Source organism: Chelonoidis abingdonii, chromosome 18 (assembly GCF_003597395.2).
Source record: "Chelonoidis abingdonii isolate Lonesome George chromosome 18, CheloAbing_2.0, whole genome shotgun sequence".
Lineage (NCBI taxonomy): Eukaryota > Metazoa > Chordata > Testudines > Testudinidae > Chelonoidis > Chelonoidis abingdonii.
Genome location: NC_133786.1, coordinates 6,978,947 through 7,051,035, shown reverse-complemented (window position 1 = coordinate 7,051,035; position 72,089 = coordinate 6,978,947). Strand labels below are relative to the sequence as shown.

Sequence of the window (72,089 nt, the reverse complement as noted above, 5' to 3'; positions counted from 1 at the left end):
AACACATTATACCCCATAGTAGCAAGCTTAAAAAAATTGCACCCAAGACTATCTGCTTCCTCCAGCAAGGCAGAGCTTAAAGCTTCTTTTGCCCTAGATTATAATGTCTACCCCATAGGACATCAGACAGGTGTGCCTGCAGTACCCACTCCCAGTCCAAAACAAGCAGCAGCAATAAGAGTCAGTCCCCATCTTGGAGCATAACAATGAGCTTTATGCTGAAATTTCTTCCCTGCCAAGGATCAAGCCAAGAAAAAGAAGCTCCATTTTGGTCCACCATAAGTCACCCCACAAGAAGGATCAGGTTAGGGTGACCAGATAGCAAGTGTGAAAAATCAGGACAGGAACTAGGGGGTAATAGGAGCCTATATAAGAAAAAGACCCAAAAATCGGGACTGACCCTATTAAATCGGGACCTCTGGTTACCCTAGATCAGATCCTAAAAACACAACCAACCTCCTTCCCCATAATCACACAGCTTCCTCTCCCTAAACCACCACTGCCATCTAGTGGCTGTAAATTATGCATAGCCTCCAAATATCCAAGTCATCACTGCAGGCAGTGCCCCATGCACACCTGTTTCCCATGCCTCCAAAGCTGGTTCTGCCTTTCTGGTTATTAAAGCAAGATTTGGTTCCCCTCTTTAGCTGCCACATAGTGGACATATACTATTGCTGCCTTTGTTGCCACACAACATGGCCGAGTTGAGATGTTGCACCATCAAAACCAAAATGCCTTGTGACTGTTTCATTGCCCTGCTGGATGTGTGTAATTAGAACTGGGCAAGATGCTCACAACAAGAACACAAAACCTCACCAAACTGGCTAGGTTTAATTGCAGGTTCAAACCTTGGGCCACGTGCACTGAGAGCTTCAACTGAGGCTCTGAGACTTTTTACATGAACCTGGGGACCAGCCACAGTTTCATATTCAACCCTATCAAAATGTGACCCAGTGATCGGTGAAGCAGTTTATTAGATGTCTAGTTATGTTCTCTCAATCACCTTTCTGTCATTTGAAAGTTCCGTCAGCCAAATTGTTCAGCCCTTGTATCATTACTTACTACTCACCTTCAGTGAACATAGCCACAGACAGCAAGAGGCGATCCAGTCCCAGAGACAGCTTGAGCGGGGAATAGGCGAGAACATCCACAATGCCCGAGAGGCCATAAAAGAGGTACATGGTTGTGTACTGCCAGTTAGTCAGCTTCTCCCAGCTGTACGTCCCTCCACTGTAGAGACCCATGTGGGAGCCATCAGGGATGAATTGCTCAGCCAGCATCCCTAGACAGTAGAGGCAAATACAGATCATGTTTTTTCCTTCTAAATGAGGATAAGAAGCAGAATATCCTCCAGGCTGGAGAGAATGAGAAGTCCCAATGGAGTTTGTTTAGGATCATCCATTGGAGACACTTCTTGGTATGAATTCATAAAGCATGCTTGTAGGGTGGTGTAGGGTTTGCCTGGTTGTTTTTGAGGATGTTGTAAGACTTCTATATGAAATGCCAAAATGAACGCCACTAAGGCATCTGAAAACAGAACCATCCATTTTCTGCCACGGGGTAAGTCCACAGAGTCTCCGAAGAGAGAATACTCGCAGCATCACGATGGCAGGTTTTTCATGGGCCATTGGGCTGTTGCGGGGAAAGTAGTGACTAATAGTCCGTCCTTACCTGCTATAGCCAGGAAAGCTTTGGCTGCCCCTTCAAGGATATCCAGTTTCTGGATCCAGCGGCTTGCCTGATTGTCTGCATTCAGCTTTCGGCTCAAGTATTTCAATGGGTATTTCACAGACCACCCAAGCCCGAAGACCAGGAAGAAAGTGCCTCTAAGGGCATTGCTTTTGAAGCTTGACATCACTGATCCAACTTACTAGGTACCTGGATCTGAAAGGATAAAAAACAATGTTCTAAGTCGCCCTGTCATTGATCACCCTGACAACAGCATGATTCAGAGGAGCCTTGCCTCTCTAAACGCAGTGCCCTGGAGTTTACAATGTTGTCACACCAAGGCACTTGACTTCCAGTGAAATCCCAATGCACGTCTCTGTCCTTAATACAACAGAGTGGTAATCAACAGCAATTGGAAAAGGAATACAGAAAAAGCCATGGTACCACTGGAAGAGAAGGGGGAAGGATTTGCATAATAACTGGATTGCCCATGGCAGGGGCTTTTTAATGCTATGGGAATCATAGAACTGGAAGAGACTTCGAGAAGTCATCTAGTCCAGTCCTCTGCACTTGTGGCAAGACTAATTATCTAGACCATTCCATTGCTATTATCTTACAGAAGAGCATGGCAGCTAGATGCTTTTTAATGGAAAGGTAGCAAAGTTATTGCTGGCAAAAAGCAAGTAGGTAAGATTTTTTAGGAACATTAACTCCCTTCAAGCAAAGTAATTAATAAGGTGTGAGTCCAGCCAGCCAGGTTGGATGTGATTTTTTAATTGCTCCAGAGAACTTTGGCTTCATTAAAACTTGAATACTGAACAACCGAGATAAACAAATGAGATTCCTATAAAGTTAAGGTGACCAGACATCCCAGGTTTTGGGGAACAGCCTAGCATCCCAGGTACAAAAATGCAAGGATCACAGAGCACATATGGCAAATGTAACAATGACTACATTGGCACGCTCATGCATCACTCTCACATCATACATGTGAGATGCATTGACACCAGAGTTAGAGACTGAATCTTCAGAGACAAGGAGTCAGTTAATGTCTGAGGGCATTGTTTTCTGTGTTGGAATCAGAAAGCCAGGCCAGGAGGCTGGAACTGGTTGAAATTAAAAAAAAAAAAAAAAAATTGAAGAACAGAAGACATTGAGATCCAATGAGCATTTCTGGCCATGCTCTGGGAAACTGTACACTTTGAGGAATATTAACTGGCACTCAGGATCTAGCAAGAGGTCCAAGAAGCAAGTGCAGCAAGCAAAGGAATGCACAGAGTTATCATTCAAATGCTAGCTACAATTTGCATGCTGGGCTTTAAATAAATATTCTCTGGAGACAGGCTCATTTCCTCTTAGTATCCTCCTGATACTTAAACCTTCCTTTGCCTTTTTGTACCCTTCCATTCTTCTTCATGCATTCTTCTGTGTCATTCTTGCACTGGGAAACACAACCCCTTTTGTGCCACACAAACCTTCCACTCTTTTGTCAGATCCTCAACACTCTCCTTCCACTAAGATTTATAATAATCCACCAAAAAGAGAGACAAACATGGTACTCTAATGATATTGAACTTTTCCTGTGTATATCATACATTAGTGTCCAGTTTATACTGTGAACCCCTTGGTGCAGTGATCATTATTATGGAACGTTTGTAGAGTCCTGAGCACATGGACTGTCAGAATCTAGATAGACAAAACCTTGGCACATTTTTTAAGCCCTCCCATATAGTTAGGTATGCAATTCAAAATTAGGATAGGGTGTGGTATAGACAGGTACTCGACATTAGGGATCAGGATGTCTTTACAAAACCTCAAAAGGTTGGATTGTGTTTTGCAAAACCCAAGTCAGGATAGATTGGCTCTGGCCTCATTTTCTCCAAATGGAGTTGGTTCAAAAAAGTGTTCTGGTTTTGGCTCATCTTTACTCCTATTTGCTCAGATAAAAGCATTATCCGTTATACCACCAGGGCCTACCTTTCATTCTTACTTAGGATGCCTATGTACGAGTTATGATGGGTTTCAGCTTAAAGTAACACCCAAAAAAGTTCCCATTGACATGACACAGGAATACCTATATATTTCTCATCATGGCCAAATGTTAATAGTAGAGTTTCTTGGAAATCAATACTAGAACTAATTGTATTCTGTGGTCCAGCTGGCATACATCGTCATAGCTCCATTAACCCAAATGGAGCTGTATTAATTTATGCCAGCTGATGATCTAGCCCAGTAGACATATTTATCAGTAACCTGGCATACAGAGCGAATAGGGAGGGAGCAAAAGCTGCTGTGAAATATTTAGGTTGGCGAAGGATTGTGAAGAATGACAAAATGAATTTAAAAAACCTTAATGGGCAGCCAGAATGGCAAAATAAAATTTAAAATAGGAAGTGTGAATTAATGAACACCGAAAGAAACATTTTAAGCCACTCAGAGTAGTCTGTCTGAATGAGATTATCTCGTATGCAGAGGATTGGGGTGTTATTGAAGAATGCCATGTCTTAATAACTCAGTGCACTGAACAATCTATGTATTGCCATAAGTGAACATGATGTTTTGCAGAGAAATAGGAAGACAATGTCTCCATCTCAAAGAACTTACATTCCAGATTAGACAGGAAAGGGGAAAACATCCAGAGAAGGGAGGAGAAAAAAGTCAATTGGTGCCAAGGGAAGACTGTATTTTCCTTCTTGCAGGACATGTACACTGTACGTGTTTGTTTTGCTTTTGTTGTTTCCCCAAATATAATTAGGGGTCAGAGAGGGAAATGGATTGCACCAGAGGGGAGATATGTGCCAGAGACTAAGACAAAGGAAGTGACTTTTAGGGAGGGAATCTGAAAGCAGAGAGTCTATTAAACACATTGTGTGTCATACGTAAAATAATACCATATGCTCTTTGGGGCAGGAACTAGGTTTTATTTGCTGATTAACATACTTGGCATAATTTTAGGCACTGTACCGATAATAAAAACAACCTTTTCTGGACTCTGAACTCACAGTTTTGACAGATAATAGTTTAGAGGCACACCAGTTGGAAAGACAGTTTTTTATTTGTTTTTTTTTTAAACAAAGAATTACTGTTAGCACAGAGGTCTGGCACTTTCAAATTACAAAAACAAATAAATACACTCTTTCAACCAGCCTCATGGCGCTATCTGTGAAACCTACTTCATCACATCTCCCGCTTTATCAGCTGTATAATTTAGATATAAATCCATGGGGAAAATGATGGCCTAAATTCTAAGCCAGTTACAGTTTAGAAACAAACGCAGAGCAGTTACAAAGAATCAAAAACTCAGGTCATATTTTACAGAGAACTAATCTGCATTCCAATAGACTGGGAATATGGCTATGGTCAGAGGGTATCATTACCTGAGTTTCCCTTCTCTCTGTTGTGGCAGATTGCAATGCTTTTGAGATTTTGATGTCCTTTGCCTGACGGTCAGATAAGACACCTGCATTATTGCCCTAAAGAACATTTCATAGTTGCATTGACTATTGCGTTCAGTCTCCAGATTCCTCATGTTCTGTTTTTTAGCTGTTCAGTTCCAATATCTGCTCTCTTTTATATGCCTTCTCCCCTATTTCAAATACCCCAGGACCTTTTTACCTAACAGAGGTGGGTTCAGCTTAATGCTTACTTCATAACAGGACACTGGTACAACAGTCTGTGCAGAGCAATGTGCTTTGTTGCATTTTAAATAAATCGGGGCTTTACAACCTCTTCCCCCAACAGGGAAGACAGGTGCCTGTCCAGGAGGAGAAGCAATAGAAGAGGCAATATGAATAACAGTTATTTCTAGAGAGGAGTTTGAATCAATGCCCTAAGATCCAAGCAGCCCTGGACTTTATCTGAGGAAGGGGCCTGAAATACCAACAGTGTGTGGGAACGTGCCCAGCTGTGTTGGGAAATACCAGCCTAAGCCACAAAGCCTTTTGGCCAAGCACTAGAGCTCGACAAAGTGGGCCCAGTTAGTCATGAACATTCACTGGGCATTGCAAATCCCTTTTCAATTTGGCAAGGTTGACATCCCCTTTCCCAAGAACAGGGTTTAATTTGCATGGGAGAGGGGGACATGGCTGTTATCCCTGCGAATAGCTGAATGTGCACGTACCCATGACTATTTGTGCCACAAGTGCCTTCTCTCTGCTTAGGAGTCGTCCAGTCAGCCAATCAGGCACACAGCAATACCATGTGATTTCTGGTGACCAATCACAGCACTTGTGGTAAATAATTCACATACATTCATAAAAAAACAAACAAACAATCAGAGCCTGCTTGCAGATAATCTGCCAAAAGGAGAAAAGAGCTTGTCAGCTGGCTGACTGCCATGCACGCACACCTGGAAGCATGTGCTTTCTGGCTGCTTGCTAGCTGATCTTGCCCAGTGGTTAGGATGGTGGAAGGGATCCCTGAGGAAGGAGGGACCTTCAGCTCAGCATAGCCTTCCAAATCACCAATCGCTGGAAGATCCTTTTCACTAAAGATCACAAAGCTTAAAAGCCAGGCAATCCCCCAAAAGCGACTCTTTTTTGGGGGAAGAGGGGTTAACCATGGGAACTCAAACACACCTCCCCAGCATCTCTTCATCTAGGCCCCTTCCAACAGCATGAAATATATTCCCAGCTTGTTCCCCCTTGCATCTAGGTAACCCTTCCTTCCAGCTCCTTAGAGCTTAGAAAGCTCAGAAAGCCAGGTTCACACACAGACCATTCAGCATCTCCCCATGGGAGGGAGGAGGAATTTACCTGTGCTGGCTGCACTGCCTGTTTCCTTCCTGCTGCAGAGGTGAGGTGACCTGTTCCCACTCGCACTCCAGATGCGAGCAGCAGCAGTAAGGAGAAGTGAGATGGAAGTCCCAGATAAGGGGAGGAGTAGAGCAGAGAGGTGACTCTTAATCCAGATGCTCCACCCTAAACGTCTTCAAACCAGATCACAAAAGGTCTGAGTCAACCAGTTTTCACAGTGATTGACACCTGTTTGCTGCTGTATTTCTTAAGGAAAATTAACCTTCTTCTAGGATTTCACCATGAAATTAAACAAACAAACCCAACAATAAGTTTTATTCTTGTGATAACCAGGCTTACTCAGGTTACATCGTGTTCATGTTTTGATGACTGAAGAAAGCCTGGTCAGCATCCTGACTAGTCACATTTGTTTCAGTTCAATAGGATGGGAGAACTCAGTAGAGTTACAATTTGGAAGCTCGTAAAACCTTTCGGGCCTGAATTCTCAGTTACATTAATGCCCCATCACATGGCTTTGACAGTGGGAAGCAGGTGTAACTGCCAAGGGGTTCAAGAGGGTGGGGGTAGGAGTTAATATAACTGAGAATTCAGGCCATGGGTTTCATAAGTTGAAGCAGAGGACTTGTGAAATTTCCCTCCATCATAAACAAAACACTCATTCATTTCTATGAAGATTCAATTATAAAGATGTCTTTATCTATAAGCACTCACTTCTTTCATCTAACATTCCGCCACTAACCCTCCACTAAGCAGCTGCTCAGTATCATCATGCCCGCATTAAATAAAAGACGACAAGTTAATATAGCTACTTAAACAATTGCCAAGGTCTCATGAGTGTAACATCACAACTAAATACAAACTGCTCCTTTAAGCTCTTTTCTGACCCCTCTAAGTCTTTATGGGCTGCATATAGAAAGGTTGTAAGCACCTCAGGGCAAAAACCTTGTTTTATTGTCTATTTACAGAGCATCACACCCCTCTATGGTGTTTTAATACAAACCAGAGTGGTGATATGCAACTCATGCTTTTGTTTAGGACCATAAGTAAGATCTAACCAGAGATCAGGAGGCTTACAAATGAGTTGGTTGATGAAGTGCACTGCACCCGCATGCCATGCGTTAGTGCATTTTTCAGTGCAATCCAAGTACGGACAGCCAGGAAAGCCTCCCACCCAATGTAAAATACTCAAAGCAATACTTCACTACTAACACGAGGCCACCTTGTACCAATGGCTATTACCTCAGATAGCTTTGGAATGATTTCAATAAGTGTCAGGTTCCGAGGAAGCACCTCTCTCTCACAAGTGCTTATTCAATTATTAGTGGTCTGTGTTTACCACAGGTGCCTATTCTCGGGAGGGGGAGGGGCGTGGGGAAGACAGGATTGGTGGTGGCAGAGAAAGGTGAGGGTAACAAAGTGACTTCACAGAAGTTGGTCCTGTAGAAGTTGTTACCTCACCCACCTTGTGTCTCTAATATCCTGGGTCTCACACGGCTACACCACCACTGCAAACACCGGTTAGGACAGCCAAGGAAGAGGTAGCCTCTGTCACTTCACTGCCGCACCAGCATACAGGGACACTAGCACAGTCAGCACCCTAGTTGCTCAGCAACACAGCTGGGAGATGGAAAGCATTCACCTCTGCTTTCATGACCATTGACAGGGACTAGCATCAGCAGAGGCCATCCAGGACTAATCAAGGACATCGAGTTGGTGAGGCTGGAAAGGAGAGACGTTGAGCTGTCGAGCTGGGTGGAGAGGACTGCAAACACCGCTGAGGCAATTATCCTACCCAAGAGGAAAGGCAGAAGCAGTGACAGGTGTCTCAGGCAAACAGCAGCAGTGGAACAAGGTCCCTGCCTTGCAAGGAGGTGAGCTCCACATCTTCCAGTCTCTATTCCCAGCTGTGAGGAAAAAAAACAAAACAGACATGAGGGGGACAGTTCAGGCCACGATGAATTCTCTGTACAAGGGAGGCCGGCCAGCTCTTTTAGCCTGAACTGGAGAGAAAGCCAGCATGGCAGAGTGAGGCAGGTGAAAGCAAGGGGGAGTAGGATTTAACAAGAAGCCTGAAGAACAAAACAAAAACAAAAACCCCAACCCTCACTCCTGCACATGGTTTCACCCAGGCTTAGCCTTTAAGACCCTGAGAGAGAGCTGGCCTGGCATCCCCAGCATAGAGAACATACAACTTGGAGACTCGGGTGTGGAGAGGCTCATGTGGAAAGGGATCCTCTCCCAGCCCTGCTATTTGGCACAAGGGGCCTGCCAGTTTCCCCTCAGAGGTGCCTCACCCTGCCTAGGGACCTGAACACCACAAACAGGGCAGCTGCTCACTCATCACCGATCAACGTCGCTATCAGCTACACCGTATCAGGTATGGTACTACTGGTGGTGGCAGCAAGACTGCCTGGGGAGAGCTCTATTCCTGCCCACGCCTTAAACAACAAACCAACTTTGACTAAAAAATTGCCAGTGAGAGAATCCCCTATGGTCCTTGATGTGTTGCCCCAGGGTTGAATTGCCCTCACTGTTAAAAATGTACACCTTATTTCCGACCTGAATGTGTCTAGCTTCAGCTTCCAGCCATTGGAATGTAATATACATTTCTCTGCTAAATTGAAGAGTCCCAGTCCTGTCTCTCACCTCCTTAGTGCTTTCCAGCTGTCAAATCTCAAGCCTATTTTTTAAAAAAAAACATTAAATTAATTAAGCCTCTACCTCCCCTCCCTGGAAAGCAGGTGGGACCTAACCCCATTTCACTGGTGGTAAAATTGATGTTTAGCCACTACTAGGGAAATGTAAGTGGAAGACCTAACAGCTGGAAGGAAAGAAGATGCAATAAGCAGCAGCCAGCTGCCAAATTGACACTTTCAGGCGTAAGGTGCTTTTCTCTGTCAAATGTAAAGGGCCAGTGATGAGCAAAGCCTGCTGGGATAGGTTTCCAGAAAAGGGTGACTCTACAATGGTGTGTTTCAATCAGCTGTAAAGACAGAAGTGGCCAAGTTTCTACTTTCCTTTGCGGGAAAGGGACCTGACTGAAGGACTTACCCAGGCTGAGGCAAGGTCTATGAAATGGCTCCACTTTTTAAAAAAAAAAAAAAAGGATGTTTTTATTATAAAAATCAGAGTGAAGTTTTGACAACAGCTTGGTAACATGGAGGCGGACAATACCGCCACTATATTGTACCTGGAGATATTAATGTACATTTCCCTGGTCTTAGACTGATCAGTAACAGAACTGGGAATAGAGAAACCAGAAGCTGAATTCACAAGTGGTGTGAGTGGGCACAAGTCCACTGAAGTTTTATGCTGAGCTCAATTCTCCTCCCCATGCTACCCTTGTGAGATGACCATACTTGAAGTTAATGAAAAAAATTGTGATAATGTTTGCCTACTTCACAGGGGAATTGGGAGGCCGATTTAATTAAAGGCTTAATTAAAGGTTAATTAAATGGCTTGAGTTCTAGAGATGGAAAGATGCTAGGGAAGTGTTAAGTATTTTTATTGCCTCTCAAACCGGCAATATAATCGGTGAAACAAGTGGCATAAGCGTGGGCAGGACTTGTTCTGCTTCCTATGCTTTGATTTCAGTCTTGCGTAAAAGAGGCAGTGGAGGCAGATGTTGGTGGATCCTAGCTTTAGTTGAGGACATGAAATGAGTCCTGCATGGACTTTCTGTAGTAATATTAGACTTGTTGCAGCATGGAGCAACAGCAGATTTCTAACTTAATTCCCCTCTTTTTTTAGGTTAATACTGTTAAGATTGAAAAAGTGAGTCAGACTTAATGTTACTGGTATTATCTTAAGAATGATCAACAACATCCTCCAGCTCTATATTATCAGATTACTCACATCCGCAACAGGCACCCATAGTAGCAACACCAGCCACCGCTCTGGAATGTGATCTTGCAGCAACCCCAAAGTAAGTCTACAGGAGTCTAAAAAGGGAGGAGCGGAGAAAGGATATTATCACTTTTGTTAAAGTCTGTGTCTGCCTTCTGTGGAAGGACAAATTAGCTACATAGATATTCCCATCAGAGAAGGAAAATCAGGCCACGTCTACACTACAAAATTATGCTGACTTAACTTATATCTGCATATAGCTACCTCCATTATTAAATCGCTTGTACGTGCACACACTTGGCTGCTTGTGCTGGCCATGCGTGTCCTCACCAGGAACTCTTGAATCGATTGTATTGTCAGTGTGGGGGCATTCTGGAGCAGCTCCTGAAAGCCAGTAACAGTCAATGTAAATAACACAGTGTTTACACTGACACTACATCAACTTAATAACTTTGATTGTGACTCTATGCTGCTCGGGAAGGTGGGGTCACTAAATCAGTGTAGAGAGGCACTTACATCAGCAGGAGCCAAATTTAAATGAAGACATTTTCACAGCTAGGTCGACACAAGGCAGCTCACGTCAGCTTAACCATGCAGTGTAGAACAGGAATAAGAAAGGAGACATTAAATGTGGCTAATTAAAATGCTTGAAAGCATAATTAAAAAAGTGTGGGTTTGTGTCTTATATATTTTAAATCAATTGTAAACAAAATAGTTGAGCATAAGATTTCAAAGTAAGTGGCTGATGTTAGCATTTAAGCTGTGGAAACCAGTTAGTTCACTATTTACTTTAGTCATGTTTTGAGAATGGTATAAACAAAGCAGGCTGGATAAAGTTGTTTTGATCTGGACAGTATTAGTTCTTTTCTGCAATAGCAGACCTGTGGCAGGGGAAACACCTGTAGGAATGTCTCCCCTTGGCTTTTGACCAATGTCAGCATCTGAGGTTCTGGATGCGATTAGAGAGATTAAGGTTCTGGATTGCAATTTGGACCCATGTTTTGGTGAGGTTTATCATGAAGAGAGACCATCAAAACCTCCCCTTTGATAAGGTAATGTAACATCATGAACAATCAGACTCATGCTCCGGGAAACATCTCTTGATGTGGACATTTTTGCCAGGCATCTCCTTGTCTTTAATCTTACCTTTTTTGGAGAAGACTGAGAAGGCTGTAGTGATATCAGCTCTGCTTCATTTTGGAGTCCTCAGATTTCCTAGATCCTCTACAGTCCAGAATTGGACCTGCGTGTAGTACAGCCCAGAATTGGACCTGCGCTAGTCAGTGGTTGATTATGTTCTGACAGATCAAAACATCTGTGCTGATTTCTTCAGGCTAATTAGCTACCTTTCACAATGACAACATGTCTTCAGGGGCAAGTGGGGTCTTCGCAGGGTAGGCTAGTTGGAGTCCACTGAGTGGTTTTGTTTTTACCTAAAACTTCCCATCAAGAGGAAAGTGCTACCTCTCCATCCCCCATTTCCAGTTTATACAAAGACTAGGGAAAATTGTGAGACAGATGGTTTGGGCTTGAGTGCTACTGTGACTGCTGCCAACTTGGCCTAAACACCAGGGATTGAACCAGAGCTAAAAACATGAACTGCTACAACTTGAGCTCAAGAGCCAAGGCTCTCCCTTTCTGCAGGCTGGGCACAGAGTGGGATCTGTAACATGATTACCAGTGAGGTACATTATTGTATGCTATGACATTCATCGCTATGTCTCCAGGTCATTGGATTCATGCAATGTGAGGGTCAGTCAGCTTTGTCAATAATTGTGTAGAGGATGGGGCTTGGAAGAAAGCGATCTGTCCAGATAAGACAAAGGTGATTTCAACAGGCATGGAAATAGCAGTTAAAGAGAGAGAGAAAATATTAGCACCTGTAATTGAGATGGGGTGGCGGCAGGGAGCTCAATCTTAAAAAAAACAAACAAACAAAAAAACCCACTATTGATGGCATTTTGCAATCACAGGGGTCTGGCTGAATCAGTTAGCTGCTTCTGGGTGTCCAGAGAAGGGGGAAGAGAAAGCACCATTGGTCATTGTTTTGGCTTTTTGTGCTGAGCAGAGGTTGAGAGGGTCTTTTCAATATACTAGATTATTTCAAAGTGGGACCATAGTTGAAATAAAATTTCCCACTCCCCTAGGAAAATTAGAATTCTCTTTTGAGAGGCTGTGTAACAGGTAGTAGATGGGATTGCATATTTTCTTTCTCCCATTGCTAATTCTTTCCTCCCCCTTTCCCAGTCACTAGATGTGATGATACTTTGGAAGAAATATGCTTCACAGAGAGAAAACAAATTAACAAGCATTATACTGATGAATTTTAAGACATTTTTAGAACTGAGGAGTCAATGAGGCAGAAGAGAAGCTATTCCAGATGGTAGGAACAGCCGAGGAAAAAGAAGCACTTTGCTACAATTGTGACCAGACTGTGATAAGGGATAAAAAAAGATGCTAGATGGGAATAGAGAGTGACAGAAAAAGCAATTTATTTGATGGACAGCAGCATGTATGGCCCTGAAGAAATGGAGAAAGACCATTCTCACTTTAAGAAGCTCTCACGAAGAGCAGAGCAAATCCAATGAATGTTTCAAAACCCAAGATCAATTTTGATGTTGATCCTATTTTATGGAAATAGATTTCAATCATTTCTTTTGGGAGAGGTAGAGGGAGGAGAGATGCAAGGTGACTATCACCTAAAATCTTGAGTCATTTGTGCAGGATACACCACCACCACCTCTTCTAACTTCTGCTGCCACCATCTGGTCATTTAATTTTTACATTTTTTAAATAAGCAGAAACCCTCTGCAGTGTCACCTCAGTTCCACTTATTGTTCAATTAAGCTTATTTTCACCCCTTTGCAATTTAGGTAATTCAGCTAGTCCCCATTTGGATATTGGCTTACTTATGATCAGAGAAGAAACAAAATTCTGAAAGATGCAGCTTATTTAGGTAAAACAATCCAAATGTGTTATTGGGGGGGAAAATGGTTTCTGAAAAATGCCTATTGTATAAAATAGTTCAAAGCCTTGCAGTTTACAGTTCAGACTCTTGTCAATTGGATTAATTGGGAGGAGATGCTGTTTCTTGATTCTTTACACATCAATTCATTCATGCTTCTCCTAGTATTCAGGAATGCAAAATAAAGCTGTTCAGTGGAAGGAAGAAAAAATAAGAGTAGGAAAGAAAGTAGGAAAGCAAGCATTCAGGTAAAGGTATGCTGTTAGCTTTTGCAACATTGTTAATTAGCAATAAGATTCCGATTCTAGACTCTTTAGACAGCATTAAAAAGTCTTTTCATCATGCACACACAAGTTCAGTAGGGCATTAATATGCAAACCATGCCTTCCCTGGGTGCATAAACATACACCCATGGATAGATATAATTTGAACCTATTGTAAAATGAACAGGTGTTCAGTTAAGCCAAGACAAAAAAAAACAAAACAATTCCCATTCTACTCCTAGCAGATATTAAAACACACTGTAGTCTGTCACAGCAGAACATCATTCATATCCAAGGATGTAAGGATTTGGACTTTGGATGTTTGCAATGCAAATATATCTATTTTTTAATTCTCCCTCAGCCTCCCCACAACCAGCGTCAGACCTTTCCGATCTGAATTAGGGAGCGGCATTTCCAGTGTCTCTCTGGATCTAATTATCTGGCAAAGGCAGGTTGAAGAAAGAATAGAGCTTGGTCAGCAAGTTCTCTTAATGCCCTTGGCAGACATTTCTCTTCGTTGTGTCAGAAGGGACCAGACACATAGCAGCTGCTGGTATAGGCAACAACTGAAAGTTCATTACAGTATCCTACTCACAGGGAAAATGACTCTCTGCCTATCCCTATGGCAGCCCAGAAAGGGACGCCTTGTTCTCTCAGAGCTACAGGGAGGCACACAGGTAGGTGAGAGAAAAGTCAGATTATAAGAAACAAATACCCCAATAATAAAATAGTGCAAGCCTCAGGACCTGAAGATTCAGAGGGATGAAACTCTGCTCCCTCTAGAGAAGGGGAAAAGCCATCATTAATTTACATTAATTATAATCTTGCTTACCCATAATTCCACGTGAGTTTTGTTTCTGTGGTTGAAACTTATGTTTTGATTTTATAAATAAAAAGTTATTGCTGTATTCATTAAAGGACACAAGCATTGTGCAGTATATCCCTTGGCAGGAGCAGGTCACCCTGACCTTATGGGTAGTGGACTTTGGTTTTGGCAACAAAACTCAAGTTCAAGAAGGAAGGGTGGCAGAACCCTTTGCCTGGAGATAGGATCACTATCTCAGCAAGCAGGGACTCTGTCCAAGGGTTCAGTTTTACTCAGGATTCCCTACCTGGAGACTCAGTGACCTGTAAATTTACTGAACAGGGTCAGAGCCGATCAGCAGCATCACAGAGCTGATTTCTCAGCAGTGCCTGAGCAGACCCACAGGGACTCACTGCTCAGCAACCCAGAAGACAGCTGATTTCACAGCACCCCCACCCACCAGGCTGGCACAAGCAGAATGGGTATTACAGCACTGGACTGGATATCTCCATATCCGCAGTGGGACCTGGCTCAGCAGCCCTTTCAGGGGATTACATGGCACCTTAAAAAACAAAACAAAAAACCTGCACAATCAATCATTGCTTGAGATCAGAATGGAATTTAAGAAGCAGGAGAAGGAGGGACGTGGCTCAAAAGCAACCTTCATTGGGCACGACAGCTAGACTCTAAATCAATCTGTGCAGCACTGAGATGGGACACACATATTTGTCCTATCCAACCTTTAGGAGTATGGTTTACATCTGTCAAAAACCTGAAGTTGCATTAAGATTGCCTCAGACTCTGGGATATCCATTAGCGACCTTGTTATTCCAATCTACTTTACCTGGGAGGCTTTTCTATACTTTGGTGATAGGCAGCAGTACAAAATCTGAAGATAGACAGGCCAAAGAGTAGGAAGGTAATTTTTAGTATCTGCTGTGCAGTACTCAGATTATAAATGATGAATTCTGGACACCTGGTCAAGTAGGATTTTTATTTCTTATTATTTTCAGTCTTTGTAAGGCTTGCCTCAAAAGTATAAAAAGACTTAAGTTGATAGACGTAGTACAAAATTTCAGTAGCATATAATTGAACAATGACACTGCACATTCTTTGGCATTGGCCTGTGCTCTTCCTGCTTGGGGTGACCCTTCCGAATCCTTCGCTCCACAAAGTATCACTAGAGTTATTGAAGCCCAGTCTGCAGGTTTTTCCCAACTTTGACTATCACAGGTCAGCCCTCAATTCATTCAGAAAATATGACTGGCAGGCTCTGGTCCATCACTATGGAAACAACATAGATCTGAGATCCCATAAGCCAAACTGTCCTGACATTTGAATTTCTGCATTTGATTTTGCCCTTAAATAAAATTGCTCAGAAGTAGGACATTATGCACCCATTTCAGATCCAAAGGGCTTCAGGGAATTTGCCAAAGGCGAGCAGAAATCACATCCTGAGTCTGTCCATACTGTTCAGTAGTAAAATTGCAGAATCTTCCTTCTTGATATTCCAATATAAATATTACTCGGATTAAAAAAAATTGATTTTCATAATCTTTAGGAAATAAGAGATATCAACCAAGGTGAACTGTCATCATTCCTCATCTGATCCATTTAAGAGGGAAACATGGGAGCTTGTGTCACTTTTCTGCTTCCGAACCCCAAGTCCAATATCTATTTCTCCAGTGTCTCTCTTACATTTTTGGATGCAGCTGTAACACACAAACAATAATAGCCATGGTTACTGAAACCCCCACCCACCAGGGCTGCCCTGAAGGCCACTAATCTTAGGGTGGCAGGATTACACACATGGGTACGAATTTGTTTGCCTGGGTTGCAGTGGTTTGTATTATTCTGTGATGTTGAATCATTTCTCTACTCTCCCCTGCATCAGGTTTTCCACGTGCTGCGGAGGAATGAAGCCTGGCTCAGCTGCATGAACACCGGTGAGCAGCAACCCCCCTTTCCCAAATCCATTCCCTGTCAAAAGGGACCCCCACCACGCAGAGGAGACTTTCTGCCACTGAGCCTCACAACCTCCAGAAAGACCCCAGCCCCTTGTGTGATTCACTATAATATGAGGCCCCATACAGGGAGATGGGGGCTGTATAAGGTGTGTTGACTCTCTATAAGAAGCACCTTACCCTGTGCCCAGGAGGAAGAGATCCCTCACCCCCCATCTATCCTGGAATGACACCCCCCACCAAGTGCTGTATAGGCAGATTTCACCTCTCACCCTAGCAAGCTCCTTGTTTGATATTCCTGGAGAGTGGCCTCCAAAGGAAGACCCCCTACCCCAGAGTGCCCTAGGCATTATTTTCGGTAGTTCTGTGGCCTGTGTTATACAGTTGGGGCAGACCAGATGATCACAATGGTCCATTCTTGCCTTGAAATCGATCAGTCTCCTAATGCCAACTATCCAGGGACTGCAGCAGGATTACAGGCATCGTATGGGGCTGGAATAGCAGGCCTGGTAATTCTGTAGCAGATCCTTAGGCCATTCCCTGCAAAGGGGTTGGCATGTGTGCCTATTGCTAACCTGTACAGAGAAAGCGACATGTGAGTGGCAGTGCTTGTGCTGTCAGAGGCTGATGCTTTCAGGGAGCTGACAAGGCTACCTTGTGCTAAGGGCAGCTGGTGGCAAGGGGCCACACAGCCCTGGATACCCCCAGGGAGCATCACAGTTGCACATTCCAAATGCTGCATTTAATGTAGCCATTGCAAAGTGGGCTATGCAAGGGCAAGATGCTCAGACAAATGGGCTTGTCCAGTGTGGCTGCATTAGCTTGGTGCAGCCATTAGCGGGATACCATATTCTATACATAAGTATAGATGGGATATAGTCACATCATCCATGATACGGTGAAATATTTCTCTGTGTGTATGGTGAGACGTGGGAGGAAGAATGCTCCCGCGCTGGAAGTCAGGAGACCTTGTTTCTATTCCAGAGCTCAGCCACAGATGTTGAGTGCGACAGCAGACGCCTCATTTAAGGGTGAGTTTTCAGGAAGATTTTCCTCCTGTTGCAGGCACAAGTTTAAACACACTTTTGTGCTCCCAGTATTGAGCTGCAGACCCAAATTGGAGTATTCCGGATCTCTAAGTATTCGAGTACAGGCACAAATCTGAGGTTTAGATAGTTCATGTGGGCATATTTTAAAGATATTTAGGGACCTACAGATGCTGATAGGCACCTAACAGGATTTTCAAAGACACTTAGACACCTATCTGCAACTTTAGGCACCAATATACCCTTACAAATCTAGCCTCATTTTGTACGAATAAAAATATAACTGCAAATAGCAGCTGCAAAAAGGGAAGACAGGTGTCAACTAGGCTGGAAAAAAATATATACCCCTTAATCTCTTGTGGCTGTTTCGCAGTGTTGTCAACTCTCATGATTTTATCACAGGTCTTGTGATAATTCATGTTTTTCTTTAAACCCCAGCTGCTGGAGTGAATGTATGAGATTCCCATCTTTTATTTAAAAAAAAAAAAAAAAAAAAAGTTTCTAGCCTGTGACACTTTGGACAACTCAAGTTTCTTTGTGCATCAGTTCCCCATCTGTAAAATGAAGATGAAAGTACTTCCCTATCTCACCGGAGCATCGTCCGGTTAAAGACAGACTGTGTGGCTCTCAAGTATTGCAGTGCTGCAGCCTGACAAATATTTAAGACAGATGGATAGCCCTCCTGGTAGCATGGAAAGCTCACCCTGTTGTACCAGTAAAGCTCAGAAACCAGAAAGCCTTAAAAAGAAACCTCCCCTCCCTTCCCCCCCCCCTTTTTTTTTTCAGATAATGAGAATTTTTAAAGTTAATCTCATTTTCTCAAATCTAAGTACTTTTTATATTTTTTAATATTTGGGGTTGGCACTATTTTGGTCTGCCTTCTAGACAAAGGTTCTGTGGATCTAAATTCATTGCTGTTTTAAAGTGCTTTGAAATCCTTAGAATGAAATCAACATTGCAATGCCAAGTGTTACATATTTCCAGCAATATTTTGACTGTTGATTCTTTTATACATTTTTTTTTAAATTAAACCTTCACTTTCAATTGCCAGCCAGTACCCAAGTGCAAAGAAATAAAGGAATAAAGGTTAAGACTTCAAGAAGCAACTTAGAGGCTTGCTGACATTGCTTTGAATCTGTTCATTTGGCAAGTGAAGGATACGCCTCTTGGCATGCCCTGAAATTTAAAGCCATTTGACAACAGTAACTCAACCATGACTTTGTACTGCAGGTCATGATATGAGCCATTCTGCATCAGGCTCCAATCGTCTCCCCTGCCCTCCCACCGCTAACATACCAGTAAGCAAGAGCGTAGTTGGCAATCATGATGAGAAGAGCAGCCGCGTAGTGCCAGAAGAAGCACATGGTGACAAACATGATGTTGTCATGGTCATTCTCATCCCAGGCTGGGCCTCCCCGAGGTGGGAACAGCACAAACCCAATCTGGTTAGAATAAAATTATTTGTTACCTTTGAGGGGGAAGGGAGAAAAAAAGTGGATGCCTGACCCTCCAACCTCTAACATCGCTTTACTTCACCTTCATTATTATAATGCTTCACTCACTAATGGCATGGCGTGACCCCCACTCATGCACAAGGCTGGACTTGTGGTTCAGGCTCAGATTCGAGCTCAGAAGACCTGAGTTCAAGTCCTATCTTTGCCATAAATTTGCTATGTGGCCTTGGGCAACTCATTTAAAATATTTGTTCATTTCCCCATGGGCAAAATGGGAATGATAATACTCCCTGATTTCTGAGGAGCACTGTGAAGATAAGTTAAGGTCCCCAAGGTGCTCAGATACTATGGTGAAGTTCACCAAAGAAAAGCGTGTATAGCAATAAACACCACACTGGGAAGCAGAAGGCTCTGGGCTCACTATCAAATCACCATCCTTATCAATTAACCAGCTTACTAGAACTGCTTGGCAAACTTTTGTTTTACATTTGATTCTGTTAGAAAGGAGGTTCCCTATCCTGAATCAAAATGAAGGGAGCAGTTACACATGAAGAAAGAGAACATGACCAATTATCTTGTGTTCTATTTAGTTCTAAAGATACATATTCAACCCTTTGGTACTCTTGATGCTGAACCATCCTTAGGGGAGTTTCCATAACATGCATCTGAAATTCATTAGCAGACCACACGGCAGTTACTTAATCCACATACAGTTCTAGAACGGCTGTTTCTTCCCACTAAACTGAAGGGAATATTGTGGGGAATATTTTCATGCAAAAAACATGAAAGAACAATATCTATAGTACATGGCTAGGAGATAGGTGACCAGACAGCAAATGTGAAAAATTGGGACAGAGGGTGGAGAGTAATAGGAGCCTATATAAGAAAAAGACCCCAAAATCGGGACTGTCCTTATAAAATCGGGACATCTGGTCACGCTACTAGGAGAGCATGGCAAAAAGTCTTGATCACAGCAAGTAATTTCTCTCTCTCTTTTTTTATTTAAAAAGAACAAGTGAACAAAGAAAATCAGTTATTTCATGATCAATGGTCATAGTAAAGGACCTGAGACTAGTAGGTTTCCAGGACAATTGTTCATAGATGGGTTTTGAAGCATTTACCAAGTAAACCCGGAAAGATAATCCTTTAATGACAACTGATTTGTATGTACAGCGATGTACATCCCTCCCCCACACCACGTTTCCCCACCCCCAATGCCTAGTCCTAGAACAAAGCTGAAGGTGTTGAACCAGAACTGACCTGCCAGAACCAGGTTCCCTGCAGAATGGTAAGGCTAGCCCTGAAGAGCTCCAAGACAATGTTATCACGGAAGAAGACTTCCAGTAGGATGCTGAAGGCTCCACCAAACACGGCGATGAGCAGCAGGGAGTGGATGTGCATATCTAGCATGGGGCGGTGAAGGACGTGATAATAAAAGAGAAAACCTGTCGAAATTCATATCAAATCCAGAGCAGCATTGTTAGTAAGGAATGTATAGATTTTGCATTGCAGTTTTCATACAATAAATAAATCAGTCTCAAAGTGCTTGGCAAAAGGAGGCCAGTACCATTCCATTATCTCCATTTTACAGATGGGGAAACTGAAGCACATGGAAGTGAAGCAATTTGCCCATGGTCACCCAGGAGAGCAGAGGCAGACTGGAAATAGAACCCAGATCTTCCAGGTCCCCATCCTGTGATAGTCTTGCTGGTGATGTGTGAGCCAGTCCTAACAGGTTTCAGCTGCAGATCTCTGCAGCAAAGCCCACTTTCCCCCCACTCCCACTGCACACATGCATGAGCACACGTGAGTTTATGGCACTGGCAGGTAAAAAAGAAATCTTAACATATTAACTGAGCCAAGCTGTCATGGAACCCCATCAGGCCAATTTTCCCAATTATAGCCTGTATGTCAAGGCAACAAGAAGTTGGCTCAAAGCCTTTGAGCACAGCGTACAGACGGCTGAAGCACCAATCCCTGTTTGAAGATGCTAGGTCAACTCCCATCACTACCAGCAGTCCCTCCTCTCACTACTGAGTTTTTGCTATCTACTGTACTTTATTAGTTTAACGTTCACTATTTCCTCCAGGAGCTTGCAAATGGAGATTAGCATGGACAGTGTCTTTTTTTAAATCCTAAGACTTTGCAAATGATCATTTCAGTGTCTGAGTAGTTCCACGTCAAAAATCATTGCTATCTATCCCCCTGCGGCCCCACCCCCAAAATCTCTGTTCTGCATTCTTTAAAGTCATGGGAATAGGAGGAGGAAAAGAATCTCGAGATGTTCCTAGATACAGTGGATTCACTACCAACAGGAACTCCATTCGCATGTGGCCATTGGCTTGCCCTGTTCAAGTCAAGTGAAGCCTCAAATCCTGGCTCTGTACGTCCAAGATGATCAGCACAGAGAATGATATTCACGATGTGTTTATCTGAAGCCAGTGCATTGGCCACTTGGATTTGACAGGCGAGATGAAAGCAGGCAAGACCAACGCTGCCTACAGTGGAATTAATTGCTCTCTGGGGGTACACATGACACAAGGACAAAGCTCTTTAGATGTGAGGCAAGAGTAGAATCTACCAGATATTTACGGTAACAGGAACTTCAGCCTGCTGCTTCATACCACAAAGCCATTGTCATCTGAGGAATCCATGCCAGCCTATGGCAAGTATTGTATAGTTTTAAAGCTTGTTAGTAATCATGAGGCAAGTTGCTCTTGAAATAATGGCAGGATCTTTAGCTTTATCTGTGTCAGTTACATTATACTCCCTTATCTCAACAGATAGAGCTCACCTTCCTGATGTTTATTGCTGGTCATCAGACAGGCCCTCGCTCTCGTGACAGTGCAAGAAGTGACTGGCCCACTCCCTGTTGTGATAATAGCGTGACACATCCTGATCCCAGCTCTATAGCCACTTAACAGTTTCAGTCTTCAACTCTATCTACTTCCATCTGACGTGAATTCAGCTAGGAAACCTGAAATCTCTTGTGGTCTTCAAACCTCCTCATAGTCAGAGACACAAAGAAATTCCCTTTCACTGCAGAAAAAAGTTCTGGTACAATAAAGCCAGATTGAGGCCTCCTCCGATTTAGATGAGGTGGCTGCTTTTTACCTCTCATTAGAGGTGGACTTTAAGTAACACCCCATGCCCCAACGCGCCCCAATTTTGCTGAGGTTCAGAACTTGGCAAGATCCAGTGTCTCTCGGCAACTCATCATTAATCCTTCTTTCATGATACTTCCTGTGTTTTGCATCTATGATATCCCCAAACTTTCTTCCTGAACCCAGCTGCTTCCAACAACATCTTGAGATGTTTCCAGCTATTTCAGAATCCAGTTAACAGAGTTTGTTCCAGTGATTTTTTGTGTAGTTTCTCCAGTCTCTTAACTGTTTTTTCCCTCAGCACATTAGCAGGTTTTACAATCTAGCTATCATCCTAGTGGTAGACTTTCAAAGCTGTCTAGTACACCCATATCCCCAACTCCCATTAGTTTCAGTAGGTATCCGTCAAAATTCTCTGAGCAGCTTTGAGAATCTCAGCCCTAGCCATTTGCCACCAGGCTACTAACCTTCAACAAACACAGCCACAGACAGCATGAGGCGATCCAATCCCAGGGGCAACTTGAGCGAGGAGTAAGTGAGCATATCCACCACACCTGAGAGTCCATAGAACAGGTACATGGTCGTGTGCTGCCAGTTCATCAACTTCACCCAGCTGCGTTCCTCACCACTGTAGAGATACAAGTGGGGGCCATCGGGTACAAACTGCTCAGCCAGCATCCCTGGACAGAGACAAATAGATGGTTACATGTCCTTTTTTTTAAAAGGAGGAAATTAAAAACAGAGGGAAATCCAAAACCAAGAAAAGGAAATACTTTTTCTCACAATGAGTGATTAGACCGTGGAACTCATTGCCAGAGGAAATCACTAAGAACAAGAATGTAACAAGATTAAAAAAGGAAATGGATATTTATATGGATATCCAGTTATCATAATTAGTGGCAATAAAATTTTTGGAAGGAAGATTTAAGTTTGTGCTTTACAGCTTAAATTAATCTCTCTTAGAGACCAAGGCGAGACATATCTTGGGGTCATATTATTCCACATCTGCCTACTGCAGAGCTCTTGCACTATTCTCTAGCACATCTGGTTCTGGCTATTGTTAGAGACAGGACACTGGACAAGATGGACTCATAGTCTGATCCAGTCTGGCAATGTCTATGAGGAACAGATTTGAAGACAGAACATTCTCCAGGCTGGAGAGAATGAAAAAGCCCTGGTAGAGTTTGTCTTTGTTTGCCAGAAGCTGGGAGTGGGCAAGAGGAGAGGGATCACTTGATGATTACCTGTTCTTGGGCACCTGGCATTGGCCACTGTCAGAAGACAGGATACCGGGCTAGATGGACCTTTGTTGTGACCCAGCATGGCTGTGCTTATGTTCTTATGCTTCATGTCACCCATTGGAGACCCTTGGTGGTGTGCAGTTCATTGGACCATGTTTATAATATTGTACATGTAGGATAATTTTTACCCTTACTTTAGATGAAATTAAGGGGCTGTAGGATGGGTGAAAAGGTCAGAGTTTCTACAGTAAGACAATAATTGTAGGATAGTGAATAGTCTTGGGTGGTTGGTGATGCTCAGTGTTCTAATCCTTACCTATCAGGGCAAAGATGATTTTGGCTGCTCCTTCAATGACATCCAAGTGTTGGTAACAGTGGTTTCTACGGGACTTTTTATTCACCTTCTCGTTGAAGTATCTCATGGGGTATTTCACAGACCACCATAGGCCAAAGAGCAGGAAGAAGCTGCCTGGGAGAGCATGACCTTTGAAATTTGCCATCACGGTCTACCTGCTGGTGCTAAAAGGCAAGAAAATAAAAACATTGAGAGAAGGGCTTTTACAATCTCCCTAACAATGCAAATAAGCCTTGCCCATGGGGCATGACCACAGCTAGCTCAGGAAGAGAGATCTGTGAAGAGAACAAAAACCAAAGTTTTTTCACATTTATTTCAAGATCATTTTACAACCCATATATTTGCTTTTCACATTGTCATTTTAAGAGGCAGTGGCATGGCAGATACGTTAAGCAGATTCCCCAACCAAGCACAGTCACTAAACGATAACCCCATGACTTGCGAGCAGTGCCCCTACCGAAGAAGAGAAGAGTGCCTCCCTCTGGCTCAGCTACCAGAACTAGGCTAATCTTTACAAGATACCGATCACACACTGCATATCATAGTCAGAGATGCAGAACCATTTGCAGAGGGATTTCGGGCCCTGTGACTCTGGAACCAAGAGGAAAATAATCCCCTTTGAAACTGAGTAATATCCCTTCAGAGGAAGCATTAAAAACAAAACGAAAAACAGTTAGAATGAACCTTCTATACATGTAGCATGGGCAGAGATTAGCATGAAGCTATCTAGAGGCTCCACCAGGTATATTGGACCTCTGAGCTCTGAATAATTGTGGACTGCAAAGCACTGTACAGATCCAGACAAGCTTCTGATCTTTGTGGTGCACGTGCACCTGTGCAGGTGATGGAGCAAGTGCATCACTGCAAGAGGACAAAGCATGCAAAAAGTTGAAACCAGCTATCTGGTTGGTAGTCCTGGGAATCCACAGCACATCCAAACTGCCTGGCAGGCAACAAAGTCACTCCCCACTGTATTGTGCCTTAAGGACAAGAGAAGCATTTCATCATTTCGCTGGTCTGTGTTTGAACTTGACATTAGTTCTTGAAGTCTATTTTGAAGGATGGTTGCAGGCAAGGACAAAGCTCTAGGATGGAGTGGCCAAATTAGTAGGGTACTGTGGCAGATATGCAAAAGCTTCAAAGGGGAAATGCACAGGGGTAAGGAAAGCATGACAATGCATTCATTGGCAATAAACCCTTCTGGACAACATATTCATCCAAACCCACTGCCTCTGATTCAGTTTGTGGCTTTTGCAAATAACAATACATACATATCACTGTAACTCTAGCCAATGCCATGAATGCTGGCCAAACACCTGCTTCTTGCTGAAATCTGACCCACCTTCGCTAGCCAGTATAGTGCTCCCCCTGTCGTTTGGATGGAGTGGCACAGACCTAGCGAGGAGGGTGGGAGAAGGAAGGAACATTGGGGAATGACCCACTGGGTAGGTGGCTGACAGACAAGGCTAGCCCCGTGCTGCACAAATGACCTTACACATACTCTGGAACTGGTGAGCAATTTCTGGAAAGGTTGCAAAGAAGCAGTCCACCAGCAATCTAAACAGAGATCCGAGTTCATGTCTTCAGTGTGCTCCAAGCTTTGTGTTGACTGCTGATCCAATTCCAGGTCCATTTCAAGCTTTTGCCCTTATCTATAGATCTCTAAGTTGGCTAGAAAGATCTGGCTGTGTCAGAGAGTGTCTCTATGTAGTCACACCCCACCATGGCCACTTAGTTCAATGCAGTAGTACAGCTGCTGGAGCCTGGGCTCTGATTAACTTTCTCAGCAAAGGCCCCAAAACTGTTGAAGTTGCTGACACCAGAGAGCAAGCTGAGCCTGAATCTTTCATCCTTCAAGGTACATTGCAAGACTCATCGGTTTCCTTGCGTCTTCTAATATACAAGCTGCAGATTGACCGCAATGATTTACTACTGGAAATAAACCACCTAGGACTTCTGTTAATTAAATTATCTAAACTGACGGGACAAACTGGGTCTTTACATGGAAGGAAGGAACAGATGTTACACAATGGTAGACAGATGTGACAATGATGGAGCTCTGAGAAATGCCACCTATGGTGCAAGCAGGGTATGAGATTAATCCAGTGTTCCTTTCCTCTGCCTCCATCTAGGGTGGGAGCACAACGGTGAATACTACATGGGAGTGGCTCATTTCACAAACTACCCACAGCCTGCTCTGGAGGCGTTTGGCATTGACCTCAGCATAGCAATGAGGCCATCCTGACATACCTGCTTTTATTGGCTCCCTGGAATAGATCAGTGGCCACAAAGAGACATGTAGATCTGCCAGATGCCAGTGGGAGTACAGGGCCGCAACTTTTCTGTTACAAAAGAAAGGAAGATGCTGGCTGAATGCAGCCTGAGCAGAAAGGGCCTATGGGGAAGATACAGAGATGGGTCCTTTGTATAAAAAGGCAGTGGCCACCAACTCCTCCTGCTGATGAGTGAACTTCAAAATGGTCCTGAGCCTCAGCAGACCCAAGGGAATTAACAAGGCTGGACTGATCCCTTGCAAGAATGGCCTCATGTTACTCTGAGCTTTTGGGTCTTAGTCCTTGATGAGTGGAACTAGAAAGCACAGAGGTGAAGTTACACGTTTAAACTAAACCTTCCAAAAGGTACAGATCAGAACTTATTTGGCCTGGTTACTGTATTTTAAAACTGTCACCCTGGGTCCTCCACACAACCCAGACCAGCTCACGAAGCACATCTGTGACTTATAATCCCAAACCTCTTACTCGTTTCACCCCTCCTTGTATCTCTCTTCTGTAACAGTTTCAGGGCAAAGGCATCAGCATTCCCCCTTCACTGTCTCTTGAGGCTTCCCGCTCAAAGTTTCCAGCTCCCAGCCGTCATCTCTCTGGGGCAGACACCTGAGTCTCACTGACTCCTGACAAGGGATTTTAAGACTGCACAGCTCCCTGGATTGGCACTGTGATATCCCCAACAAGCCAAACTGCCGAACTAGGCCAGCATCTGCTCTTTGCTTTCTCTCCAAATGCTATGACCAGTATATAACCCACAGTTACAGCTCCATCTAAGCAAGCACTTTTATAAGAGATTGGTTAGGAACAGAAGAAGAATGAGAGCAAAGTTGTGAATAGGAAGGTGACTGCTCTCTAAGGTAAAGGCAAGTCTGAACTTGCTGCATGAGTTGAAGACAGCGAAGAGATGCAAAGAGACACCAGCAGTCTGAGCATCTGTGGGGAGGAGAGGGCACGGAGTGGGGAGAGAGATGATTTTGACAGCAGCATTTTGGATAGACTCCAGTGGGCACAAGATGGGATGTGGAGAGTCCAGAGAAGAGGCAGTTGCAGTAGTCAAAGCAAGAGATGAACAAGAGTTGGGATTATAAAAACAGAGGGGGAAAAGAGGATTTCAGAAGACCAGATGAAGTACAGTAGGATTTAGGGATGAAGAAAAGAAAGAGGTGTAAAACAGATCCCTCAGTTTATACAGAGTGACAGGAAGGATAATACAGTTACAGATCTTGGGTGACCCTCTAATGCAAGGGTCGGCAACCTTTCAGAAGCGCTGTGCCGAGTCTTCATTTATTCACTCTAATTTAAGGTTTTGCATGCCAGTAATACATTTTAACATTTTTAGAAGGTCTCTTTCTAGAAGTCTATAATATATAACTAAGCTGTTGTTGTATGGGAAGTTAATAGGCTTTCAAAATGTTTAAGAAGCTTCATTTAAAATTAAATTAAAATGCAGAGCCCCCCGGACCGGTGGCCAGGACCTGGGCAGCGTGAGTGCCACTGAAAATCAGCTCGCATGCTGCCTTCGGCATGCGTGCCATAGGTTGCCTACCCTTGCTCTAATGTACGGTTTCAGAGTAGCAGCCGTGTTAGTCTGTATCCACAAAAAGAACAGGAGTACTTGTGGCACCTTAGAGACTAACAAATTTGTTAGTCTCTAAGGTGCCGCAAGTACTCCTGTTCTTTTTACTCTAACGTATGACCATGTTGTATGCTGTGTTACATAGCACCAGAGTTTCGACATCACAGAATGAACTTTTCACCTGTTAACACAGAAAACAGCGGGTTGAGAGTCCCAGTGTTTCACTTAGTCACGGAGCACACGCACATCTAGTTACTTAGGTGAGTCAGGGGATTGGTTTCCTAGGGGAATTGTAGCAATTAAACACAGATTGTTCCTGTTTGCCTTTTGCTAGTTTGCTTAACAAGGTGAAGAAACTGTTAGCTATTTGATGTAGCCTTGAGCATATGTCAGGAAGACCATCTGGCATAATTACTGGTCAGTTGTGCCAGCATGGTCAATTAGGCTTTTTTAATTAATAGCTGAAGCTGAAACTCAGTGCAGCAAAATGTTTCTCATCTGTTTATTAGTCTCTCTCTCTCTCTCTGAGTAAAACAGACTTACATTTAAATAGTAAGCAGCAGCCATATATCTTGCTACTTTGAATTAGTTTATTTAAATAGCAGGTGATGATGAGATGGGGCTGAACTGCAGAGCTGGATCTGACCTTACAACTTGCCATCCCCATCCCCTCAGCTCACCAACTCCGCTGAGATTTCACACAAAATACCGTCAGTATTAGGTTGGTGCTCACCAAGGCACTGACTGGAAAGTTCCCATGAACTTGGCTCCATCAGAGCTATGGTGCTATGGAGCTGGATAGTGGGGCCTAGGAGGCAGAGCAGAAACACAGACCCTCTGTGCAGAGAGCTCTAAGCACCAGCAGAGGACTCAAGGTCCTCACATTTTAGGGCCCTTCCCACTCCACTACTCAAGAGGGGCAGGGACCATCTTTTTGTTCCGTGTTTGTACAGCACTTGGCACAATGGGGTCCTGGTTCATGACTGAGGCTCCTAGGTTTTTAAAATCTTTCCTCAGAGGTCAGATTTTCTAAACCTTTTATCAGTTTTGTTGCTCTTCTCTGGACTCCCTCCAATTTGTTCACATCTTTTCTAAGGTGTGGCACCCAGAATTGGACACAGTACTCCAACTGAGGTGACCAAGAGCTTCACAGCACCCTGTCTAGATTATCTTTCTGGAAAGCTCAGCCTTTAAAGGCCCAGCCCTTAATACCACAAAACTAGTGCAAATCCCCATGTTGATGCTTCTTTCAGCTGAACTTAAATGTGTCTCCAATCAACTTAAGATAAAGCAAAATAAGGCACCCTTAAACCAAACTAAAAGCATTGACACAGAGCCTTGCAGTGGTTTAAATTATCACCTTCAGTTAAACCAGTGTCACTTGCTCATGTAGACAAGCCTTGAGCGTCACGAGCATTGTTCAGTGCTTCCTCTAGTTTTCTGACTGTTAATTGTACAGTTACTTCTTCAGCTGAAGAGGTAGAGAACTTTGCTTCCATTGCTGAGGTCCTGGGATTCATTCCTACAAAACCACGAGATAGGAGCTACTAGTAAAGATATATTACCATCCCTGCAAGTAGCTCTTATGAGAGGATATTTACTCCTAGAATGGAACTAGCCCATACAATAAAATACTATTTTCTAGCATATTTGACAGCAATATTGTGGCCAGCTGTTACAAGTAACGAAAGCCTCTGCCTCACTCCATGGCCGAAAGGGAGAGATTATTGGCAAATGAGCACATTTGCCTTCTGTGTTTAAATGAGCCAGAGAATCCTTTACCAGCAGTATTGGTACAATCCAGTAGTTTTATGTAATAGACACTTTATTTCCTTGAAGACACACCAACCACCTACCCAAATTGCTATAAAGAGGCCACATTCATATACACTATGGAGATGGCTGAAAAGCTAAGATTTCTGGGTGAATAGCTGACCACACAATAAGCCTGTATAAGAGCTCTAGCAGCTGTACTATTAAAAAGACATTTAAATGGCAATTGAAGATGTGCCCCATAAAATAGGAGCTGCCAGAATATTCATCATAATTAATAGATGCACAGACTCATCAGATCACAGTAAATTAAAGTCACACCCTTTGCCCTGTTGGACACACTGTGCACAACCTGTTCCACAATCAAAATGCATTTGTAGGAGTAGGAAATTATTTTCAATGTATTTTTAAGCACACCAAAAGAGGACTAATGTTTCCCCATGTGACTGACTCACCCTGAGACTAATAGAATGATCATGTGCCCTGACCCATCCTGCACAGCACAGAACTGCTTGCAATGTTTGTGTGCCAATGTCAAGAGAGACTCAGGTGACCACAAAAGAGCAATAGGCTGTCTCAAGCATTTCTGTGCAGAGCCTTTGCTCTGATTACTCTGGAGCAGAGAATAGGGCACAGTAACCTGTCTGGAATATGTAACCACTGGGAATACAAATATGCCTGAATACACTTGTCTCTGCTGGTTCCTTGTCCCTTTTCTCATCATTCACCGTTTGCCTATTGTCTAAATCCCAGTGCTTCATAGTATGAGTTGTTTGTTTGTAAAGTCCCAAGCACAGAGCCCCAATCCTTATCTGGGGTCCTTGGCACTACCACATTAGACATAAGCGAAAAGAGTCCAATGACTTCAGATAGAGTTGTGGGTGCTCAGTATCTTCTGAGAAACAGGCCCAAGGCATCTCAACCTGGGCACCCACAATTAGAGGCTGCTTTTTCAGAAATTGCCTTGCCCTTACCTGACTTCCTGCTTACTCCATTACTCAAGTTTACCTGCTTGTTCCATAGCATACTTGATTCTCCACTCACTTTAATTACTGTGCTTTGCACTATTGCCTGTTTATTACAGTATCACGCTATTAGTCGTCTTAATCATTGACCTGGGGCTTCTATTCTGATCACTTTCACAGCTCAGTTTGTTTCTTGGTCTGTTGCCAGTTCTCTGTTCTCCCAAGAATTAGCAGTGTCTGGACATAGCCAGCTGCTGCTCACCCCTGCTTCCGAATGCACGTCTTCTGGTGGAGTCTTTTCCTACTCCCTGCACCTCCCAGTCCTCCAGCCACCCTCCCTCTCTCTTATTCCCACCACCAGTTCCACGTAGGGTGACCAGATATCATGATTTTATAGAGGCTGTCCCGATTTTTGGGTCTCTCTCTTATATAGGCTCCTATTAGCTCCTCACCCCCCTCCCGATTTTTCACATTTGCCCTAGTTCCATATTTTCTGCCCTTCCCTATCTCCCATCTCACTGCCCTGCTACTCAGTCCTACATTTCCCAGGCCCCACCCCCTCCCCACCACCAAAGCCAATTGCCCAATTCTGCCCATCTCCTTTACCTCCCCTCTCCTGCCACCTTGATCCCTCTGGCCCCCTCCACCTTCCATTTCACTCCACATTCCAGTCACTTTGGAACACTCCTCTCATCTCAAGATGGATCACCCAGGCAAACATGTCATCTTTTGTCTCCCCCACCCTTCTCCTGCCATTTAGTGAAATGCAGACCCTTCTCCCACCCAGCACTACTTCTGCTGCTGCTATCATGCAGCAGCTTCAGCTTTCCCCAGGGTCATTAGGCTTCTCTTCTGCTTCTTCCACTTCATCAGAACTGCCTCAGAGGACCTCTTCATGGCCAAGTTTGGAGCCTCTGGAGCTTTCCAAGGGTCTCAACTGCTTTACTGGACCAATGCACTTATCCTCCCTGAATCTGTTTCTTTTACCCTGTCAATAACACTTCATCTTGCACAATCTGTCTGGTTCCTGGCGGTGTACAGTGAAAGTCCAAAGTCTAGTATGCCATTGTAGCAAACTGCTCAGAGACACCCATTCTGCACCCTCCCACTTCACTCAGATTACGCAAATCATGCATGTAGGTTCACACACTGACCATGCACTACATAAGAACTACACTGGTGGTGATGATACCATGTGGGGTTTGAGCACAGTGCCTATGGCTCTTGCGTGTGTACCCGGTGTTAGAAGGATCATTGTAACAGTCTTAAGGGGACTGGTGGGCTCTTAATTCAAGTGAATTACAGAGAGTCTTCTAATCTCAACATGAATTTAGCTCTCTCACACATTTCACTAGCAAAAGCTGCAGGAAAGTCTCAGACAGGATTTGTGTCAGTCCTACCACTCTTGATGCAAGTGCGTCTCTTGCAACAAACATCCAGTTTGATTCAGCTTCTAAAGTAAAGCCAGCCAAATCTAGGTGTTAATGGACTATTTCACCTCCTGCTCCCCTGAATGTGTATAGCAATACTGCGCTGTTCACATCTGTTCCAACACACAGTAATTAGACTTGTTACTGAAGGATCCAGCCATGTAATTGGACAAATGAGCCAGTTCACTTATCTGGTCAGATTCGGTGGGGTCCTCAAGGTTTCTTTTTATATTTACATCTTGTTCAGTCTTTATAGAATTGATTCAGGGGGGCATTACACTACTCACTCCTGGTTCTAGTTCTGGAATACATCTGGAGTGTTTAACTAAAGAGCCTTTGATCTATTAGGAGGATTCAAAGCTCAACAAAGTATCCCATTCTCTCACAATTTCATTCCCCTCAGGCAAGGGCTTTATTAGAGGAGAGGGTATGATTTCCAAAAGTCTCTCAATTCTTTACCTGCAAGCTTGTTCAAAGGTGGGTGGGAAAGATCAGAAATAAAAAGGAAAGTTTGGATTGCTGTAGGTGCATCGTTTGAAGCCATGCAGATGGCAGAGACCTCTATTGCTGGTGATTAATTGTTAGCAGCTTAAACAGAAAAAGAACTAAATCCCTTTTATATGAGAGCTGCTTGCCCTTTTTCTGCCCCCAGCACTGAGTACACTTTTATTATTTACATGCTGGAAAAATTTGAGTGCAATTGCATGAAAGGGTTGCGTGTGATGATAGGGAGCAGGGCTCAACAGCCGTGGGGGTTCACTTCGCATTTTTGTCTTATATTTCTAAGAGCTCATGGTTCATGGTTTCAGCCAGCCAGCTGCAAAGGTCAGGAAGAGATTCCCTCTCCCCCTTGTATTCTGGGATTTAAAACAAAAAAACCCTCCTTTCTCTGAAGCATTAGGAATAGCAACAGCTGGAGAAGAGAAAGGTGGCACCAGGCATTCTCCCTCTCAGGTGATTGGCTGGTTTGTTCTTGCTTATGTGCTTGGGGTCTAACTGATCACCATACGTGGGGTTGAGAAGGAATTTTTCCCCAATCGAGACTGGCAGTGAGCTTTTAAACAAAAAAAAATCCACCTTCTTCTGCAGCATGTGGGTGTAGGTCACTTGCCAGGATCATCTGGGTACATCTCACTTAATGACGTTGGGCACTAGTGCGCCTCGGCCCCTCCTACTCTCTGCCTGTTGCACGTAATAGTTCAGGCTTTTGTGGGCTGTAATACTTCGGCCTAGTTTCAGTGGTTGAGTTTAATGTGCAGGTGCTGGGTGGTGTTGGTGGCCTGTGATGTACAGGAGGCCTAGATGAGCTGGTGGTGCCTTTTGGCCTTAAATTCTATGATGAGTCAGACATTCTATAGGAATAATGGTCAATAACCTGCGCCAGTTGTAGGGGTTATTTTTTGTTCATGTGTTTATGAACAACTCACTGGCTGACTAGTCAACTGGAAAAGAGTAGTGTCACTTTCTCCCAAGCTCCATTCATACACCAAGTTGCACCTGCGGGAGAGGTAACAGATACCACACACCACAGAGCTTGGTAACGGGATCATCCTACTGATTTTTTGCACGCTTTGAGCTACAGTGAAATAATTAATGCTGACATGGACATTCTCATCAGTCCTCAGAGCTAATAACGCATTGGGATGGGTGGAAGCATTTCACACTCCTTGAGGCTGTTGTTCCAGGCTGTCTGCAGGCTCTGGAAGACATTACTGTCTGGGTTACTCCTAGATGGCATTTGAAAAGTTAGATGAAAGCTAACATTCTTGAGCAAAGATAGCAGCTTCCAGAAAAAAGGACCTAGCTCACAAACCAGCTCTATTTGGCCTCTGCTTTATAAGAGACAGCTACACATAGTGGGCTCACTCGGTTCATTTTTTGCACGCTCCTAGTGGCCAGTGCAGTATTTGTCCTTACTTTCAGCCCCTGACGAATACTGCTTCTCTTCCCACAGCCATCAGGGAGTGGCAACACTAGGTCAGCTGAGGTAGAAGAAGCCTTCCTTCCCCATGTGGTTTCTATACTCCAAATGATCTCACCTAGTGTCTGGTTTCTTTTTGCGAGAGTATAGTGCAACCTCATAGGCTGGGATGCGCTCAGTGTTTCCCCCAGGAATTGAAATTAGTGGGAGTGTTTAAAAACACAGGGGAGGAGTGAGGACTGATGAGGTGAGAGACTATTAGGGTTTAGGTGGGCTGTATGGCACCATAGCAAAAACTGAAAAATGGTTCACAACCATTTTATTAGATTGAAGTCATGTTTTTAAAACCATCACAGAAATTAAAGTTGTATACACAAGCCTACTATGAAGCACTATATCTACATTTGTCTTAGTTTCTTGTTGTAATTTTGCACAACTCTGTTAATTAACTTCTTGAATGCAGTTCATTCATTTTTGATGGCTTCTCATGGGTCCGGTACTTCCAGTCCTTCATGATACAGTCATGATCACGCAGAAGGCAACTTCTTTCAGAACCCTAAATTCTATTCAATGAGGAAAAAGAACACAACTGTAGCTGTTGTGACTGGGAGTAGAAAGAGATGAATTCCTACTTCTTTCATCTCAGAAAAAAATAGCACAAATATTGGGTTGAACCATTAGTGATGATAAAGAAGTTGAAATTAAATCTTCATTTGTTCATTGCATGATATTCCATTCTGTGTTTAAATTCTCTATTCTGTCCTGATCACGTGGCAGCCCCTTGCAGGTAGGGCCACACTCCACTCAACTGTTGGAGTTTTATAAGACAGGCATCTGTAAAAGCTACGTAGAGGTTGATAGAATCCAGAAGTTGGTGTTGTAGAGATATAAGAATCAAGTCTGTGTACTTTATTTTTCCAGCTGACTTAAACACTTCTTATACTGACTCCTTAAATGAAGAGGACAAGTGCCGTAATTAGCCAACTTCTGAATTGAAGTCTTTGCTTCTTTCAGTATGTTTTCAATGGATCTCTCTGATTGGACAGAGATCTACTACTATTGTAGCAGATGCCTGGATGGCATTGTTTAATAACCCAAGTCATTTCAACAGTTGACTTGCAAGAGAGAAAATGGCGACAGTCTTCTCTGAACTTAGTAGCAAAAGTAGTCCACCAGCCTCACTACTTAGATGCATCCCATCTTGGTAGATACTTTCCAAAGCCAATAACAACGGTTGCAGTAATTTTAAGACAACAGCCAAGGATTGCTCATGAGAAAGTCCAACCTGGGAAAACCCATTGGCTACTTTGAACTTCAGTCCCAGTGTATCTTCTATATTTTTCCAAGACATTCAGTCCTTTTGGACTCTTCTTCTTCCAGAGTATAATACATACATTAAAAGGCATAGCTTCTGAAATGTCTTTTGAAGATTCTGTAGCCTGTACCACTGCTATTTGGAGTAGATGGCCTCTACAGTTTGTATAGGAGAGTTTAGAGTTACACTTTGCTCTGAGCAGTTTGTACTTCACCCCACTCTCTGCCATCCAAACTCCTTGCTTCTGAGTGCAATTCATTTGGAATGAAAGAAGTGCCAGGGCTCAGGCATGGTTTTTACCTTCATAACTGATCTGGCAAGAACCGCCAAGCCTAGAGGTACCAGGGCTGAGCTCTGGCAAAAATTAAGCAGCGAGGGTGACCTCCTCAATCAGGGCAGGCTAAGTACAGTTCTGCTGCCCTTCACTCATACAATAAGGATAACATTTCATGACCCCCCTACATTCAATACTAAAGTGATTTGTAACCCAACACCAGCCAAAATTGATCACTTCGGCAGCACAGCTCTGTCTGCTGGACACCTAGGCAGAGTAGGTGTGTTCATGTAAATACAGTCTGGTCCTGAAGCCTTCCCATCTCCCCTGGAACATCACTAGCTATCAGGGGAAAGCTCATTCAGACCTTGCTTACAAATGATTATTTGAAATTATAAGGCTGGCCAACATTGCCGAAATCAATGTGCCAACGTTGTCAGAATAAACAATAGCTGTGTGAAGAAGCTAGTCTTTGTTCATACTTTTCAAACCTATTGTACTTTTTCCAGGTACAAATATTTTATCATACACTGTATCTGTTTTTAAAAGTGTGTATTAATGTTTCAATTTCAATTCAAATTCACAACCAATGACTAAATTTGCAACACTGCTTGTAACTAGTTGACCACTGGGGGCGGGGGGGAGTGTTACACCACTACTGGGGTTGTGTGTGTAGGGAAATCCCTGGATGCTCTAGAGGGGAGGGTGGAAAGGTGCTTCCAACGGAGAAAGGTGTTTCCCCAATATGTGGGGGAGAAGACAGAGGCAAATGGTGAGAATATCTCCCCCAAACTCTTATAAAGAGAACAAAAAGATGATAAAAGGAACCAACAAGAGATGTGTGGAGAAAACTGCTCACACAAACTTAAGTTGTTCCTAAACGTATTTCCTTCTCTTGTCCCATTCACCCATTACCTATCTTCAAATCCTCCTTGCGCAACATCAAATTTAGATTGCAGACAAATAGGGCATCATCCTGACAAAGTCTCACATGCACCTATAATCATAAGCACTTCAACCTCTCTCCTTGGGAATCTATTTGCTTGTTTGTTAGTGATCTCTATTCAGGCTAAAATTCCCCTTTGCAGAATTTCATGCTATTAAATCACAGGGTTTCTTATATCCCTTTCCTCCAGCTGCACCCAGGGAGAATTGTGATGGTTTTGAACAGTTATGTTATTACTTTAACAAATTAGGCTGATGAAAAATCTGCAAGACTGGTGAAGCAACTTTCCTTCATTCTACAGTTGCTTCTGAAAATTTCAAGTCTTCGGTTACAAAAAGACCTAATGAATCAAAATTTAATTATATAATTGGCACCTAAAATGCCTGAAAGTCACTTTTTTTGGTGGGGGGGAAGGGGTTGCACTCATGCAGCCTGCTCATAGATGCTACCCTAGAAATTTATGCTGTTAGCAATTTTCTTCCATAAGCATTTGAGATCAGTGCATAGTTAGGGTTGTACTCTGTATCAGACATTGTACCTTGTGCTAGAAATGAGATCTGTTATCAATTTTAATAGATGACAGGGATGACTTTTTTCTTTCCCTTATTGTTCTTGTTAGAATTTAGTCTGTCACTAGTATCAAGTTTTGATAAGAGTTATTTCTGGACTCTGATCTTGCTGCTGTTCTTTGCTCCAGAAGTATTTGTTTATTTTTCCACTCACCATAAAAAAATAAAGCACATTTCTGGACAAGCTACAGAGAGCATGCCTGAGGGCTAATGAATTTCAGACCAGCAGCTCAACAATATATGGATCTCATATAGATCTTCTTCTAGGTTTTAGAAGAAAGGGCTCTGTCTCATTAGTTTGGTTGAAGTCAGAGTGGAAGAATCAAAATTAAAGAAAGAGACTCATAAAGCTACATTAGCTCAGTGACAGAGCAAGATCCTCTGCAAGTCCAAGGACCAAGTGGCCAAGGACAGAAAGTGTCATTTTACTTGTAATATCATTGAGAATTGGTTTTTTCCTCTCCTGCTTCCAAAGCTTTCAATTGCCATTTGCCTGATGTACCTTAGTGCAGTCGACTAACACCGTTAAGAGGTTTCCTTCTTGTAAGTAATTCAAGCCCCTCCTGGCTGCTAGGCTCCAGGATCTTTAACCACTAGGCTCCCTGGTCAGTTTGTTACCGCTACATACACGGTGTGGTCACCTTTCCACCTCCCCAGGTTGGCGAGGCAAAAGCAAACCAAACACTCCCCAGCCCAGGGACCCCTTCGTGACAACGTTATGTAGAGAAGAAAGGAAGTGCAAGGCTCACGCACACAGGCAGTCACCATCAGAGCAACCACACCTCAGGGCTCTGCCTTATCGTGCTTGCACTTTTATTTGCTGCTTTCTGAAACCCAAGGAGGAGGATGGAGGGGGCTTGTACTGGAGACTGGGGCGGATCCAAGGGGAGGGAAGTGGAAACCCCCTGCCCTCCAGAGGGAAAGCTATGGCTTTATGGGGGGAAGAGCAGGGCGGTGGCATAAGACTCACCTTAGCAAAGCCTTCCCACATCACCGCGATACACAGCCTCCTGCTCACGGAACTGTAGCCCGGAGCTTCTACCCACCCCAGGCTGCTTAGAGAACTGAGCGCAGCTCTCATGAGTAAGTGAACAAGAGAGAGGGGCTCGGCTCCGCTCCTCTAAGATGGAGAAAATTCCCAGCCCAGGGGACCCCCTTTCTTCATTCTGCAGCCCCCGGTAGCCTGATCCGGGGAGTGGTCTCTAAACACGAAGCATAAAACCTGCAAGAACCTAGCGCTTCCCTTCTTAGTCCGCCCACCCGCAGAAGAACTTTACCTGCTGACCACTTACTGCTGCTCCTTCCAGCCCCAAGCGCACCTGTCGCTCTCTGGATACAGGTGAGCGGCTGACACAGAGCAAACAACCACAGGGGAGGGAGGGCTCCGCCCCATTCTGCCTAGCCCAAACCTCTGGGGAGATAAAAAAAGAAACACCTTCTAATCAATGGCTGCCCCCGCTTTTAATTACTGCTATGGTTGGAGTCTCCCTGGAGTCTTTCTGGTTAATTTCACATTCTGGGAGAATTTTCCTTTACCCCCAATGTCCTAATATTTGCACTTCTAACATTCCCCCCTGTGTATTTCCTCTTCCTGTGCTGCTGATTTGCGCTTTGTTTTCTATGCCTGGATGCAGCCTGGCCAGTCCTTGGTCACAAGTTTTGTGTGATGGTCATATAGTTTCTGTCACATTCCTTTTATTTAAAATAAAATACAGAAGAGATGGTGGAAATAAACCCTGGCTTTATTACTTTATAAAGCACTGCAAAGATCCCAGTGTTCAGTGATTCTGAGCTCCAAGGCATCCCATTGGAAGGAGAGTGGGAGGTCCTGAACTTCTGAAACTTCAGCCATGTATTTTAAATCATTAATATCCTGGACATTCTAATTTTCTATCTAATTTTCTTCCAAGGCTTTGTTACTTTTCAGTTATCACATGAGTCTGTGGTTTTGTGACACACGTTTTTCAAATAAAAAATGGCATTTTTTCTAAACAAATAAGGGTGAAATCCTGAGGCAGTTGGATTCAATGAGAGTTTTCCTATTAACTTCAATGAGACCAGGATTTCACCCTAAATCTCTATTTTCTTTTCTTATAATTCAAATGACTGAATTGCCAGGCTCCCACATTGGTTACCTTGAGGTCCTTAGTTTTGAGAACTGGATCAGATTCATAATTGCCCGGTACTTTGTGTAAAAATCTACACCAGTCAAAAGTGAATGTAAACCACTATCATTCTGAGTACAGAACAGCAATGAACGCTTTGGTGTGCAATAAAGCAAGCATAGGTACAATAGGGATAAAAGGAAGGATGGATAGATGGATTAGAGAATTTTTGAGTAAAAGGTGTCAGAGTTGGGAAAGTTATATTAAAATAATAATAAAAATGGTACACCACAGGAAAGTATTAACAGTCTGACCTTATTTAACATTATCATAAATGATTTTCCAAAATGAATAAATCCTGGCGTAGGTGTCACTCTATTTGCAGATGATTGTGCTTTATGGATTAGGAGCAGGAATATTGAGCTGACATAAAAGAGAATAAACAAAGCATTACTGGAGACTTCAAACTGTGGAAATGCCTCCGGTTTCAAGTTCTCCATTGCTAAAACCAAAGACTGATCTTTACGGAAAGGAAAGCTACAAAGGAATGCAAACTGTATCTGTGTGGATAACAAACAGATATAGTTAAAAGGGTTTAAATTCCTAGTGGGTAATATTTGACACTAAGTTACTTTGAAAAGATCATATAGACTATGTTAAAGATAAATGGCCAGCTATCCTAGAAAACAGAGTTCATTCATAATAATGCTGTGTACTTACAAAGTCTTTCATTCCAGGCTCTCAAAGTGCTTTACAGAGATTAAATAATAAACCCTCACAACACCCCTGGGAGAAAGGTAAGTAGTATTATCCCTATTTGTAACAGTGATACTTGAAAACCCTTGTGCTGGCAGACATAGCTGTAATTCGCTTTCACAATCAGTATGCAAATACTGCATCACTGCTACCAAAACTACCTGCCTCAGGGAATTTGTAGCAAGGAAGAAGACGTTATCATTTAGACGCAGTAAGGGAATTTAAATATTTCTGCGTCATTCCATAAATGAATTTTCAGTTCAGTACAGGCCTGGCACCTTCCCACGCACTCATCTTTTTCAAGAAGAAGGAAGGGATTTATTAAAATGTAATAGCTTCCTTTTTGGTATTACTGTTGACACAGGTGATGTAGTAAAATGTGAGATGCGAGCACATTGGCTGTTTCTACTCTGACGCATAGGTACCGTTCAAACCAGTAGTGGAATCTTTCTGCACGAGTCTCATGCATATTGTATCAGTGAATACAAATATCTCATTTAGACAGCTGACATGATGTTGAGTGGTTTTGTGGGCAAAACAAGCAGGCTTTATCCAGGTGGGGCAATACAAATTTTACATAAAGAAAGACTAAGTGGCAGGAATATCTTCTCTCTTAATTGTTGCTCACATACATGCAGTTTCTCCTGTTAAGTGACCTGTAATGTCCCAGTGGTCTCCTGATGTCTTCACTCCAGTCCTTGCAAGAGCTGGGTGAACGATCCAGAATAGGTCATTTGTTAGTTGCACTATAGTAATGCACAGAAGCTTTGATTGGGATCAGAGCCCCTTTATGCAAATCCCTATATAAACATACAGTGAGAGACAGTAGAACTTAAAATCCAAGTTGAAGAAAAGACACAAGTGAGTTTAAAACTAATGGTGAGAGAGGACACAGAAAAGAAATACAAAACAAAATAATTTAGTTGAACTGGTTGCCTCTATTTGCAAATTGTGCATGAACAAATCTGCATTCTCCTAAATATGTTGTTCCAAATTATGCATCAAAGCACTTCTGTAAATAACTTGAGTTCTGTAGCTTATTTGCTAACAGTTCACTGTGAGTGTTTAAAATTCAGGCTCTTTTGATTGGACGTATAGGTCTTATGGTATGTTTCTGTTCCCTGACTTTTTAGAGTCAAGTTTCTGGTGCAAATCCTTGTGATGGTGAATTTACAATTTATGTTTGGTGAATATTCTACTTTGTGTATTTAAAATCTCCTGTTTCCACAAACATGGCTGCTGGGAAACTAAAATATTTGCAGAAAGCAGACATGAAGTGGTGGTGATCACAGCTGAAGCAAATTGAGAAGTGCAAACATTTTATTTAATATAGTAAGCAAAGTGAAGGAAGAATGTGCTAATGCTGAAACAGTTAGAATCCTCGCACTGCCCCTTTGGAAAGTCCTGTAGCTATTAATGGAGTTCAAGACAAAAATTGTCAAATATTGTGGAAGTTCCACATTCTCTCTCTCAATTAGTTTTCAGACAAAGCTGCAATTTATAAGTCAAAAGCTGGTAGCTACGGCCATCATAGCAAACTCAGCCTGCCTTATGAAAGTCAGGCCGACTGTTCTCCAGTTCTATTCTGGTTCACCTAACTGTGTTCATCATCATGGTATGTGATTGCCTTCAACAGTGCACTAAATAATGTGACTTAACAGCTGTTGTGTAATGGTTTTCCTCTGTCTCTTCCTCTACACAAGAGGAAAATTGTGCGTGTACCCGACAGGAATATATACACTTCTGTGTGCTGTGTGTTTTCATCAGTGAAGGCTTAGCCAAAGATGTTCCCATTACCCTTGGAATGGAAGATGGAGAGGTTTGAGGTAGTTCTTTGTTCCTGCTGTTTAGTATTGGTTTCCAAAATGCTTTTGCCTCCACCAAAAAATCTCCTTTGCGATAAATAGTTCTATTGAACTAGAGGAGTGGAGTTCTTCACCATTTCCAGAGTTTTACATGACTTTCCAGGTGTCCTGGGTACAGACCATTGAATGTCTTGAAGATAGGAAGAAAGGCCTTGAATTTGACACAGTCTAGGGAAAGAACTTACTTCACCAGCAGCGATAAGGATTCTGCAAGTAGGACTTAGAAGATATTAGTGTTGAGGATGGAGGCAGAATCGAATGCAGCTCGCCCACTCATGGCTGCTTTGGAACTGCAGTGCTAACAGGCATTGTTTTGTGCAGTGAAGTTGATAGATACAATGAGCAGTTCTGTTGAGCAAGAAAGTATCTATTGTATTCTCGATTGCAAACATATTTTAAAGTGTCGTTGTCACGCCATGGGGAAACTTTGAACCAGACACACTTGATTCTCTATTTCCAGTCACTTCTTTAATCCTGTTTTTATGTAACTCTACATCACATTTATTTTTGTTACTATCTGCCTGTTCCAAAGTTAAATTTCTGTGACATAAAAATTCCTTTGCTTAGCAAGCAGGGGTGAAACGACTACAGTGATATCTGAGGGCAGCCAAGCGGATGAACTCTTGAAGGATAAAAATTCCAATTTCAAACATGTCCTTGGTACTAAACAACATGGTAATCAGAGAAACAGAATAGCAGGATTGTCTCCAGTTTTCCCCAAGAGGCCTTAGATGCTGAGTAAAAGTCAGGTTTAGACAAGACCTAGATTTTGGGTAGATAAATCAAAATTAGAGCTGACTGAAATTCTCAAATGAAGGTGTATATGTGGGGGAAGGGTGCCAGTTGGTTAAAAAAGTCCTTGTTAAAAATAATTTTCTCTCTTCTTCCAAATTTTTCTATCCTTCAACAAAATGAAAAAAGGAAACATTTTTGTTTGCAGCTTTTCACCTTTGTTAGTGGTAAAAATGGAAAAAGAGGGAGAAGGGAACAAAAAATAAGGGGGAAATTAAACCCCAAATGTTAAACATTTTATTGAAATGTCTTAAAATGTTTTAAATAAACAAATGCCCCTGCTCCCCATGGAACAGAACCAACTTCAAAACTTTCCACAAAAATTCTTTACTATATTTTAACCAGTGGGAACCAAAATGACATCCATTTTCTCCCACTGCTGTGGAAATCTTGTCCTTTCCTTTAGGATGAGTACAGCTGAAAAATGACATTCTGACTCTACAAGACAGTTCCCAAGATCTCGGGCCTCCCGAGGTCTCTATGGATGAGGCTAAGAACCTTAAGTGACTGATGGGGTGGCCTGAAAATCCTCAAGCATCTTTGCAAGGTCTGCAAAGCCGAGTTTTGTTGAAGATCAGTTGGGTGGAGAATTCATTTTAAGCGTACTCTGCTCTGTATCATTAATCTGTAAAAGTGTTTATAATGTTTCCAGATGGTCCATTAATATTTTTGGTAGTCCAATTAAAAATCCAAAGCGAGAGGGCATATCAAAGTCACTGTCTCATCCAGGGCTGTTATGTCCAACAGAAAGTTAAATTAAACCTGCTCAGTGGCTAGTGTCTGGATTTCTCTGTTCACAGCTGCTCATGGCTCCTGTCTACTGATGTTAGAAACTTAAACTAAGTATCAGGGATATGAGGCTTAGAATTCTCATTGCAGATTTCCAGTTTTGCTATTATTTGTATTGTGGTAGCGCCTACAATCCCCACTCAGGGCTCAGGACCCCATTGTGCTAGGTGCTGTACAAATACAGAACAAAAAGATGGTCTCATGCACAAAGATCTTGCAGTCTAGATACTTCATCTGAAGCTTTGTATTTGTCTCATGGGAAAATCACGCAAGCTAAATATGAAAGGAAAACAATTTTCTTCAGAATCGTGTGGTGGTGCCAGTTCCGGCTGTCTTAGACTGATTCTTCCATTATTTGGTGCCTTTTTAAAAAATCCCAGTTCCTGAAGTCAGGTGACTGTAGAATCTCTTTTCTTTCTTTCTCTCTTCTTTTTTTTTTCTTTCTTTCTCTTTTCTTTTTTTCTCTTCTAGCTGTTGCAGAGAAAAGCTTTGAAAACATGCAAACCTAACACCTTGTAACCACAGCAGACAAATAAAGAGCACTCCAAATGTGAATTCCTTTTTAAATCTCTAGATTTTTAAGCCAATCCCATGAATCCAGAGTGGGGAGCCTGACCCAGGATGTTTGATTGCTGGGAGAAGGCAATGCTACTTGGACCTGATAGAAACCAGAAGTGAGATTCTGTGCTGGGCCTCTGACCGTATGTCGATAACTGTGATTTAAAACCCACAGCAAAAAGTCTCAGAGCCTGGGTCTACAGACTTAGGGTCATGCTATGGCACTAAAAACAGTAATGTGGACACTGGGCGCTGAAGCCTGGGGAGTGAGTTTCAGAGCCTATGTATCAGCCCAAGCCCCAGCATCTACACTGCTGATTCTAGCACTGTTGTATGAGCCTGAGTCTGCAAAATTGGGTTTTAAATGGCAGTGTAGACGTACCCTAAGAGGTGACGCCTAGAACACCGAGCCCAGGTGGGCATAAGATGACTTTAAGCCACCTGTATAGCCTATTTAGACAGCTCAGCCTTAAATTACACAAGCCTCCTTGGCCTGCCCTATGGGCTTTAGCACTGCCTGGAATCTTTGCAATGTACACCCCCTGTAGCAGCCCTAGTGAGAGGCCCTTGGGAGCCAGCCTTATGGCTGTCCTGCAGGGTGCCTGGACTGGGAGAATCCTATCCAGGCTGGATACAGGGCTTTTAAAGTCTCTTTATGTCACCCTGCCCCTTTTACATTGTGTAGAAAGGCTGGAGCAGGGTTGAGGATCCCTCTTGGCTGCCAGGGCTGGGCTCAATACTTGCCCTTCTGGGGTCTATATTAGTCCCTCGCAAAAGAAAGAGGAGTGTGTTTCTTTATGATCTGGGCCTTGTGTCATCTTTCTGCTAAGGAGGAGAGTGGGGAGGAAAACAGCCTTGTGCCCAAGTGAACATTTAAACATGAAAACACTCAGTCATTTGCTGTTTTGCAAATTGGGTTAAAATGTTTTTATTTTGCTGGTGATTTTTTCCTTTGCAGAGCTCAAATGAGAGTTGTGAGTTTACCTAGTCACTTGCTATAAATATGCATGTTAAGCAATGAGATTCTTCTGTGAGTCTGATAAGTGAGTATTTGTATTGCCCTCGCACCTAAGTCCCCAGTAAGATTGAGGCCTCATTGGAAGAGGTAATTTTGCTGGGTACAGAGAAGTGGTAGGTGATATGTTACTTGCATAGGTGTGACTATGCTAATGAGATACTACTTTCTAAGATTGCTGCACTTTCCAGCTGAGTAACTCAGGGCTTGGCTATGCTCGAAACTCCAAAGCACTGCCACGGGAGCGCTTTGAAGTGTGAGTGTGGCTGTGGCGCCAGCACTGGGAGAGAGCTCTCTCAGTGCTGCACATACTCCACCTCCCCATGGGGATTAGCTTGCAGCGCTGGAGCATGGCTCCCAGCGCTGTGGCACTGTTTACACTGGCGCTTTACAGTGCTGTATCTTGCAGTGCTTGGGGTGTGATTTTTTCACACCCCTGAGCGAGAAAGTTGCAGCGCTGTAAAGCGCCACTGTAGCCAAGGCCTCAGTCCCTAAACATCAGTCAAACTTCTCAGCCCCTAAGAGGTAGCTAAATACTTCCAGCTAGAAGGTTCTACTGTAGGGCAAAGTGCTTTGTTTTAATTGTATTTACTTATTTATTAGTGGTTACCAAATGGAAAAGCTCCAATCCTTTTGCTGTATAAATGAGCTTGGGTTTGAAAGCTAGGAAGGACAAACCCCACTGAGTTGTGGTTTTTGACCTCCCTGCCCTTTCCTACAGGCAGGCATTCCCACCCGTACACTCTCAGCAGTGGTTCTCGGCAGGGCCGGCTCTAGGTTTTTGCTGCCCCAAGCAACAACAAAAAAAGCGCAACTTCCAAAGAAAAAGAAAACCACCCAGAATGTTGCCCCGGGAATTGTGCCACCCCAAGCACCTGATTGGTTTGCTGGTGCCTAGAGCTGGTCCTGGTTCTCGGCAAAGCAATGAGTGGAGCCAGGCCACAGCTCTGTGTCAAGGAAGAGGAATGTCCATTTCATAATCCCATTACGCGTTCTGGTTCTTGTGGTTTGCCAGGACCTTGGCTTACAAAGAAGGCAAAATTTGTCTAGATGTTTGTTAATCCCAAAGGATGTGGCCCTTCATAAACAACCTGTATTACAAATTTAGTTCCTAACCCTTCCTGGAATGAAAGTGGCTGTAAGAAGGGAAAGTTGTGACTTTTTCATGTGCCTCTCTCCTGAAGTCTTTAGTTACTTTGGGGGTGAAGTGGATGTGAATTTTTTTTTCTCTCTCTCTTGCTTTCAGATGCTTTCCCTGACTTCCTAGCTTCCTACTGCAAGTTGGTATCTTCATTCCCTCTTGGTGGAATCTAATCTGAACTCCTTCCCCTTCTTATCATGTGGAGCAACTAAATGAACATGCTATTCTAAGGATGGAGCACAGGAGATCCCTATAAAATCATAGAATCCTAGAATATCAGTGTTGGAAGGGACCTCAGGAGGTCATGTAGTCCAACCCCCTGCTCAAAGCAGGACCAATCCCCAACTAAATCATCCCAGCCAGGGCTTTGTCAAGCCTGGCCTTAAAAACCTCTAAGGAAGGCGATTCCACTACCTCCCTAGGTAACCCATTCCAGTGCTTCACCACCCTCCTAGAAGGGGTAAGAAAAAGCAGCTTACTTCATCTGCCTTGGGCTGCTGCTCCCAAAGCCAGCCGTCTAGTCAGCGTTCAGCTCTTCAGAGCACTTTAACACACCGATTTGAGCTGAGGGTGTATTTGCAGTCTGTGTTTGGAGGAGAGCATGTGTGGATTGGTGGGACCGAAAGTGAATTTAGCTATGTTAGTGCCAAGTTACGAACACTAGATGGTGCTGTGGGGTTACAAAAATTCCCTAACCGTCTGTGACATCAAAGCAGGCTACCAACATCACAATGGGCTGGTGCTGGTGATGTGAATACTGGGGCTGGGGAATAGACAGATATTGGGGCTAGAGCCTGATCTTAGCTACTCTGGGTTTACCACTGGTCTGAGGTCAGAATCTGGCCCGTTATTCCTATGAAAAGCCCCATTCAGATCATTTTTCCTACCACTGGCATGGGATGTGGGGGACACAGCTGCAAATCTGCGCTCTGCCTGCTTCAGAGCAGTATTTTACATCCCAGATCACTGAACCCAGCAGGGCAGAGACTTGCAGCTGGATTCCCCACATCCCTGTCCAGTGGCCTATAGAGTGTGAGAGAATGTCTCTCCGCCAGAAACCTTCCTGGTGAAAAGTTCATCAAAGCTGATATATCTCCTCAAAATATGCCAGCTTCAACATCAAGTAATTTGGCTGAAAATGTTCTAACCAGATCTGCTTAAGACTTATGATTCCTCAGTGCCAAGGGCATTCAGATACCACTTAACCTTCACCGTGCCTACACATCGATTCCGCTCACACTTGTGTTGAAGGCAACACAGTTACACCTTGTACCACACACCACATTAGTGCTTGCAGCAGCAGGGCCTTTGGAAATGTTAACAGCTTTTAACCTGCTGTAATGTAGGATCACATATGCTGCATTACTGGTGGCACAGAGAGAGGGGTTGCCGTTTGCTGGACATCAGCATATCTATATCCAGTCAGGGACTGGCTAGATGAACAATGACATCTATCCACAAAGTAGGATGTAGCAGAGTTCTATCCAATTTAGGCTGTTGGCTTCTAGTAGTGAGCTACATCCCTGACCACCTGCTTCTGTGATACCGTTAGGGTGTCCCTCTTCTTAAACAAACACCAGATCACTGCCTACAGCTATATGGTTTATTATGTATGCTTCCTTCTCCCTATTTCTCACATACAATGCTATTTTTTTAAACAAAGGCTTCTACATGAAGTTCTAATTCTTCTATATGTGTAAGAATGAAAATGTCCATGGTATAAATACATCATGTGCATTTCCTTGAATGCTGGGATATTCAGGTGCCTGATACTGGTAAGTCAGAACCAGAACATCAGATCCAAACTTTCCTTTGGATAAATTTATGGTACGGCCAGATTAACAGCATGGGCTCTGTAAAGGACTCAACCAGGCTGTCCTCTGATGGAAATTATGATTCAGATGAAAACTTTTCAGCTTCAGCCTCTGCACAGGCTCCAAAAGCCAGGATGCAGCAATTTAACAAAACCCAGATCCAATCCACCACCAAGTCAATGGGAGTTTTGCCTACTCGACTGGGCCCAAAATTTATATTATTTGTTTATTTTCCAGTCAGCACACATGTCTCTGGGCACTGCCTGAGCTTTGCACATTGGTGGAATTTAAAGTACACAGTGAAATACGTGTTTTTTAAGTTGCATAAAGAGAGATGCTGTGTGTCAGGCTAGGGAGCACTAGGCCTTTTAAAAGAAGGTGGTGAGCAAACAGAGCACTGTGCCTTTATATTCTTCAGATTGAGTGGCTTCTTAAGGGCTACAACTGACTCTATTTCCACAGCATCCATCGCTGCCCCACTAAGAAATAAGGGGCTTGCTGATTAGGCTGAGAAACATTAACCTGTCCTCACTACTGACCCTGCCTGCCATGCCATTGCATTGTCCGAGAGGTTGGGTTACCCAGCAGGTCCGTAAACAGTGTCTAAAAGAATTGCGCAGTTGTCACCACTGCAAAGGGGAACTATTTTAAAATGCTGGCTTAGCCCGAAGGGCCAAGGGGATTCAAGCCAGGCCCAGCTGTCTGAGCCCAACGCAAATGGAGGCTTCAAAGTGACTCAGCGCCAGCCTGTCCTGGCCAGGAGAGCTGGGAGGCGGGGGCGGCACGGGAGTGGTGGGGGNGAAGAGGAAGCCTACATGCTAATGGTGTTTTGACATATTGTTTCAAAAACAATTCCTGGGGCTCGGGAGAGTTAGGAAGCAGCTGTTAGGAACCCGCTGGAAGATGATGGAGGAGAAGGCGGGGGGCTGCCGATTAACAAGAGGGCTAATGTCTTATCACATGATAGTCTCCCACCCCTTAAATTGTTTAATAGAAGGGCAGACATGCTGCTGTCAGCTGCTTTGAAAGTGTAGAAGGTGGAAATGGAAACACAGAGCAAGGGATGGAGGTGCCCCAAGCCAGGCAAGCGAGGGGAGGCAGGCCACGGGGAGCAAGCCATGAAGAGCATGGGACAAGATTCAGTGTGCAAGACTCTGTAAAGGGTCCTGACAGAGAGCATCCCAGTCCCCAAAAGCTGAGGAGACGGCAGCTGGAGAAAGGGGAGCAGCCAGGCTGAGAAGGCAGGGAAGTGCCCGAAAAGAGATGCACAGCTCTCACCCCAGCCAAGTTACGGGGCTCATCACTCAGCTTTATTCTGCTCTTCTCTCCTACTGCCCGGAGCCTGCATTTCAGTGAGTTATTCTTAATTGCCTCTTAAAAACCTTGTTGTAAGGTTGGCCTTGAGTAGCCATTATCTGGCCCCTGGTTGGCTGCATTTCACTGGTGGATGAGCAAGCAGTTTTGTACCCCGGTCTTGAAACATTTAGCAAGTGGGCAGACCACTGTTCCTGCAAAGACACAGCACTCTGTTTACAGGTTATATGCTATAAGATAGAGCCACAGCTGTAAAGTGACTTGGCATCCTTGGGTTGCAAGATGCTAGGTACACGTGATAAAACCAGCTGTACTCTCAATTAGACTCACGCAACCCCAACAAAGGCAACTGAATTGTAAGGATCTAAGAGTAGAATTTGACCCCAAGTAATTTATTAACCTTATAGCAGATTCTAAACATACACTGAAATGGACCCTTTGCTTTGGGGATAAAAATCCTGAATTTTTTTGTTTACTGAAAACCTAGTTTCTGGTAAATAAAAAAATTGACATTAATTTGGGGAGGAAAATCTCAATAAAACTGTCATTAAAATATTGAAAAATATTTAACATTCAAAAAATTTCCAATAGCTTAACTTGGTTTTTTCCTGACCTTTCAGACTCCCTTGTATGTCTGAGAAGGAGTGTGACAGGTCAGAGAGTGAATTGACCAGTGCTGGGTGTGTGACGTCTTCTTATCTGGCCAGTTCAGAGTATGTGGGACCAATTCCTTTATTTGAGCCTTTGAGACTATCACATCTTTTCCTGTGGACCTGCCATATACAGCATGAGAGAACTGTTTCCTCTTGTCTCTCATTCCAACCCAACAGTGGCTAACACCTGCTCCGTCAGAAGAAAAAGGGGGAAAAATAACGCTAATGCCTCTAGTTAATTGTACGTTGGAGGCAGAGTGAAATTCTGGTCCCATTGAAGTCAACGATAAAGCTCCCACTGACTTCAGTGGGGCCAGGATTTTACTTCAGGCCAATAAATTCCAGGGCAGCGTGATGGGGTGTGTTCCTCACACTAGCCCTGTCACAGCTGAGTTAGGCCAGGTGGGCCCAATCAGCTAATTAGGCTGCAAGCAGGGGATCCTGAGGCTACTAGGAAGCCACTGATTGGAAACAGCCTCACCTGTGCAAGAACAGGCAGGGGCTGTTGCTGGGAAAAACTGCAGGGAAGTAGGCTGCAGTGGCTCCCTGGCTGGGTGACCAGATGTCCCGATTTTATAGGGCCTCAAGCTGATATCTGGGGCTTTTTGTTACATAGGCTCCTATTATCTCCCACCCCCTGTCCTGATTTTTCACACTTGCTGTCTGGTCACCCTAGTGAAGGGAGTTGGAGGTTGGCAAACCCAGAGAGGCTGGGAGCCACCAGCGATGTAGGAAGAAGCTCAGGGAGCCAGCAACAAGGGGTAGGACTGAGGCTGCTTGTTATAGGGTCCCTGGGCTGGAACCCAGTATAGAGGACGGGCCTGGGTTCCCCTACCAACCACTGGGGAGTAGCAAAGGCACTGGAGTTGACAGCAGGTCTGGAAAGACAGTAGATTCCCCAGAAGGAGAGGACTTAGTGATCAAGCCATGAAGAGAAAACTGCAGCTCCAGGACCGAGCAGGACAGCAGAGCAAGACAAGATGGGGAAAGACACCCAGTCAAGCAGAACTAATTCCCCAGATGGCTAGCAGGAGTTGCTGCAAGTGGTGAGTGTGCCTCATGTACCCCGCGACAGGCTGTAGTTGTGTTTCACTAACCTTTCCTCATGCATTCGTGAGCATTATTCTCTCCTGGGTCAGGCTGAAGAGAGGTCACTGGAGGCCTGCATGCATCTCCATAGATGGGCACATCATGTGGTCGCTGTCACCTCTGTGCAAAGAGGATGTTGAATGTCAGCCTGGCAGCACTTTACTTCACTTTGCAGAGATATGCAGGGCAGGATCAGGCCCTGAGCCTTAGCTTTGATTGGAAGGAGAAGAGAAAAGCTCAGTAGGCTCAGTTCACCCCTAATAATCATAATGTTTAATGTCTCATTTCTGAGACTTAGCAAGCACAGTGATAGCACAATCATGTCTCTGCTAGAGCTGCTGCTACAGACTATTAGCTATTAAGAGGTGATTTTTTAAAATGCTTCCTTCTTTTTTAGATCTGATCCTTAAACAGCGCCAGTGTTTGCTGGATCCTACTGGGACGGAGAACTCAACCATTACCTATGTTCAAGGGCCAATCCAGTCCCTTCTGCCTGACCTGAGGAGCTGGTTTAGGTACTTAGGAGAGGAATCCTTCCTCCTTAGGATGCAAATTCACACCTGGCACTCCTGTGCCCTGCAGAGGTCAGCTTTACACTTCCCATGTGGCTCCTGCTAGCCCTCCCTGGCTCCTCAAGCAGCAGAACAGCAGCGGTTCCTCTGTATAGGGACCTTCTGCAACCATGGAGAGAAATGCTGGATTTTCTCCTTTATGGATTAAAATCTACTTCTGAGCCCAGTGATGAGAGCCACCAAGACTTGAAGCTGGTGAGTTTTCAGGACAGATACCTGCTGCCTCTACCTGCTCTATATCTCCTGGACCCCTTGCCAGGACAGTGCTTCCTGGCCTTTAGCTCCATCTAGCTGGTGCATTTGATCTTTCCCAGTAAGATCATCCCTTTGGTGACTGAGGGAACACATGTCACTCTGTACTGCAGTGACCGAAAACTCCTCCCAGGGTGAAATCTCAATAAAGTAGGGTGTTAATCTTCACCAGCAAAAAGCCGACAGCTGCTCCTTGGGCCGCAGACTGAGGGGCTGATCCCTAATAGCAGCCAGGATGATGGATGTAGCTTTTTGAACTTGTTCCTGCATTCCTTTCCTTCCATGTGCATGTCTAAAACCCATTTGCCCGGGGTGGAGGGGAGAGGGAATGGGACCTTTCAGTTGGCACTTGATGGTACCATAACCAGGTAGAGGGTAAGCAGTAGAAATAAGAAGCATTTCTGGCTTCCTTCACTAATATACACACTGAGAACAGCTGGAATTGGGCATCTCATCCTACTACAACAGCCCTCTTCAGGCTGAACAATTCCAGTGTGCTCTATCAATTATGCATACAGGAGGCATCCTCCTCACTCCACACCCACCACTGAAAAGAGGCCACTTCTGGAGCAGAATGGAGAAGCAAGTTAGCCGTACACTGTGTTATGTCTCTGGTTTTAGAGCACTCCTTCAAGGCTAGCCTACCACATGGCCATCCTTCTTATAGGGAATTTGCAAGCCGCTTTGGATAAAACAAAAGCCAAACTGAAGCGCTGTAAAAACCAATTGAACTCAAACCTTTGCTTTCCGAGGGCTTTGCTATGCATGTTTTCCTTCCCGCCCAAACTGGTTTTCCCCAGGACTATAAACAAATGCCACAAGCATAGGCTGATCTGGCTACATTCGCATCCTGGCTCAAATGAGGACTTAGCAGAAGTGTGTCCCCCCCTCCCCCCAAGCTTGTTTTGGATGTTTAACCAACTCTGAGGTTTTCCCACCAGCTGGTTAAAGCCCCCTGCTCTCACTTTTAAGTGCCACATACCCTGGTTTACTGCTGAAGGCCCTTTTTCTCCTCATCAACTCATCCCTAGCAAGACAGCCTTGCTCAAGGCACCCTTTGTGCTTCTCATTCATTGGCAGCAATCAACAGCCAGATCTCAGCCAACGCATTGTAGATTCTGCGGTCATGATGGTAGGTGATGACCCGTTGGTGAGAAGTGACAGCTTGACTGGGTCAGGATCACAGGAGCACCGCAAATAGCAAGAGAAAGAAACTCTTGTTGGGATTAAAAGGCTAAGTGAGGGCATGGGAAGTGCACAGGAAGAAAGTAGGGGCTCCGTATGAGGAGCTTTCCCTGTGAAGAACATTTCAAAATCATGGGCGGCCACTGACCCAGCTGTTGGAGGAGGCCGCAGTGCCCCCAGGCCTGATGTGCCAGGTGGCCGCTCCCAGCCCCTGAGCACCGGCTGGCTGCCCCCAAGGGAAAATATCCCTTCCCTCACCCCCCAAAAATGGCTTGTGTTAAAGGAGGAAAATTTCTGGAAGACAAATCCAGAACCCAGTCTAGAAGTATCTGGCCCCTTATGTTCAGGGAACCATCAAATTCTCATTTCTGTGGGTATTCACCCACAAAAGCTTATGCTCCAATACGTCTGTTGGTCTATAAAGTGCCACAGGTCTCTTTTTCGCTTTTTATCAAATTCTTAGTTTTGTTAAATTTAGTCTTTTCCAAATTCTTATTGTCCTCTCCAATATTAATCCAGTGTGATCACCTATGATTGTAGTAACAATACTCAGTAGCAGTATTAATTTGTCCGCTGTGGTTCAATGGCTTTACAGAGCCCATTCACACTTCCCTACAGTTTCCACATGTGGCTGTCATTTGCTGAAAGTCCGGCAAGCTGTATATCTTTTTAGACAATGTCTTTTCCACCTTTTGGATGGACTTTAAAAGATTTCACCCTCCTTTGCTAGAGTAGACCCATCCAGGCAACTAGTGCAGTGAACTTGAATTGTAGCCGGCAGCTAAGTATTACGACCATGGGTCTGAGCTCTACAGGCTGGCAGCACAGCATCAGGAGTGAATGTAGCTAGGGGAGGGACTCACTGGAAGGGGACAGGACACCACTGGAAGGAGACATCCTTAGGAAAGTTTCACTCAGCCCATGGGAGCCCCCTATGGACATGTTCTTTTGGGCTCTGATCACCTCCTCTCAAGATGACCTGGACATGTAAGAGGAAAGAGCAAGTGAACCCACAGAGTTTCACTTCACTAGCTTTCACGATAAGAGTTTAACTGGAGAGAAAGACCAAAGGCCCTTTATCAAGTTAGCAGCACGTTGCCTCAAGCTACCAATTTGCTGCATTACTATGGGCAGATTTGCAGGTGAAGTAGATATGAAAGGGGAAGGAAAGTTGAGAGCCAAGGATGACTCTCAACTACAGAAAGCAGAAGAAAAGTCAGTGGTAAGGAAGGAGACAATTGTTCTTGATCAGAGTCTTTTTGCCCTATACACTCTCTTAAAGACATTTAACTGAAGGAAGTTGAAATGAAGCCACAAACTTCTTTGATCAAGACTAGCAGAGAAGATGGCCACAGAGGAGTTATTAAAGGTTTCCAAACTACAATGCAATGGATCATCTTTGTCTGAGTGGCAGATAGATGTGAAGGTAGAAGTCAGGGAACCAAGAGAAAAGGTAGATCATTGAGAGTACAAGGCAGAACAAGTAACCTGGTGAGATACCCTTGGAGCAAGCGAGAACTTAGTGCAGAGAGACTGCTTTGATAGGGAAATGTGGAACTATGCAAGAAGGAACTAGAATGTTTCCATTGCTACAGAAGCTGGTATCATAGCTTTCCTACTCCGATCTGAACCTTAGCGTTCATAACCTGAGAAGCTAGCATGAACCCCTCTAAGCTTAATTACCAGCTTAGATCTGATTTCGCTGCCACCAGCCAAGAATTTCCAGTGTCTTTGCTCACTCTGGTTCTCACCCAAAACCCTTCCCTGGGGACCCACGGACTCAGAGGCTCTGGTCTTCTACAAGGGAAATAAACATTCACCCCACTCTCTCCACTCGGAATTTCCTCTGCTGGCTACCCTGAGAGTTACTGATGCAACCTCTTTACATTCACAAGTATCAAGACAGCTGATCTCCTCTCTTCCACAAAGAGGGACACCCCAAAAGACAAGGAAATCTGAAAAGATTTTATCTTCTCTTCCCCCGTTAGCTTCTTCCCGCCCTGGACACCTAGAGAGTATAAAACGAGCAGTAGGTCTTTGCCTCCCATCCCCCCTGCTCTTTCCTTTTCTCCCACCAATTTCCTGGTTATGGGTCAATTAGAAAACCAAAACTCAACAGGTCTAAAAGCAAAACTTTTAATTAAAAAAAAGAAAGAAAGAATTAGAAATAACAGCTCTCTGTAATCTGATGTAGATTAGGGTTATTAAAGTGTTTGGTTTTCAATTTTATGAAAATTGAACACAAACAAGTAGGAAAGGGATACACGCCTTACTCCAAACAGATAAATTTAACTATGATCTAGATACATATAGATTCCACTCAATACACATAGTAAAGACTGTCGCACCAGCCTCAGAATCACTACAGTAATGAGAAAACCTAAAGTCAAATACAATTTACTCGAATTATATTTTGCTAACTTTGTTTACTTACATATACTGACTTGGAAACAGAAGTCATCCATATGGATCAGGACTGGAAATGCGCTTCTCATAGCTGACTAGAGATGAGCACAGAAACAGATAAAGACCAAGACCGAAAAACCCCTCACAAATTCTCCTCCCTTTAGTCTATTGAAAAATCCGGTTTCTCTGATTTGATCCCTTTGTGATCAGGTGTTTGTGCGTTCCTTTTTGTTAACCTTTACAGGTTAAAGAAACATTAACTAGCTATAGCTGGTTTAATTGACAAGTGGCTGATAGAAAAGCAATTAATCCATAGCAAAAATGTGAAGGAGAGCAGTGATCTGAGGTCATCAGCCGGTAGAGGAGAGAAGTACCATTAACTGACTGCTCAAATTAAAGGACAACACCAACACAGTAAGTTCAAGTTGCAACATTGGTTTAATCGATAAGTGTGTGGACAATTCTATTCTCGGAGCAGTGATCTGATTTTCAGTCCCAACTGAATGCTGCCTAGTTCCAGTGCCAGATTCGCACTGTGTTGGGTAACGGAATTGCTGAGTTCGACATCTCAAGGGAATTGCACCAGGGACCTGTTTAATAGTAGCAGAGCTTTGGCCCCTCGTACTGGGACAAATTAATCACTGATAACTCCATTGACTTCAGTGGATTAACACGAGGGGATGAATTTATAGTCGGACAATGTCTTGTAGAGGGGATCTTAGTACGTATCAAAAACCCAAAATCTGCAACTATTTTGGAGCTGTATAAAACACAGGAAGGAGCCAGGGTTAATGAGGAGTAAATGGGATGCAAGTTATGCACAGGGGAATTGTGTGCCATGTCATCAGAGCAGTTGTTCCATAATGAGGCGATCTCTTTAGCAACGCTTGCGATATAGTCCCTCAGGGATTGATTTTGTCTAGGATTAATTATTGTATATTATATTTATTATGTTGGTACATAAAATAGTCCCAACTCAGATCAGGGCCTGCCTAATAGATGCTAGACATTGTAACAGAATAGTAAATGAGAGCTCCCATCTATGCCCAAAAAAGTAACTGTCGCACTTCTCTAAACAGACAAGAGGACAAGAAATGACATGGACCCTGCCCAATTCATGCCAGCAAGTCAGTGTCGAGTAAGCGGTAATAGAACCATGCTTCACTGAGCAGTATTCCATCCACTAGACAACACTCCGATGCCTGGGCCCTGAGCCCCTGTGTTTTATACAAATAGGGTTAGGTCAAAGCCTCAGTGAAGGGACCCCATCTAGTGTTAGAATTGTAGGTAGGGGAGGGATTTACTTGTAGAGGGCCAGACATCCATTTGAAGGAGATATCCTTTAGGAAAGTTCACCTCAGCCCATGGGAGCCCCTCAGACATACTTCACTGGGCTCTTGACCTCCACCTCTTCCTGTCAGATACCTACTCTGGACACATAAGAGAAAGGAGAAAGTGAATCCACAGATCATCATTCACTAGCTTCGATGGTTTAAGAGTTTAATGTGGAGAGCAATGACCATAGTGACCCTATTATCATTTGTAAGGTTTAGCAGACTTGCCTCCAGCCACCATTTGCTGCAATTAACTATGTGCGCATGATTTGGAGGGAAGCAAATGTGCGGGTGCAGGAAAAGTCCTGCATGGCCACGGCCATCTTACTAGGTGGATTCTAACATCAAATAGATCTGAATGTAACAATAAGGAAGTCTCTTCATAGCACTATTACCTTACCATTTTTTGCACCAGCTTACTAGCCTAGGCACCAGATATATGATTCTTAAGAATTATAATAGAGTGAAGCCTTTCTGGAAGTAGATTGCAAATGTAGGCACCGCATGAGAACAAGTTATGATGAGTCGAATACAGACAGAGGAAATTTCTTTGGTGCCTGTGTTATCATAGAGGACAGGGACATATTGAGTAGGATGAGCTAATGTGGTGCCTCTCTGACTTAAAAAAGTTCTGACTGAACGTCATGATCCCTGAGCTAGCTCGCTAGACAGTGAGCCTGCGCATGTTAACTTTGTTCAGGGCCAGCAAGAAGAGCCAGCGAGCTCCGTCTCTGATCCCTTATATGAAAAACCCATGGTTTTTAACCTTCCTCCTCCCAGGCAGCTAGGCTGAAAGGGCCTCCTTTTCAGTGAATGGCCAGTAGCAATGTTTCTATAGCTGTGCGTCTGGTACTTCCTTGATCTAGGCACAGTTCTGTTCTGCATAACCCCTAGGTCATCGGTTATGTTGTGCTAGCGCACGCCAAAGATTTGACTTGCGTGCGAATTAGACGCAAGTGCTCAGTCACTTCTGGAAAATGGGACTGGTTTTCTAAACGGCTTGTCATTGGGCCTGTTAGTGTCCTTGCACAGCCTGCGTGTTTGAATCTACAACGCACAGCTCGCTGTACGTAGATCTCAAATGTAGACAACGCTCTCACGTATCAACACAGGTACGTTTTTGAAACTTTTCCCAGTCCAGTGGGGTTTACTCTGGAATCAACATGGATCACAACTCAGAAGAGGGCTGAAAATGGGGTTATGAGCAGTGTAGATTGTTGCCTGAAATGGAGGCATCTCAATCAGATTTTGCAAATGGGTTTTTATAACATGAGTGGGCACGATTCTGCTCTCTCTACACGTGGTGTGAATCCAGAGCACCATAATTGAAGTCAGTGAGTTAAATTTCAAAAGCATTAAGTCATTTAAGCACCTTCTTGAAAATGTATCTTAGTAGGTTACCCTTGGTGCGAAGGATGGTGTTGCCCTTGTCTTTCACAGTTTATGCATCTTTCCACGCGAACATGTACTGAGCTGGTAAGAAAAAGACCCGACCTTACCATCTGCATAGGGGCTAGATGTCATATTGTCCCTTCGGACCTAAGTCTATGAGTCTATGAGTCTATTGCAGCCTTCATTGTGCGATTTAGCAGGCCTCGAATTTCCCATTCAATTTGGGACTGGTCCTCATAATCCTGTAGGCTCTTCTGATATTCTCAGGCTATATATTCTTTCTAGGATCTTTTGCCTTAAAAGAAAGACGATTCGCTCTTTTTTCCCCATACCTACACTGTCCCTTTTCAAGGTTATCATCCGATTAAGTATCACTGGGATCTCGGCCTTTGAGAACGGAAAAGTAAGCAAAGCCCTAGGCAGGGGTAACCAGGGGGTACTCAGACTCGGAGATGATCACAGGACATATATGGCACATGGTGTGTCAAGATTTTGGAGGTGGGTAGGTGGGCTTATATATTTGCCTGCTAAATGACAACGTTACTTTAATTACTTACAACGAAGAGGTTCTATCTGAATTATCTTTTGTTTTGTGCAGAGGTCACAGCGAAGGTGCTCTACTCAGTTCACTCAGTCTTGCCACGGTGTTGGAACCTGCACCCGCCAAGAGTGGGGAGCTCATCCCAGCATGGACACGGAGTGGGCGTCTCTGTTGACCTGTTTCCTTCTGGGATGTGATTCTCTTGGCTATCTACATCAGCCAAAGGCCAACAAAACTTGGCATGACGTTGAGGTTTATGCTTTATTTTAAATGTGGCACCCAGACAGGTAGCAGGACGTTTTGAAGTGTATTGGAATAGTGCGAGAGATATAGAGACACGACGAAGGTTGTGGGGGATAGCTTTTCAAATATGCGCCTGTTGGTGCTATCAGGCCCTGCAGATATATAGGGGGTCGATGATAATGGACACTGTCAGCTATGGACTTTTACTGTACCTTGATCTATCGAACATTTGTTCATCTGGCTCCACGAACGTGTCCAGAGGTATTTTGAAAATGCTGCCATTGGAGACTTGGAAATCAGCTCGGGGATCAGGGTCTTCTTAGGCAGGGTTAAGGGGACGTGGTGGTAGGGCCTGTTCCCATTGTCGCTGTGAAAAGTAACCTTACGGTTTTCTGCGGGAGTCTCGAAAGGGCATGCCACACAGGACAACTCCAACTACACATGTTTACATTAGCTGTCAGTGGACCTCTGTCATCCACCAGGAGGTATGTGTGTTCACTATCTTACCCCAAAGAGCAGGGGCAGGACACTACAGTGCAGAGTGTCTCAGAGTCAGATCCAGGATCTGAAATGCTTCTCCCAGAACAATTTTGATGGTACGGCATGGATCTATGGACTTTGTCGCATCTTTATTCTTCACCATATTGTCGAATTTGGAGGGGTTTATTTGGTCTTGGGTCTTTATCTGTTCTGTGTGCATCTCGCTCAGCGTCACTGAGAAGCGTCTATTTCCAGTCTGATTCCATACTGTGAATGGACTCTCTGTTTCCAAGCAGATTGTAAAGTAAAAAACAAAGTTAGCAAAAGTATATGTCTTAGTTAAAAATTGTATTTGCTATGAGTTAATTCTCATTACTGTAGTGAATTCTGGCTCGGTGCGGACCCAAGTCTTTATATGTGTTGGGGAATTTCTTATGACCTCAGTATCTAGGACGAGTAGTTTAAATATCATGTTTTGGAGTAAGGGCGTTTATCCCTTTCCTACTTGTTTGTTTTTCAATTTTCTAAAATTGAAAAAAAACACTTATCAATAACCAAATCTAAAGATTACAAGAGAGCTGTTATTTTACTAATTTCTTTCTTGTCTTTTTTTTAATTAAAAGTTTTGCTTTTAAGGACCTGTTGAGGTTTTGGTTTTCTGAATTGACCATAACCAGGAAATTGGTGGGAGAAAAAGGAAAGAGCAGGGGGGAGGGGAAAAGACCTACTAGCTCGTATTTATATGCATCCCTAGGTGTCCAGGGCGGAGATAGAAAGCTAATCGGGGAAGAGAGGAGAAGATAAAATCTTTTCAGATTGTCCTGTCTTAGTGGGGTTGTCCCTCTTTGTGGAAGAGAGAGACATGCTTCTTGATATTGTGATGTAAAGAGGTTGCATTCAGTAACTCTCAGGGTAGCCAGCCCAGAGAGGACAATTCCGGTGGAGTGGATGAGAGGTGGGGAGAATGGTTTATTTTCCCCTTTGAGTAAAGACTCAGAAGACCATCCTGAGTGTTGGGGGCCCCCATAGTGGAAGGTTTTTGGGGAGATCTGCAATTGAGGTTGAGCAAGAGCCACACTTTGATTTAGAGATACGAGGATTCTCTGTTAGGCGAGGAGCTGAGTGCACAACTGGCAGCAGAGAAAAACTGCAGAGTACAGATATTACTTCTTGAGATATATACCGCCCTCTTGAGGTGAATTGTGAGGAGTTATAAAATGGGCCTTTAGAACTTGTGCGATTGTATGACATTATATGCATCCTGCAACCATACCAAGAGGTTATTGCACACGTTATTAACCGGCGCTATCGATGGTGGAGATATCGCGGCAGTATCAGGAAGACGTTGGGACTATAAGTATTACACATGCCAGCTCATGGGCAGCATATGAATGTAAATAACCAGTTGCTCCTATCACCAACCGACACAATGTTCTCTTGAGCTAAAGTTTACTTCACCATAATTGACTATCCATATACTAGCTCTTGACGATCACAAAGGGCAGAACCTGGTGCTAAGTATTGTGGTTGACACTCCAACCTAGGGATATTTCCAGCTCTAGCCTTGTACACGACCTTTCTCGCATGGGGGATCAATTTAAGGGTATGGGCTGAAAAGATACTATTAAATAGTAAGAGCCAGTATGTTTAACTTTGCTAATAACATCTCTAGCTTTGCCTTTCCACTTTATGCGCAGAGCATTAGTACAGGCCGAGGTGAATATTCCTGACACCTCACCAGTCTATAATGATAATACTTATAGATTTAACTGATGCATCTCGGACTACTTATGCAACCGCAACTGGAATTCTCACCTCTTACACTTCTATATCTCGTCTGGTATTGACACTCCGACACTATGTCGAGCCATCTTCTTCGTAATTCCAATGACATGAATACCTGGCTCAGCAACACAAACATGAAGCGAAGGGCCCAGATAGTACTCTCGACCTTAGTCCTTACTCAGACTACAGATATACCATCTCCACTGATATCTACACAATCCTTCGCACTGAGGTTGAGTCCAATCCATGTCACTTATGCGGGCCCCACTTAAATTTGTAATGAGCTCATCGCAAAGATGTGCTGTTGAGAGTACTTTCCTACTCGCGGTCTAGAGATATGGGCCTAGTGACATTGAGATACTCGAAGCGCATCATTTTTCCAAAGAGGTCTGCCACTACAAAGAGATAGTTCTTACGAGAGGCCTACCCTAGTTTGAGGTCAGAGAGTGTCCACAACTGAGCATATTTTCAATCTAGTAATTACGATTATACTCTTCAGCCATTAAAGTCTTATAGTACTGAATAGAGTTATTATTATACATGGTGTGGCAAAGAATGCAAAATTGACTCAAGTGGCGCGATGGAAACGAAGAAAGGAAAGAAGCTATCATGCATGTTCGTACTCTTGCCTTGTAAGTATCTTTCTGGGCCTATGAAGTTGAACGAGGGTCCCTAGCTAACTCTGGTAACGAGTCGGGCAGGGAAATTATACAGCGACAACTGCAGATCTATGACACTATCTTAAATATTCCTATAAACAAATGATCTGCCAATACAAGTATATACTACCTTTACGGAGCCAAATTACCTATACACTAATCCGTCTATCCCCAAGATGCGATCCACCTAGAAGCCTAGAGTGTAGAAAAATCTCTCTCATTCTCACTTACCTTACATTTCCTTCTCTTCAGATTTGGTCTGTTCCCCCTTTGTTGCTAGGTACTGCATTCTTATGTAGTTTGGAGCTCGAAGTCAATTACTTGCTAGCTCTCACAACCTCTGATCCTTGCATTTCCCGAGCTAGCTATCATGACATAGGAGCTGATCCCTCTAGACTCATGCCAGTCATAAGGCTAACAAAGGAGAGCACAATAACACTGTTATAGCTTCGAGACTTCTGGCTGCAGGTTGACTCGGTACTGCGAGCCTACTTCATCCGTCCATGTTTAGCCTATTCCATCCATTAAAGCTGCTAGGGATACTGTGAGTGCACCAACCTCGGCTGTCTACTATCTTTTCAAAAGCCTTTGACAATATTTGCCTATTGTATTTCTGTGTTTGTCTCTTGTTCACAATCTTGAGCGTAATTCATTTCAGTAACGATTTCTAACCTCCAGACACCTTATGTAGTGCCGCTCCTGATAGAGGGGCACATCAGCGAGACACAAATGTTCCTAGGAGGCGAAACTATAGTAAATACATTAACACGATTGGAACCACTACTCTTCGCAACGAAGGTTTTATTTTCCGTATAACAATCTATGTTACTCCATCGAATTGTTTTGCGCTGTCATAGACGGCATTCTTTTTCACAGCTCGATTTCTTTATCGCCAAAATGAGTACTGGACTTTGCAAGCATTTTTTTTTTAAAGTGGCTTAGGCGTTGACTAATATTACTCCCATCCAGGAACCAATTTCCTTTTACTTCACCTGAGAAACGTACTCGCCAGTAGAGTTTAGGTATTAGTCATATGGAGCAAATTGGTATCGTTGAGGCTATACTGCTGCCACTTGATAAACGGCCATTGGTCTTTCTCTCCAGTTAATTTCTCCTATAATCGATTGAAAGCTTAGCGAAAGTGAATAAATCTATCTATTGGTGTTTCACGATGCGGTCTTTCCTCTTACACGGCTTCCACAGTCTCGCCCATCATACTCCTGACACGAACGGTAAACCAAAGTGAATCACAGTCACCTGAGGCCCACTAACAATACACAACTACCTTATACACCCACCCGCAATATGTAGGGCTCACCCATAGAGGCAGATAAGTGAAACTTTTTCCCTAAGGATGTCCTCCCTATTGCCAGTGGGGGTCCTGTCCACAACTATCCATCGAGTCCCTACTCCGGGCTAATCACACTTCACCCCTGCACGTTCACTCGTGCGTCGCCTGACCTGATTCAGACTGTTCGCCAGATCCATCCATCCAATGCGGCTAATTATCTGCTGTCACAGTCTTGCTCTTCTTTGAGGATAACAAAATTCAAGTATGCACTGCAGCTAAGAAGTGTAGCCTGATAGTAGGGAGGTACTAATCTTTCTAGAAAAGAGAGGACAAAGGGAAAAATCATTGGCCTCTCTGAGAACGATCCAATTGGAACAACTGGCCTTCTCAAAAGGTGGAAAAGACATTGTGCCATAAAAAGATATACAGCTTTGCCGAAACTTTCAGCAAATACAGCCAACAAGAATGTGGAAAAAGTTAATCCACTGCTTTGTATCGGTAAGGAGATTGTAAAAATAGGCTCCTGTAAAGCCATTTGAATCAGGCCATCCAAAACCTTTCCTTTAACCTAGCGACTGTGGTAAAGCAAATATGTAGATAAACTGACGGACCTCAATAGGAACACCCCCTCCCCTCGCCCCTGGAGAGCTATCCGAGTATACTGCTTCCTTTGACTGAAAACAAAAAAAGGGATCCGAAAACACGCATGCACGAAAAATAGGTGATCACACTGAGCGTGGGATATAAATAGGAGGACAATAAGCAATTGTGCTGCCAGGCACAATGTGGAAAAAGACCAATAAACAAAAAAATTTATAAAGAAAAAGAGACCTGGCGAGCGCTATAGACCAACAGACGTATCTGGAGCATAAGCATTGTGTGTATATATCTCTCCCCCAACAGAAAATGAGAATTTGATGGTTCCCCCTGAACATAAGGGGCCAGATACTTCTAGTACTGGGTTCTGGATAGTCTTCCGAAATTTTCCTACTTAACACAAGCCATTTTTGGGGGTGAGGGAAGGGATTTTTCCTTGGGGGCAGCCAGCCGGTGACCAGGGGCTGGAAGCGGCCCTGCACATCAGGCCTGGGGGGCAACAACGCGGCCTCCTCCAAACAGCTGGGTCAGGGCCCGCCATTGATTTGAAAAATGTTCTTACAACAGGGAAAAGCTCCTCAATACGGACCCTACTTCTCCTGTGCACTTCCACCTCACGTAGACCTTTTATCCCAAACAGATTTCTTTTCTCGTTGCTATTTGCGGATGCTCTGTGATCCTGACACCCAGTCAAGCTTGGTCACTTCTCAACCAACGGGTCATCACCTAAACCCTACATCATGACCCGCAGAAATCTAACAAAATGCTTGGCTGAGAAATCGATCTGGCTGTTGATTGCTGCCAATGATGAAGCACAAAGGGTGCCTGAGCAAAGGCTGTCTTGCTAGGGAGGTTTGATGAGGAGAAAAAGGGGCTCAAGCAGAAACCGGGTATGTGGCACTTAAATAGTGAGAGGCAGGGGAGGCTTTAAATAAAATCAAAAAAAAAAAAAAAGAAAACCCTCCATGAAGCTGGATGGGAAACCTCAGAGTTGGTTACTCACAAAACAAAGCTGGGGACGGGGGGGAACACACTTTCTGCTAATCCATTTGAGCCAGGATGCGAATGTAGCCAATCTAAGCCTATGCTTGTGGCATTATGGTATAAGTTCCTGAGGGAAAAACCAGTTTGGGCGGGAAGGAAGCATGCATAGGCAAAGCCCCGGAAGCAAAGGTTTGAGTTCAAATTTGTTTTTAACAGCGCTTCAAAGTTGGCTTTTGTTTTATCCAAGCGACTTGCGCAAAATATATTCCCTACAGAAGGATGGCCAATGTGGTAGGTCTAGCCTTGAAGGAGTGCTCTAAACCAGAGAAGTAACACAGTGTACGGCTAAACTTGCCCTTCGCGCAGTCTGGCTTGCAGTCCAGAAGTTGGCCTCCTTTTCAGTGGTGGGTGTGGAGTGAGGAGGAGCCTCCTGTATCATAATTGATAAGCACAAACTGGAATTGGTTCAGCCTGAAGAGGGCTGTTGTAGTAGGATGAGATGCCCAATCCAGCTGTTCTCAAGTGTGTATATTAGGAAGAAGGCCAGAAATAAGCTTCTTATTTCTAACTGCTTACCCCTCTAAACTGTTTATGGACCATTCAAGTGCCAAAAACTGAAAGGTCCCAATTCCCTCTCCCCCCACCCCGGGCAAATGGGTTTAGACATAGACAACAATGGAAGGAAAAGGAATGCAGGAACAAAGTAAAAAAGCACATACATTCATTCCTGCTGCTATTTTTAAGGCGATCAGCCCCTCAGTCTGTTCGGCCCAAGGAAGCAGCTGTCGGCCTTTTTTTGGCTGGTAAAGATACACCGACCAACTTTAGTGAGATTTCCCCTGGAAGGAGTTTTTCGGTCGTAGACTGCAGTACAAGAGTGACAATGTGTCCCGTCAGTCACCAACAGGATGATCTTATGGGAAAGAGATCAAGATGCATTTCCAGCTAGAATGAGCTAAAGGCGAAACACTGTCCTGGCAAGGGGTCCAGGAAGAATATAGAGCAGGTAGAGGGGCAGCGGTATCCTACTGTCCTGAAAACTCACCCAGCCTCAAAAGTCTTGGGTGGCGTCTCATCACTGGGTCTCCAGAAGTAGACATTTTTACCATAAAAGAAAATCCAGCATGTTCTCTCCATGGAAGGGTGTTGCCCCCAATGAAGGGTCCCTATAGCAGAGGAACCGCGCTGTTCGCTGCTTTGAGAGACCAGGGAGGGCTAGCAGGAGCCACATGGAATGTGTAAAGCTGACCTCCTGCAGGGCACAGGAGTGCCAGGTGTAATTGCATCCTAATAGGAGTGAAAGGATCCTCTCCTAAGTACCTTAAAACCAGCTCCCACACACCATGAGGCCTCAGGTCAGCAGAAGGACTGGATGGCCCTGAACATAGGTAATGTTGAGTTCTCCAGTCCAGTAGGATCCAGCAAACATCAAATGGCGCTGTTTAAGGATCAGATCTAAAAAAGAAAGGAAGCATTTTAAAAAATCACCTCTAATAGCTAATAGTTGTAGCAGCAGCATCTAGCAGAGACATGGCTTGTGCTATCACTGGCTTGCCTAATCTCAGAAATGAGACATTAAAACATTTAGATTAGTTAGGGTGAACTGAGCCTACTGTACTTTTCTCTTACTCCTCCAATCAAAAGCCTATAGCTCAGGGCCTGATCCTGCCCTCAATCTCTGCAAAGTGAAGTAAAGTGCTGCCAGGCCGAACAGTTCAAACATCCCTCTTGACAGAGGTGACAGCGAACCACATGATGTGCCCATGCTATGGAATTGCTATGCAAGGCCTCCAGTTGACCGTCTCTTCAGCTGACCAGGAGAAGAATTAAATGCTCACGGAATGCATGAGGAAAGGTTTAGTGGAAACCAACAACACAAGCCTGTCGCGGTACACTGAGGCACACTCACTCACTTGCAGCAACTCCTGCAGCCATCCTGGGGAATTAAGTTCTGCTGACTGGGTGCTTTCCCCATCTGATCCATTTTTTTTTATTTTCTCTGGCCTGTCCTGCCTCGGTCCCCCCCCCCCCCTGGAGCGCAGTTTTCTCTTCAATCGGCTGATCACTAAGTCCTTCCTCTGGGGGAAATCTACTGTCCTTCCAGACCTGCTGTCCAACCTCCAGTGCCTTTGCTGACCCCCAGTGGTTGGTAGGGGAACCCAGCCCGTCCTCAATAAAATGGGTTCCAGCCCAGGGACCCTAATAACAAGCAGCCCAGTGCCTACATCCTGTTAGCGCTCCCCTGAGCTTCTTCCTACATCGCTGGTGGTCCAGCCGCTCTGGTGCCAACCACAACCGTCCATTTCACTAGGGTGACCAAAACAGCAAGTGTGAAAAATTCAGACAGGGGGGTGGGGATATAAAGGAGCCATGTAACAAAAAGCCCCAATATCAGCTTTGAGGCCTATAAAATCGGGACATCTGGTCACCCAGCCAGGGAGCAATGCAAGCCTACTTCCCTGCAAGTTTTCCCAGCAACAGCCCCATGCTGTTCTAGCCACAGTGAGGCTGTCCAATCAGTGGCTCCTAGTAGCCCAGGATCCCCTGCTGCAAGCCAATTAGCTGATTGGCACCGTGCCTATAATACTCAGCTGTGACAGGGCTAGTGTGAGGAAACACACACCCCATCACTCAGCGCCCTGGAATTTAAATTGGCCTGAAGCGTGCAATCCTGGCCACAAATACTGAGCCTGTACATGGGGGCACTTTTAAATCGTTGAACTTCAATGGGACCAGAGAAAATTTCACTACAAATTCCCTCCCTTAAGCTTTGAAAAATCCGGTTTCCTGATTGGTCCTCTTGTCAGGTGTTTGGTTCCCTTTGTTAACCCTTTACAGGTAAAAGAAACATTAACCCTTAGCTATCTGTTTATGACAGCTGGCTGATAGAAAGCAATAATTCCATAGCAAAAATGAAGGAAAGCAGTGAATGAGTCATCAGCTGTAGAGAGGAAGTATCCATTAACTTGCTGCTCAAAATTAAAGAGACACACACAACACAGAAGTCAAGTTGCAACATTGTTTAATTCAATATGGACAAATTCTATTCTCAGTGACTCTGGTTTAAGTCCAAAGCAACTGCCCTAGTTCCAGATTCACGTGTGTAACTGAGAAATTGGCTGATTTGACATCAAGGGAATTGCACAGGGTGTAAGAGCAGGCTTTGGCCCTCCTGGGACAAATTAATCACTGGAGTAACTCCATTGACTTCAGTGGATTAACACGGGGGGATGAATTTAGCTGAACAAGTCTGTAAGGGAGATAGAGTATCAAAACCATCTGCAACTATTTGGAGTGTATAAACACCAAGGAAGGAGCCAGGGTTAATGAGGAGTAAAGGGATGAAGTTATGCACAGGGAATTGTGGGCCAGTCATCAGAGCAGGTTTCCTAATGAGGAGATCTGTTAGGCAGTGGTATAGTCCCTCAAGGGATCTGATTGTTATTATTATTGTAATTAATTAATTATTTGCATAACAATAGTCCCAACTCAGATCAGGGCTCCATGATGCTAGACATTGTACAGATAGTAAAAGAGAGCCCCTATCCCAAAGAACTTCCACTCTAAACAGACAAAGAGGAACAAAGAAATGAAATGACCTGCCCAAATTCATCCAGCAAGTCAGTGTCAGAGCTGGGAATAGAACCCAGGCTTCCTGAGCAGTGATCCATCCACTAGACAACACTGCATGCCTGGGAGCCCCTGTTTAAAATAGGGTAGGTCAAAGCAGTGAAGACCCCACTCTGTAGTGTGAATGTAGGTAGGGGAGGGATTTATTGTAAGGGGACAGGACATCCATTGGAAGGAGATATCCTTAGGAAAGTCTCCCTCAGCCCATGGGAGCCCCCTACAGACATATTCACTTGGGCTCTGACCTCCACCTCTTCCTGTCAAGATACTCTGGACACATAAGAGGAAAGAGAAAGTGAATCCACAGTATCACTTCACTAGCATTCATGGTAAGAGTTTAACTGGAGAGCAAGACCAAAGGCCCTTTATCAAGTTAGCAGCACTTTGCCTCCAGCCACCATTTTGCTGCATTACTATGGGCAGATTTGGAGGTGAAGCAGATGTGAGAGGTGAGGAAAAGTCCTGCATTGGCCAGGCATCTACTAGGTGGTCTCTAACATCCAAGAATTGATGAAACTAATGAACTCTTCATGACACATACTTACCATTTTTTGACCAGCTCTACCTAGGACCAGATGACTTTAAATTAAGAGTGAAGGCCTTTCTGGAAGATGCTGTAGCCGAACACAAGTTATTGGGCTCAATACAGAGAGGAAATTCTCTGGCCTGTGTTATACAGAAGGACAGAGTGGATGAGCTAATGGTGCCTTCTGACCTTAAAAAGTCTGACTGAATCTATGACTTCCCTGGCTGAGCCTAGACAGAGCAGTGACTGTACTTCAGGGCCACAGAGAGCCAGCAGCTCCGTCTGTCCCTTTTGAAAATACCCATGGTTTAACTCTTCCTCCTCCCCAAGCAGCATGGCTGAAGGGCCTCCTTTTCAGGAATGGCCATAAGCAATGTTTCTATAGCTGGGCTGGTCATCTTCCTTGATTCTAGCACAGTCTGTTACTGCATAACCCTAGTCAGGTGTTTGTGCAGCTGCACGCAAAGATTGACTTGCGATGCGAATTAGACGCAAGTGCCTCAGTCACTTCTGGAAAATGGGACTTGGCTTCTAAAGGCTTGTCTATATGGGATGTTAGTGCCTGGCAAGCCTGCGTGTGAATCTACAACGCACCAGCTTGCTGCATAGTAATGTCCAATGTAGACAAGCCTTCAGTCACACAGGCACTTTTGAAAACTTTACCAGTCAGTGGGGTTTACTCTGGATTCACATGGACACAACTCAGAGAGGGCTGAAATGGGGATGAGCAAGTGTAGATTGTTGCCTGAAATGGAGGCATCTTCAAATCAATTTTAGCAATGGTTTTTAATAACAATGGGCCAGATTCTGCTCTCTCTACACCTGGTGTGAATCCAGAGCACCACTAATGAAGTCAGTGAGTAAAATTTTCAAAAGCATGTAAGTCATTTAAGCACCTTTGAAAATGTTATCTAGTAGAGTTACCCTGGTGGAAGTGAGATGGGAATATGAGCCCTTGTCTTTCACAGTTATGCATCTTTCCAGGAACATGGCTTATACTATAAATAAAAAACCCCTTTACATCTGTAGGCTGACTAGATGATCATATTGGTCCCTTCTGACCTTAAAGTCTATGAGTCTATGAGTCTATTGTCAAAGCCTTATGGGCGATTTAGAGGCCTGATTCCCATTCATTTGAGTGGGCCTCAAAATCCTTTAGGCATCTCTGATAATCTCAGCTATAATTCTTTCAGTCTTTTGCCTAAAAAGAAACGCATTGGTTTTCCTTCCCCTCCCACCTTCCCTTTTCAAGGCTTTTCATCCGATTTTAAGTATCACTGGATCTCGCTTGGGGAACGGAAAGTAAGCAAAGCCCTAGGCAGGGTACTAGACTAGGAGGTGATCACCAGGAGCTTTGGAATGTGTGTGTGTTTGGAGTGGAAGGTGGGGTATACATGCCTGCTAAAGACAAAGTGATCTTCCAATTACTTACAAGCGAGAGGTTCTCTGAATATTTTTGTGCTTTGCAGAGGTCACAGAGAGTTGAGTACTCAGTAACTCAGCTTGCCAGGTGGAGCCCTGCACAGCAAGCCTGGGAGCTATCCCCAGCATGTGACACAGTGGCGTCAGCTGACTCTGTCTGATCTGATTCCTGCTCTCTCATCAGCAAATGCCACAAACTTGGCATGAGTGAGTTTTGCTTTATTTTAAATGCACACAGAGGAGCAGGACGTGTTGGAAAGTGGGATAGGAGAGAAGGTGGTGGGGGATGCTTCAAATAGGCTGTGGTGCTATCAGGCCCTGCAGGGGGGGCAGTGAAATGGGACCTGCAGCATGGCTACTGTACCATCTATGGACTTTGTTCATCTGGCTCCACGAACCGTGTCCAGAGGTATTTTGAAAATGCTGCATGGAGACTTGGAATCAGTCAGGGATCAGGGTCTCTCTTAGGGGCAGGGTTAAGGGACTGGGGTAGGGGCCTGTTTCCCATTGTCTTGCTGTGAAAAGTAACCTTAACGGTTCTGCAGTCAGAAAGGGCATGCACACAGGACAACTCCAACTCACATGTATCATTGCAGCATGGGACTCTGTCTCCACAGGAGATGTGTTCTTCTCACACAAAGCAGGGGCAGAACTACAGGCGAGTGTCTCAGAGTTCAGATCCAGATCTGAAATGCTCCCAGACATTTGGATGGGAGGGGTTGGATCTGGACTTTAGTCCATCTTTATTCTCACGCAATTTGGGTATCCGTTACTTTGTATCTTCATGTTGCATCTGCTGACCTGCCTTCTGAAAATTTCTTCTTTTTAGCTGGTAATTAGAGAAAAGATTAACCAAATCAGACAAGATAAGAATAATCCAAAGGTCATCCAAAATTCAAGCCAAAACCCCTCTTCCAGCTTCCCCCTCCCCCGCACATTTTGCACCCTACTCCTCCCCTGCCCCAAATTTGAAAAGGTCTGGATAATTTATTTTTCCTCTGCTTGCCTCTGCAACAACAGCTGCTCTTGGGCATCAGACTCACAAGATCAGGAGAGGCTGTTCGTGCTGCATCTGGCTCAACAGAGAGCAGGACATGCTGGAAGGAAATCTCATGAGAGAGCCTGTTCTCTTGACACTTCCAGTGAGTGTTAGCCCAGACATGAATTATCAGCTGGGTAGCAAGGTGACTGAGCACTTTAGGGGTTAGACAGTCAGACCAGTGCTTTGTCATAGTCTTGTGCTATCTCTATCTGTTGTATGCACCTGTTGTCTCTTGTCTTGGACTGTTATCTTGTAATAAAGGCTCCTTATCTTTTAGCACCCTCTTGTGGTGGGGCAGGGAGCTACACCAGTCTGCTTTTGTCCTCCCTTATGCCATCATACCCAACTCTGCTTTGCCAAGTCCATGTCAAGGACAGACCTCCCTGGCCCCTCTTGGCCTGGTCCTCAATAGTCTGTCTCTTCTAGGGTAATGGGGAAGCTTTAGGGGCTAATCAGCCACAGTTCTCCAGGGTTAATGAGAGTCTTTTCTAAGAACCCACTGGCTCGAGTATTAGGGGAACTCAGGTCCATCCATGAGACTGGGTTCCAGCTCAGGGCTCTTGTTTGGGCAGCCAGAACCAGTGTTTCTCCGTTCCTTGAGCTACTTCCTACCTCTCTGTAGTCTCCCCAGCTTCTTCTCCTTTCCCCTTCCTTTGCTGGTTTGATTGGCTTGGCAGCTTTTCACTAGCCTGCTGGAGGGATCCTCAACCTGAAGTCCCTCAGTCTCTCTGGCAGCTGACCCGCCCTCCTGCCTTGCACCCCTTTTATCCTCACTGCTGCTCTGGGGTTGCCAATCGACTCTAGCTGAGCATCCAGGCATCTGCTTTGTTAGTCCTTTGGCCGCCAAGCCAGCAAGGGGTATATAGACCCCAGGACAGATCTCTTTGGGGGCAGGGACCATTTTTTAGCTCTGTGTTTGCTCAGCACCTAGCACAATGGGGCCCTGATCGAAGACATGGGACCCTACGGGCTACCATAATACAAAATAAATAACAACAACAAAGAGATCCGAAATGTTGGGTACTTTTCTGGACTCATTTGCTGAACCGTCTGAGGTTCATTCATTGCTGCAAGGGAGATTTAGATTGGATATTAGGAAAATCTTTCAACTGGAACATGTTAGCTAGGGAGTTTGTGGAATCCCCATTCTTGGAAGTTTTTAGGAACTAGTTAGACAAACACCTGTCAGGGATGCTCTAGGCATACTTGGTGCTGCCTCAGAATGGGCAGGATGGACGAGATAACCTCTTGAGGTCCCTTCCAATCCTGCATCTTTATGATTACGTTGTTCACATTTTCTCTCTGAGCCACCACTTCACACCTAGGCTGCAGTTG

General features: G+C 44.1%; 2 protein-coding genes across 2 annotated transcripts in view; both read right to left on the bottom strand.

Annotated features, from left to right (window-relative positions):
* Window positions 1–1,855, bottom strand: part of LOC116837750 (transmembrane protein 45B-like) — a 7,203-nt gene extending 5,348 nt beyond the window's left edge. Inside the window, exons 1-2 of the mRNA XM_032802408.2 lie at window positions 1,672–1,855; window positions 1,070–1,282 (exon numbers count right to left, since the gene is read on the bottom strand). Of these exons, the coding sequence (XP_032658299.2) occupies window positions 1,070–1,282; window positions 1,672–1,855 (397 nt within the window). The remainder of the gene's footprint in view (window positions 1–1,069; window positions 1,283–1,671) is intronic.
* Window positions 1,856–15,319: 13,464 nt separating this feature from the next.
* On the bottom strand, window positions 15,320–37,885 carry LOC116837735 (transmembrane protein 45B-like). The gene is made up of 6 exons (XM_075073472.1): window positions 37,795–37,885; window positions 23,427–23,623; window positions 22,337–22,549; window positions 20,026–20,210; window positions 18,608–18,753; window positions 15,320–16,013 (listed from the first exon to the last, which is right to left on the bottom strand). Exons 2-6 carry the CDS (start codon window positions 23,608–23,610, stop codon window positions 15,896–15,898), a joined length of 846 nt encoding a protein of 281 aa, XP_074929573.1. The 5' UTR covers window positions 23,611–23,623; window positions 37,795–37,885; the 3' UTR covers window positions 15,320–15,895.
* Between the last annotated feature and the right edge of the window lie 34,204 nt (window positions 37,886–72,089).

Coding starts and splice junctions, on each gene's coding strand:
- LOC116837735 (XM_075073472.1), bottom strand. CDS start 23,610: ATGGCAAATTTCAAAGGTCATGCTCTCCCAGGCAGCTTCTTCCTGCTC. Junction 22,550..23,426: donor AATCATCTTTGCCCTGATAG/GTAAGGATTAGA, acceptor GTCTCTGTCCAG/GGATGCTGGCTGAGCAGTTT. Junction 18,754..20,025: donor AGGGAACCTGGTTCTGGCAG/GTCAGTTCTGGT, acceptor TATTCTAACCAG/ATTGGGTTTGTGCTGTTCCC.